The 72,089-nt window shown below is 35.8% G+C and overlaps 3 protein-coding genes and 1 long non-coding RNA gene across 4 annotated transcripts; 3 read left to right on the top strand and 1 right to left on the bottom strand.

Moving 5' to 3' along the window:
* The first annotated feature begins 1,268 nt into the window (after positions 1 to 1,268).
* LOC111517766 (uncharacterized) lies at positions 1,269 to 12,691 on the top strand. The gene is made up of 3 exons (XM_074186582.1): positions 1,269 to 2,562; positions 9,207 to 9,362; positions 12,430 to 12,691. The coding sequence occupies exons 1-3, from the start codon at positions 1,276 to 1,278 to the stop codon at positions 12,490 to 12,492; spliced, it is 1,506 nt and encodes a 501-aa protein (XP_074042683.1). The 5' UTR covers positions 1,269 to 1,275; the 3' UTR covers positions 12,493 to 12,691.
* Positions 12,692 to 19,894: 7,203 nt separating this feature from the next.
* LOC111517768 (galactokinase) lies at positions 19,895 to 27,371 on the top strand. The gene is made up of 2 exons (XM_023174030.2): positions 19,895 to 20,645; positions 26,845 to 27,371. The coding sequence occupies exons 1-2, from the start codon at positions 19,958 to 19,960 to the stop codon at positions 27,336 to 27,338; spliced, it is 1,182 nt and encodes a 393-aa protein (XP_023029798.1). The 5' UTR covers positions 19,895 to 19,957; the 3' UTR covers positions 27,339 to 27,371.
* A 1,300-nt stretch (positions 27,372 to 28,671) lies between these two features.
* On the bottom strand, positions 28,672 to 37,261 carry LOC111517767 (uncharacterized). The gene is made up of 4 exons (XM_074186567.1): positions 37,113 to 37,261; positions 36,998 to 37,056; positions 29,844 to 30,361; positions 28,672 to 29,462 (listed from the first exon to the last, which is right to left on the bottom strand). Exons 1-4 carry the CDS (start codon positions 37,131 to 37,133, stop codon positions 28,672 to 28,674), a joined length of 1,389 nt encoding a protein of 462 aa, XP_074042668.1. The 5' UTR covers positions 37,134 to 37,261.
* Positions 37,262 to 53,709: 16,448 nt separating this feature from the next.
* On the top strand, positions 53,710 to 54,788 carry LOC141485545 (uncharacterized). The gene is made up of 2 exons (XR_012467276.1): positions 53,710 to 54,462; positions 54,561 to 54,788. It is a non-coding gene; the product is annotated as an uncharacterized lncRNA (long non-coding RNA).
* The last annotated feature ends 17,301 nt before the right edge of the window (positions 54,789 to 72,089 follow it).

Genomic DNA, 72,089 nt, shown 5'->3' with positions numbered 1-72,089 from the left:
AGCGGAAACTCATGATAACCCATTAGTTAGGGAAACTCTAGGTTATAGACAACCCCTCTCGATACAGAAGGCCCCGTCGCTCGGTTGAGTGAAGGCCCTACGACGTCTGTTGAAATGAACAGTTTGTTCATCAAATACCCCAGTCAGGAAGGGGTACACAAGGCCAGAACGGCATAGAGGTCATTGATTTTTATGTCGTCACCAAAAAACACCTTCAGTTATGAACCACTCGTCCTCCTGACGAAAGACAGTTGAAAGGGTAAGGGAGAAAATTTCCAACCTGAAAAAATTAAGATGACATATGCATATACATATGCAAGAGAGCATCGCTAGAAGAAGTGTGTTTTCTTTTGTACCTTGGGAGCTGTCTGACTTGTCCATTTAGTCCGAGTCTCCAGAAAACACTGCAGCCTCTTGAACTTATTGCGTTTATTCTCCCATCTTCTCATGACACCCATTCCATCAGTCTCGTTCCCTATACTAGTTTGAACAGGTTACATGCTGGATGTTCCTCATATTCTTCTGGCGTAATTTTGTTTGTCCATTTATTGCCTGCCTCCTGTGATTCAGTGCCTCACATTCGCATAAGATGTGTAGAGCTGTTTCTGCCCCTTCGTTGCATAATCTGCAGCTGCGGTCTCCGTTGTACAGCCCCATTTCATTCAGGTGTCCTCTAAGCGGACAATGACCGGTTAGTAACCCTGTAATTATTCTGAGCCGATCCCTACTATATTGAAGTAGTTCTTCGGTTTTTTTCTCGGACGGTTTTCTAATGAAGGTTCTACTCTGTTTGTTGCCAGGTAATTTTGTCCAGTACTCTGTGTGCTTCTTACTGGTCCATATCCGAATCTGGTTTCGTACCAATGATTTTGATACCCCCAGAGCTGGTTCAGGACCTATATATGAAGTTGATGATCTGCGTCTAGCGCATTCATCAGCTTTATCATAACCTGTGATTCCTGAATGCCCTGGCACCCACTACAAAGTTAATTTGTTCCTGTTTGCAAGTTCATTCAGTTCTTCATGGCATTCCCAGGCCAGTTTTGATGTCACCTTCGGGTTAGTCATTGATGTGTAGATTTAAGAGAAGGTTATGTTGAAAAATATAGAAAATCTTTGTTTTGTTACACAAAAATAATGAATGCAAACAAGGACAGTTCAAAGTAGTAGAACCAAGCACTACAGCCTTCAAATTCCACTTAATCTACTTCAGTGATTCTTGGCGGGATCAAAATCCCCTATCTTCAACCAAACCATTTTCAAATAAGACTGGGTATGAGGAATTCCTCTATGGAATCAATAAAAAAACTCAGTAGCAATAAACACATTTTTTTGTCAATTCGTAAAGAAATTCAACACACTCACCTTCAGCAGTTTTTCATTCGAACAATTATATTTATGAACCTGATTTTCAAATTTCAGATTACCAGTACAGTTACGAGATGTCCGGTAGACTTTCAGTGCAGGAATAAAAAATTGAAAAACTTGTCGAAAATGTCTGTTCGAGAAATCAAAGTGGCTCCATTTCCAGCCAGAAATGCATCAACTGACAACATATGTTTCTGTAGAACACTTCTACCAGTTTTGTCTATGGCCAGATTGATTGGTCTCTTTCCGATAATTGTCAAACATCAAGGAGGCCAATGTGTGTTCCAGAAATCCCTTTATTGGTCGATTTACACTTTTGGAATCAGCTGCCTTTTTAGCTACGATGTCGTTTTCAACATAGATTACAGAGAAATAATAAAACCCAGATCGCTGCTGCTGATCTTAGAAGACGTCACTAACGCCACCTATGCGCTCTACATAGTGATTGCAACTATTCTCATTCTGATGAAAGCATCGAAAGTGGTCGAAACGTTGAACAAGTTTTCGAAAGTATTCAAATATGGAGTATATTGCTCGTCAGCCAAAAAAATTGCCCTTGCCACGCAGTATGGCATAGTTACCGTGTTTCTACTGACGGTTTCGATACAAGCAGGGGCCTACACCTGGCTCCATCTGAAGAGGTGGGAATTGACACACTTCACAATGAAACACTATTTTCTGAGGTTATCGCAAAGTATGACCTTCGGAATCTATGCGCAGTTTTGCACTTTTATCTCCATGTTGATAGGAGCCCTTGCTTGTTTCGAAAAACTCACCATGAGCGCATTGAGATATATTCCTGTCCATCCCATGCAAGGCATAGATGAGACTAGCAACAGGAGAGATTTCCTGGGTTTGTTCCACTTCGAGCTCTGCAAGAAGGATCACCTACGACCTGTCAAATGGGCATCTCTACGTGATGAAGAAATTGTTGAAAATCTTAGGATCGCCCACGAGGAAATATGTTTATGTATTTACGATTACAACGACTGCGTCAATCCGCTTTTTCTTGTTCATACTGTGGTAGAACTGACGCTGCTCATCGTCCATTGGTATGCTGTAGTGGCATACGTCGTGTACACCTTTGAGCATCCAGCAGCAAGCACCATACATATCATCAACTGCATTTTCGTGGTCCTTCACACTTGGGGGATCTACATTTTTTTGAAAAACGCCCAGAATATGAAAAATAATGTAAGTATATAGGGGGTTACTCCTATTTCTTATTACAGCATACTGCACCTCCTCTGAAACAAACCTTAGTTAAGTCACATCCATGAATCTTCAATATATTCCACATTTGCCGAGTGATTCTCTAAGGTGGCTCACCCCTATAACTTTTTTATTATTAGAGATAAAAAAACGAAATTTGGGGGTTGTGCATTATAGTCCAATTTACATTTTTTGACATATTCACTGGCTTTGGCGTACTTCCGGTTTGACCAGAAATGACCCCAACTTTTGTTTTTTAAATGTGACATCCTATATATTTTTACTTATTTCCATGGAGAATAGCATTTTTAATCCAACAATATTACATTTGTCGATATTTGATAAATGAAGTCATTTTTATTCCAATATTTATTTTTTGATCTAGAATGCCATGGATCGTGTAAAACGCTCCATTCTTGATGAAGTAACATGGGAAAACTGCGACTTTGAGGCTTATGACTTCACAGACGTTTCAAGAATTATTTCACAGTTGTAAATATGATTTTTTGTGAAAGATCATTTTCTTACGAATAATTTTGTATCTTCATTAGATAAGTGGACTGTAGTATAACATAGGATTGTATGATTTGAGGAAGTTCTCAATAGAATTTTGTTCAGGACACAAAAAAAAAGCGAGAGAGATTACGTGGCTGTGGTTCTCACCTGAGTATCTGTCGGCTGTAGTAGCGGCTTGTAGAGAGGCTTCTGGTTCCAGGGAGATGATCGTAAGAACCCTTCGGATCACACAACACTAGATGGCCAGCAACTTTCTTAATTAATTGAGTAGGTTGTCGAATCACCTGAGATGCTTTCTGTAGCGAGTCTATATATCGAATCCCTGTTCTGCTACTGTTTCAGCGACCGACCAAATATATTGATACGACGAGCGCTCCATATACAGTGTGTAACAACGAAAACTTAACAGAGCCGTTTTTGAATATAGAAAGTGACTTTTTTAAAAAAAGCTCGGACACGTCAGACTATTCAGATTTTTTGTAGCACGCACCCCCTCGGAGGGGTGCTTCCGACGACCCTTATTTAGATAGGGAAAGTAGGTCGAGTGGCACCTTGTTTTAAAGATCTTTCGAATACCTTTACAACTCTGTTAAAAAAAAATTTGTAACGATTAGTTTTCGAGATAATTTGAAGTTAAAATTGCCATGTTAATAATACATTAGACAGACCACTCGGTAACTTGTATGCCTAAATGAAAAAATGTTCAAGCAGTTCTTCTTATCAGATTTTTGTTGAATAAAATCCCTTTTTTTAAAATCAATACCCACTCCTCTTCTTCCAGTTTTCATCAGTACATCGTTCGATTGTTTCGTTTAAACAGGTCGTGTATTGTTATTCGTTTAAAAATGCCCCACACTAATGCTGAAAGGGTTTCAGTTATTGCTTTATTTTTTGGCAACGACGAAAATGGTAAACACCTAAGCAGAAATCACGTTCTGGATTTGATCACAAAATTCAAGGAGACACGTTCGGTTTTGAATAAGAAAAGAAATGTTCAGAGATGGGTAGTGAATGACGATAATGCGATTGAAGTGATTGGTCAAGTCATCGTCAATCCCAGGTTAAGTACCAGAGGTTTATCAGCAATGGCCGGAATAAGCCATATGAGCGCATGTTCATGAACTCAATGAGGATGATTCTGACCGAAGACAGGAGATTTGTAAGGACATGGGTGAGAGATTAATGCAAAATACCGAACTGCTTTATAACATCTGTTATATATTTGAATGGTTGCGTGAACCGTCACAATTGCCGTTATCGGTCGGATGAAAACCCAAGACAATACGCAGAAATACATACCCAGCATCCCCAAAAGTTGGATATCTGGGCCGGAATATTAGGCAATCATTGGTCCATTTTTCATTGATGGAAATTCAACCGGTGATTCTTATTTACAACTTCTTGAAGAGGCAATACAACCTCGTATAGTTGAAATAATTGAACAGGATCCAAGATATCAAGATGAATTTATCCATTTTCAACAAGACGGTGCACCACCACATTATGCTTAGCAGGTTCGAAATTTTTTGAGTAATCATTTTGAAGGAGGATGGATTGACAGAAGAGATTCAATTGAATGGCCAGCACGATCACCAGATTTAACACAACTGGACTCCTTTTTGGGGTGATATTTAAAGTCTAAAGTTTATGCTACATAGCCAGCCAATTTGGATGAATTACGTCGTAGAATTATTGATGAATGCCGAACTATAACTCCTGAGATGTTGAATAATGTGAGAACAAAATTCGAACAAAATCTTTATTGTTGCATGGAGCAAAATGGCGCACTTTTTGAACATTCACTCTAAATTTCCTATGTGTTTAGTATATTTAGTTTAGTTTTTTATCTTTTTTATCTTTTTTATCAGAAGCATGAAATATCCACGTCAAAAGGAAACCTCCATATGGAGGTGCCACACAATTTACTCAAAATGTAAGGGTGGTAACCAACCCCATACCCCGAAAAAATCTCGTAATAAACAAATAATTTATTATTTTTATGAAAGTTCTGAACGTAAATTGTACCTTAAAAACAATTTGATTTATTTTAAAAAGAGTTGAACTCAATGAAAATATCTTTAAATCTTCAAATTATCTCGAAAACTAATCGTTACAAAAATGCTCTCTTAACAGAGATGTAAAGATATTCAAAAAACCTTTAAAACAAGGTACACTCGACCTACTTTCCCCATCTGAATAATTCAAAAACGGCTCTGTTAAGTTTTCGTTGTTACAAACTGTATTCAATCAGAATAGGAAACACAGCCGAATTTCGATCAACAAAAATTTTGAAAATTGAGTGAAAATCATCAGTAGACAAATACACAAAGAGAAAAAATAAAATAAAAAAAAAGAAAACTGGCGAAGACGGAACAAATTTGGTGCCACACACTTTCACTTCATTTTCTCTATTTTTCTGAATATTTGCAAGAAAGTTGCAAATCAGTCTATTAAGATTATAAATGTTCAAAATGGCCTCCTCCTTGATCACGGCAAAGTTCAACTTTTTCAATTGTTGCGCGCATCACATTGATCAGCTGTTCCTCAGTGATGTTCTGAAATGCCACCCACACTGAATGCTCCAGTTCTTCACGAGTGGCTGATGTTGTATTGTAAACATGATTTTCAATTGTTCCCCAGAGTAACAAATCTAGCGGAATGAGTTCCGGTGATCTGGAATATGAAAAAGGAATAATATATTTATGTTAAAATATGACAACTCAAGCTGAATAGGTCTATAAGTGCCAATCCACTTTTCTGGGAGGGTGTCATTCAGATATTCTCTCACAACTTGAGAATTGTGAGGTGGCGCTCCATCTTGTTGAAAATAAATATCAACTTGTTTAGTCAGTGGCAAATCTTCAATGAAATCATTAATTTGATTTCTAAGGAACTGCAGATATCTTTCCGCAGTCAGTTGTTCGTCGAAAATTATCAGCCCCAAAAGATTTCCTCCAATAATACCCATTCAGCAATCGAAACCAAATCGCTCTTGAAAATTTCTTTCTTGCATCAGATATAAATTTGTTTGAGATCAGTACCTTTTATTATTCCTATTGAACATACCCAAGTTGGTGAATCGGGTTTATCTGAATAAACAATTTTAAATGGAAAACGTACATCTTCTCTGTAGATAATCTTCGGTTGTGATCGTTATCGTGAAGATGTTGGTGTAGTTGGTACTTGAATGATCGATAATTATATTTGTGAATAATTCTCCAAACGGACGAATAACTTATATCACAATCAGAAACAATTTGGCGAATTGACGCCGGACAATTCACTTCAACATAGACCAACACGTCTACTTCTTTTTAACTGACGATGAAGTTGTTAGCATTTTTTTCTGGTTCATTTCGCATTTTTCTTTCCAGTTTTGGAAAATAATGCCGAGTGGGATGGCGACGATAAGGGAACCTCTGAGCATAAATTCGAGCTGCATCTGTTGCATTCTTTTTTATTTCTCTGTAAATTAGCAACATGTCTATTTTCTCCTTTCTACTATAATTGGCCATGTCTAATTATAAACTACACAACAAATAAATTTTCAAAAGTGATAGCATATTCATTAACCTATTTGTTTAGTTAGTCCGGGCAACAGCTTCAATTTTTTGTCATGAATAATTAGAATAACAGGACTTAGTGCATGAGTATACCGAATACGTATTATTTGTTATTAGGTATGATCGTTTTTCTCAATTCTTGAGGAAAACAGAGGAAATAAAGTGAAAGTGTGTGTCATCAAATTATTCGTAAGAAAATGATCTTTCACAAAAAGCCGACGAGCCACCCCCTTTCCATTTGAAAAAATCAAGTTAACTGGAAAAATTCATCTTTGCGACTGTGAAATAATTCTTGAAACGACTGTGAAGTCATAAGCCTCAAAGTCGTAGTTTTCCCATGTTATTTTATCAAGAATGAAGCGATTTACACGATCCATGGCATTCCAGATCAAAAAATAAAAAATTGAAATAAAAATGATTTCGTTTATCAAATATCAACAAATGTAGTATTGTTGGATTAAAAATGTTATTCTCGATGGAAATGAGTAAAAATATATAGGATGTCCCATTTAAAAATCGAAAGTTGGGATCATTTACGGTCAAACCGGAAGTAGAGCAAAGCAAGTATCTATGTCAAAAAAAGTGAATTGAACAGAACCTCCAAATTCCGTTTTTTTATCTCCACTGATAAAAACGTTATAGTGGTGAGCCACCGTAGAGAAGCACCCGGTATATCACTTTATAAATGCCTGTTAACGTATTTGTACCTGAAAGTATCCAAAATATATACAAAATCATTCAGAAAACTTGCGACTCAGCAGAATACAGATGTTCATTCATATGATCAGCTAATTACATTAATGAAACCAGAACAGACACACTTTTATAATTTTTCAATGGGACTTCTTCCTACAATCTCCTGTACTATTTGATCGGGTTTCCTTCAAATATTTGAGTTGTCTATTAATTTCCCATCTTACGGTCCGTTGCCTCACATTGTCAGCTGAATACCTCCTTTACGCAGCGTTTTTTCATCAGATTGTCTTCTAAATATTTATCGTAATTTCCGGAGGGATTATTTTTGGACCAGTTTCTCTTGACCTCGTTAATCCTTAGCTCGCACAAGTTTCGACTTCTGAGAGTTGTCGTTCGTAGGGGTTCGACAGCTGGTTAACAGAAAAACATTCTTTTGCTGAATGACTTTCGTCTGCTATTTGTGTTTTTTTTACTCTTTCCATTCCACAGTCTTTTTTGTGGCCCATGGTCATGTTCTTTTTTTTCAGCAGTAATCTTAGATAATACAGCTATGCTTTCGACTACCACAGAGAAATAGTTTTCTGAGAATCAGCATACTTGCTCTCAGAATCCTCTTCTCCATTTTCATTTTTCTCCTAACGCACCCAATTTTCATTTGCTTTGTTTGGGTTTTGCCATTCATCTATTCTTCCTTCAGTATGGGTTACTCAATGCCTTAGGTTAGTCTGAAAACCATAAGCCGATTTCACAGCTTGGCTTTTCAACAGCGATCCCTGCATCTTGAATAGGAAACTTTGTGTTTTCTGTCCATGCAGTCAACAATCAATCATCTTCATTGTACAAAAAACTTCACAGTTCCATAACAACATGGATTCACCTAATTGATTGGGTTTTCTGAAAACCACACTTCCTAAGAGAAAATTATCCTATTTCTTCTGCTTCTCAGAAGCTGTCTGACACGTTTATTTTTTTCAAATATCCTGGATGCACTGTAAAATTATGGATTCGTTCCATCTTTACATGATCTCTATTCCTATAATCCTGTTCCTTCGTCACTTCGTCACTTCGTTCCTGTGGGTCACTCTCCTGCAGCTGAGGTCTCCGTTGAACAGCCCTATTTTGTTCAGAGGTTCTCTTATATGCAGCCCTATAATCATTCCCTGCTGATTGAAAACGGTGAATTGATTTTTACAGGAAGTTCCTTCATCAAGATTTTTCTATTTCGGGATTAACATATGGAACTGATTGTCATTGTCTTCAATTCCTGAAAATTCAGGCACAGTGTTTTCCGATCCGATTCAATGTGTTTTTCTGCTAACCAGCTGACCAAGACCAATCTCTTTGTCACTCTTGGGATCATAGAAATAGAGTCCTCTTTGAACATCCTAGATGGAAGCCCCTCTGAAGAAGCTTACCACGTGTACAACCGTGGTTGTACCTATTTGCTACCTCGAATGACTTCTTCAAAAGATTTAATACTTTTTTGTTCTTTTCTGTTCAAAAACAATATCTAGTCTATCCAAGAAGTATTGTTGGGCTAAGGTTAAGTCTGCATCATTCACATTCTAGTCTTATAGATGAAGAAGAGTTTTGGACTCAGGATAAAACTCTGTTGTCAATAGAAGTATTCTCAATTTTATTGAACCCGAATAATATTGAGGCAGGTAGATCAATACACCTGATTCGTTGCAACCAACCTCAGTCATTTTTACACTGTTGCTACTTTTGGTTTTTGCCCTCCATTCACTGTAAAACGATTCACAGTTACACCTCCTAGTCATTCATTTTCAATTAATAAATTTATTTCACAAGCAAAAATGGAAATCACAAACCGCCTCTTCAATTTCGCAGATTCAAGGCCTGAATAATTTTCTCCTGGAATATTCTACAAGAATATCACGCCCGGAAGATCATCAGCAAGTTCGCTTCTTCATAGAAAAACTCAAACAACACCGCCCCTTCACTGCCAGTGGCGTATTCACCTTGGATCTTGGAATTGCAGGACCGGTAACTACAACACTTCTATAATCAATCAATCAATTCAGATACACGAAGGTCACCTTTTGAATTCTCACAAGTAAAAAAAGTTGGAATTAGAATGGAACTTTTTATAGTATCTCAAAAGATACTACTTCAGAGTCGACACACTGTTGCATGCGTTCAAGTAGATTCTCAATTTAGTTTTTCCACTCTGTAGTTGAAATCGCAGTTAATGAGTTACCAATACCTGTGCATGCTGAAAGAACAATAGTTTGAAAGTTCCGTATTGTTTAGTTCAATAATGGCTGGAAAAGCAATATTATCTTCACAAACGAATCAATCATCAGAACAAATCATTCATGGTGCTTTCTTCGTTCATAGTTAGATCCAAACCCATTGGTTTCAACAATCAAGAAGTCTCCGAAATATAGTAGACGTTTGCAAAAAGACAAAAAAATGAGCTGGTTGAGAGGTTACTTGAAAATGTAGTTTCATTATACAAATTGGAAGTTGATTGTTGATATTTTGATGAGTTTGTTCACAAAAAACTGGAAGGAAAACATGGCTGATGCTACCGCACGATCACTGAAAAAATTTGTGATGAAAAGGCTCATTTGATCTCTCAATCAATTATTATTTCGAAATGAAACTTGCATTGCCATGGTGCAAAATGATAGGATATGTTGTTTTTCCTAATTTTGACGAAGATCTTTGGCAAACAAATTGTAATTTTTATTCACCGTTAACTGTTCTTTGATGCTCTGAAGGAAATGCAGAAACAGAAATACCCACATAGTAGATAATGGTTTAGTTTTTGATTCATACGACAGATGACGAAATGTATCGTCATCTGTCACAATATGTACACAAATTTTGCATTACTTCAGTTAAATATTTCAAACATATCCACGAACTTCTTTAGATATCTTCCACAGAACAGATCTGATCACAAAAGAAGAAGAATAAGATCATATTAGTGAAGTGAAGAAAATCAAAATTGCTTTCCATCACTCAACTTTCAAGTTTTGAGCCGATTATCAATGTTTCAAGAAAATGTCTGATGATATCACTTCTATTAGATTCGAAGTTAAATTTAAGTTTATCCTGACTGGAGAAAATGAATTTAAGTGTGAAATTTCTCAAACGTACATTGTAATATCAAATGAGGTTTAATCAAACTGCAGTGAACCTTCCATAATTTCAGAAGAATTGAAATCTCTACGTCAATCTTGAAATTTCACGATTGATCAGGAAGTGAATGGAATAGAAGGAACTTTTGTTCTGCCATCTTTTCGAAACATCCCATAAAGGGTTGAATACCTTGTTTGATAATGAATTTTAAATTTTGGATATCCTACTGACGTTAATTCTACCTGAATTTTATTTTTTTTAGTGCAACCTAAACTAATAGTAGGTAATAATAAATATTTTGAAAGTTTTCAAATTTTCAAACGTGGTGAAAACCAACAACAAATCAGACGATTGGAAAAAATATAATGAAACTGAACAATACTTGTAAATTGTAAATGTAAATTCATTATAACGTATTCGAAAAACATGGTTTGATGTTAGTTTTCCAGCTGTTATACGAGCTTCTCTATACAATAGCATCTTTGTAATAGGGGAGCTCGGGCCAGGATTTCGGGATGTACCCGGTTAAGTACCTTCACCAAAAATGAGCCCCATATATGAGGCCGCCTGTGAGGGATAAAGGATCAGATTAGTAGAAAAAAATTGAGCGCGTCAGATTAAGGTAGAGTGAGTTAATTACCTGCTAAAAAGTGTATATTTCAATAATCTGACAATTTGAGAGTGACGTAAAGAAAGAGGAGGGCAGCAAAGTTGTGAAAAAATAACATCATTTCGACATTCTCGAGCATAGCATTTTTTTTTTCATTTTGAAGAAAATAATTCATCTGACGATTTCCTCGAGCCGAAATAACAAAAATTCATCAATAAAGTTCAATGCGTGCAGCTCTGTGATACCTATATTTCCCTCTCCGAGTTTCTATTCCTCTATTCTCTATTCACTTTTTCTCTATCTATTACTCTCTCGCTCCGACCCCACTCTGAATTCTGTTACCATGACGCCATCACAGTTGATCACAGAGACTCGTTCGTGATGAAGATGATGATTAATTTATCAATTAATTGATGAATGTAGCCGTTACTACGTGGTAGGAAATCATAATGAAGAAAAGAGAAATTAAACTCTCTATGTTTCTTACCACTTTTATTTGTAACTAACGCAACGTTAAAAAACATAGAAAGTTTCATTTCTCTTTTCTTCATTAATTAATGAATATATTAATTATTTTCTTATGAATACAAGTACTCTACTTAAAAAACATACATTCATTTATTTGCATGCTTTTTCCTGAGCTTTTCAATTATTTAAGTTCAATAAATTGAAAAAAAAAATTAAAAAATATTGTTTCTAGATAATCGTCAGATTATGAGACAGACAGCACGTCTAAAACATAAAGATGAACCATATATATCTTAATCTGACGCGCTTGAGCATTTCAAAATGACGAATTTTTTTTGCACATTATAATAATGGCCACGAGTTTGCGTCAGATCGAAATCGTCAGATTATTGAATAAGACCTTTTTTTGTTGCACTAAATACCCCCTTAGAAAATCTGACGCGCTCGATTAAATTTATTTTCTTTTCACTTTTAACCCTTACGTACAACCACCCACATCATGCAAACGATCATATTAACATACGAATATTATTAAAAATACGTAGGACATTGATGCTATCAATATCTGACGCGCTCGAGTCAGATACATACATATTTAAAAATCTGTAGCCGCTTCCCCCACCGATGAAAAGGTATATATTATATAACATTTTTTTTTCTTATCATCTAAGCTTTGCAACCTAATATGTCTCAATGACGCTCTAGTAAATCCTCATTTTGCATCGTGGGCTCCCCTGCTATTGGGCGTTACAATTTCGTGTGTTTATATGAATGAGATTATCTAATTTTCCATTCAAGTACCAAAGCACACTTATTTGTGTCCTATGAGTTCATAGTGAATGATTTTTGATTTCAAGTAGAATTTCAAGAACAATTTTGTTTCAGATTTCCGCCAGTATATTGACCTACGTGCTGGTCGCTTTGCAGTTTGATCTACCAGAAGAGTGATGTGTTGACTACACATTCAGGATTTCTGGCAATAAACAGTTTGTTTTTCTCATCAGCCCCACTCATTTCCTATCGTGATGGATCAAGAAAGTATAGAGGCGTAGTCTGTCAAGTTGATTCATTCCAGTATCTTTGTATTTTTTCAAATGTAATACTAGTAATGAAGGTGAAATATATATTTGAGTTCACTCACAGTCCTGTTCAAAGCACACAAGTCAATAAAAATATTCTCCAACAGTCAAGCGGCGTTGGAAGCTCTTGGCTCCCACCAAGCAACGTCTAAATTGGTAGCAAATTGCCAAACACAGCTCTCCTTGATAGGAAGACTCAACACAGATTTGCAGCTGCCTACCATTCAGCAGTCCATTCAGTCAAGGAATCGACAAGTTTTTGATTGCGAAGGAACTCACGATAATCCATTAGTTAGGGAAGCTATAGACTATTGGTGTAGACGACCCCTCCCGATATAGAAGGCCCTGACACTATCGAATGAGGCCCTCATCTCACCCCAGCCAGGTAGGGTTACACCAATCTCTGATCTGGATTCCTGGCCATAATGGCCTGGAACGCAATGAGGCTGCTGAATACCTTGCAAAGGAGTGTGCTGCAAGCAACTTCATAGGACCAGAACCTCTCATTGGCATCGCTTCAAGCTTTACCAAAGATTGAACACCCGGATGCCAAGAATATTTATGGACTTCTGACAGAATTTTCCAGGATTGGCTCACTCCAAGGCGTTTATTCACCCTTCGAAACTTGATACCAAAAAGTTGTTGGACTCCAGTGGGAATCAATAACGATGTCTAACAGGCCATCTTACAGGTCACTGTCGGAAGACAGTGTGTATCGCCTCATCTGTTTGGAAAATGATGAAACAGCAGAGCACATACTTCGTGCCTGCCCCGCTGGGGACCGAATCAGGCTTTTAGAGTTCGACAGAGCCTTACTTTCACCATTTGACCTGAAAGACCACTCACCATACAAACTAATCGGCTTCTTTGAGAAACTGGGTTTATTTGGTTGAGTGTAAATAGGTGTGAGCCACAATAAACCCTTGCGGGTTGCGGCGCAGGATCGAAAAGACCCACTCACTTTGGATCTAACCTAACCTAACCTGTTCAAATCATGCTATGAAAAGTAACAGGTCAAAAGTTCACAGTATTATGAGTGAAAGGTAATGTTGGAGTGATAATATGTGATAATATGTATAAGTTAGCTGTGAAAAAAATAGATGAGAGTTTGACAAACAAAAAATTGGATTTTAATTTGGTTCTTCGAGACTGGATATTTCCAATAATACCTAATTTACAGGTAAAGTCAGAACATATGGTTCTTCGAGACTAGTTCCAATAATACCTAATTCACAGGTAAACTCAGAACATATGGTCCTTCGTTGCCTATATAGAACAGCAATTTGGTAATACAAAGCAAGTAATATGTCTGAATTGAGAACAAGTAAACGACTCGCCGAAAACAGAATCCAAAATAACGCAGAAAATAACGCTGAAGCCGATGAGAAGATAAACAGACCAGAAAAAATTTGCACAGGTAAGAATTGAAATGTGGTATAACTCTAACTTCTCAAGCACACTAGATATCATTTTGGATACCAATGCAATCGTGTCTATCTGAATCAAATGTATATTTTCTAAATGTTGAAATCATTATCAAAATTCCACAAAAAAAATAATATTCAACATCTGCGTCAGCCCTTGAAATTGTGTTCTGCGACATATAGAAAATTATTCAAATGATATTTTTGGAAATACTATAGAGCGCAGAGTTAGTCTCTTTCGAATATTTTGTTCGACGGCATGTTGCAAATGTATTTTGTACTTGATTCATCGATTTCAATTCAATTCAATAGTTGTATTGTAGCATGTACATTTTCGCTACTTTATTTTGTAAATAAATAAAAAAGTTTTAGAGCAACATAGATTTCACTCCGTGGTGACCTACCCTCAGCGAACGTAAAAACAACAAACATAGATATGTAAAGTTGGTTGTCTAACCTCATCCATAGAAACCGTATAAAAGTTCCATTGCTAATCTCGAATGTTTTGGTTATGGATAAGTTTCACAAGGAGTGTATTCGAGTTGAAATTTTCTGTTGATATTTTCTGTTTAATTTTAATTTTCTTGTTTATATTTCGACTGTCAACTGTTTCACTTTTCGTCAGTGTAGCCAATTTTGCTTTAGGGGGTGTCTGACCAAATACAACCAAACATACCATTACTTTATTACGTTCAGATTGGTCTTTTATGCATGGAACATACGCATATTGATAGGTCAAAACGCTAATACACTATCTTCCGAAAAGAAGAAGAGGAAGAAAAGGAATTCTTTTCTGATCAGTTGGGATGGTAGATTTCGCGAAAATGACAGGTGTCTGCCCTACAGGTGTTTCTGGTTTTGTTCGGCTGACGAATCCTGAATTTGTTAAATGATATTTCGGTCTACCCATCTTATTATCAACCACTACGTCCTGGCTTTTGATAGAGGCCTATATTGAACATTTACGACAATTTGGTGTTTGAATACTTTGTAACACGCCAACGCCTTTTTGCTACAAGATAAAACCTTTCACGGAAGGTGAGTTTTCCTACTTTTCTTTTCATTGTTCTCTTGATAGCGACAATATAGGATAGTTTCTAAAAAAAAAAACATTTATAGAGTTGTTGTACATGGAGGATTTTCACGGTTTCTGTTCTGGTTGGTTATCTCCCAAGCTTTGGTTTAACCCCTCGTCTACATTTCAAGGATACTTTTGGTATTATGGTTCCAAATTGAGGAGTGTTGTTCTACAAATGGCCCGCTGCTAAATTCTGACAAATCTCAAATGCTCAACTTTGTTACTAAAAATATAACTATTGATGAAAGCTATTTGGTAAGATTAAATAATGAAACTTTACATCAAGTTAATTGTACTAAATTCTTGGGTGTTGATATTGATAATAAACTTACCTGGAGGTTCCAGGTTGATAGTGTCAAACTGAAGCTCAGTAAACATATATATTTACTTCGTAGGTTGAAACAAAAAGTCTCTTTTGATATTCTCATGCTTTTATACCACAGTTTAATGCAGTCAGTGATTTCCTATGGTCTTGAATAGTGGGGCTTATCAGCTAAAGCTGATGAAGTGTTTATTATTCAGAAAAAGGTAATCAGATTTCTGGCTGGGGCATCTTCAAGTGCAAACTGCAGACCATTATTCATTTGTTATAGTGTATTAACAATGCCTAGTTTGTATATATATATATATATATATATATATATATATATATATATATATATATATATATATATATATATATATATATATATATATATATATATATATATATTTGATTGAAGCTTAGTAATTTTATTTTTATTTAAGTTATGCTTTGTTGGCCTGGGATTCCGTAATCAGTTTTCAAAGTGCTGTCGCCAGAGGGACAGGTTTCACTTATAAATATTTTTATACAGGATAAAGTCCTACCATTTAAATTTTTAATTGTTAATGTACATTCAATCTAGATACACTCAGGTTAAAGTATATGTTTTTCAACGAATATATGTAAACCACCACATAGTACTATGCGCTGGGAAATTGATTTCCTAAAACATCTTCTACCTAATAAATTAACCTCTCGAAGTATCTAATTTCGAATATTATTATTAGAATTACAAGTCTTATTTCTGGGAACTTTTGCTCTGAACCATTGAAGAGTTATTAATATTAAATGTTTGTATGTTTCACTATGTTTTATTTATTTATTGATTAACACTCATCAATTTGATAACATCATATGGTAAAGTCTCTTATAGTTTTGGGTATAACAACTATTTAGTCATTACTCGGTTGCTCAACTTTCCAAGTAAGTACTCTTTGAAATAGACATTTTAGAAGTTGCAGTTACTGGTTACTTTCTCCCCAATTCGAAATCACGTTTAGATCCTTAATGAGATATACAACCTCCTGCTGCCGGTGAATATATGCTTCCGTAGCCAATGTCTTGGAATCCAAATGGAATGACGAGACAAGTATGCTGTCGTCAGCTAAACAAAATATTGGATTCCAGGTTTTTTCCTATACGTCGTTGATATACGATGAAAAGAGGGTTGGAAACAAAATGGATCCCTGGGGAATACCAGCGTCGATGATGAAAGTATTCGAGAGATATCCATCGACTGCCACTGGCACCCATAAACAGAAATGATGGGACATATGAAAAACCCAACAAGTTCATTTATAGTGAGCAATTCATCAGCTATTTTGCTGACTCGGAGATTCTGATAGGTTCCTTGAAACATATCCCACAGAAATATCATTGTCACCCAGATATGCAAAAATATCATCTGAAATTGGTAACGTACAATGATACAAGTCTTGTACTGTGATGATATAATATAATAGTATCTTTCTGGAACCAATGAAAATTCTCAGCTACTTTGAATTCATTTCAGGAGGCACATCTATATGACTTGCCTAAAGTGAAACCTTATTTTACCATATTAATGAATTCTGCTTCTACCTGTTCACTCAAAGTAAATGTCATGCTGTAGGTATGCTGTTGGCTGGCTTATCTCGTTTTGTCACCCTATTGGAATTGCCGTCTATTTGATCAAGAGCTGACTGATCAAACTCAAACGGGTTTGACTCACAATTCTAGCCTAGATCATAATAATAACAATGTCTATTTCGATTTGATCCATACGGGTTTCAAAATTGTCAGTACAGCTACACTAAAGTTCAAAAAATGAAATGAAATACAGATACGCACATCAAGTTACCAAACACAAATCAGATTAAAATTTGTTTTGGATTTGGGAGTTCTACTTAATTGCCATAAATTCCACAAGTGCATAAAAAGCATGGCCTTTCAGATAGTCCTAAGGATTTAGCCAAAGCCTCAGTAGATACTAACATTATCCTGAGGTGGGTTGAAGGGCACAACAGGAGTAATAGTAATTGCATTGCCGATTCTTTAGCCAAGGAAGCGGCTGGACTAAGAATTTTAGGACACAGTGATACACCCATGCTGAATCCCTGAAGAGATGGAATGGAATCAAAAGATGCAGTCTTGCCAGGATCACCCTGGACGATCCTGGAAAGCTGGTACTGAAGAACTATCTGGCGATGGCCAGAAAAAACCTACGCTCGACAGAAGGATTTCTGACTGGCCACTGTAAACTAAGGAAACACCTCCATGGGGCTAGTGGACACACCTCCATGGGGCTAGTAGACACACCTCTATGCAGGATGTGTGGTCAGGAAGATGAAACTCCCAGGTATGTCTTATCGCCAATAAAAAAGTGTTTTTGGCCAGCACCTGCCGATATAAAGGACATGTCTCCTAGTGGCCTGTCCACCTTCCTGGAAAGGGCATGATGAAAGATAACCTAGGAAGACAACCCGTCGGGAAGATGTACAATAGGTCACATGTGTCCTAAGTACTGTGGGCCTACACTCCGCCTTCTTATTTACACATACAGAAGTTTACGTCCCAGGAAAAATCAACCTGATCTACAACGGAAGATTCTTAATGCCAACGGTCTTGCCTCTCAGCACCATATTCATTGGCAAGATAAATAAAATCAGCAAATCATACATGTAACTTCTGCTACGACGAAGGATGCTTTACGTTAGGCACGTCATCGACAACTATATTGAAAGTGCTCCAGCTTTCAGGACCGTTATCAACAACACTGTCATCACTGAAGTTGGTTTGGCCAGCAGCGATAATCTAACGTTGCCATTCACTGATAAACCTAGTCCGGTCGGGGTGAGTGGCGGGGGATCACTGTCTCTCTCTTACGGGTGTTTGACAGTCCCCCGGTGCAGATCACACGGCACTCACCCAGTAAAGTTATCGGTCAACCACCCTATCCCGCATCTGCGGGCAACAGGCGTTGGCCGATTTCAAGCTAGATGTGTGGGAGAGGTGTCTCGCAAGAGCCCTCGGCGGTTACTCATCCAACGCTGGAAAGGTAGCTTTCCTAACATGAGTGCCCCTTGGGGTAACGTAAGGGTATGCGGTGCAGACCACACGGCGTACACCCAAAAGTTGTTGATGAACCGCCCTATCCCGCACCTATACGGGTAATGGGCGCGACATCTTCGACATATGATGTGTGGTAGAGGATGCTCGTGAGAGTCCTCGACGGTTACTCATCAAACGTTGGAAAGGGAACTTTCCTAACATGAGTTCTAGGGGGGAGGTGAGTGCCCGCTCGCGGCTGGAGGCTAGTGAGCCTCATCTCCAACTGGCGTTGGCCTCTTAGGGGCAGCGGCTCCGCTAGCGGGTAAAGGGATACAGGGCTGCGGTAATCCATTCATGGGTGCATTGCAGCCCCATTATGAGGCACTGGACGGCTTATGCTGTTCCGTGATCCTCGCCTGCTTCTGTACGGATCCAAGCGTTCCTGGTGTCGGGGCTTGCGGTCCTTCCGGGCTCTAGTATCCGAGTCTAGCCTTGGAGGGCACCAAGGCAGACGCTTGAGGTGTCGGAACCCGGTTGGACGGAGCTACTAGTATCCGAGCTTAGGACCCCGGCCGGCCACTTCCGGGACCATATTCCCAATTGATTTGGCATGGCTGGCGGGGGCAGGTGTGCGACGCGAGCACTCTCTGGCGAAAGAAGAGCTTAGTTAACTTGTACGAACGTTCGGTCGAACGCTGCCGATGGTCCTGTCTCTTGGTTAGCCACACTAAGTAGATGTAAGGAAGCAATTCCGGGTTCGGTGAGCGGGAGGAAGCCCTGCGCAATCCTGTTGGTGTGGGGTGAGGGGCGGTACCCGCAAGGATTTCCCGAAAATCCACCCCTCCACGCTCGATCGCATCCAACGCCAGGGTACGGCTGGGGGGCCTAACCGGCCCCCCAGGCCCCCCGGTGCGGTCGTAACTATGACTCTCTTAACGTTTTTTAAGCGGTGTATGAAATAGGGACGCAGATTCACCACTGAGATTTGTTTTGATCTCAAACTTTACGTAAAAGTACGAATAAAAAAATCAATTGCAAAATGAATAAGTTGACTCACCTTGTTTGATGTAGTATGGCAGAAGGATGTATGGTAGGAGTGGAAGTTCCTTATTAGACAAGGAAAAATCGCACATGTAACTTTGTGGGTTCGCACGACGACGTAATTGTATTGCAGTTTTTACACCCAATCACGACGACGAAGGTTTTTCGTCTCTCTGCTCCTCTCCTTGAAATACCTAGTCCGGTATTTGTTGTCAACAAATTTTTGGTGTGCCGCAAAATATACATATACTGGGGTACCCTGCGGAAGAACATATGAACATTACTCGGAAATAACTTTTTTCTGTTGCTTCTGTTTGTACTCAAAAGAATACTGGAATTGAAACATATATCATCCATAAAAAAGCTATTTGTTGATCAGGACATTTTTCACATAACCTCTCAAACACATGCATCTGTCACTCGATACTGTCACAAAATTCAAAATGTGAACGTGACAATGTCTGAAAAAATCCCAAACGTTGCAGCCCTCCTCGAGGAAACCAAGACCATATTCAGAAACCACTTCAACGAGGAACCCTTGCAATTCGTTTATGCCCCTGGAAGGGTCAACCTAATTGGTGAACATACTGACTACAATGGAGGATTCGTAATGCCAATGGCCTTGCCCCTGATCACCATAATCGTCGGCAAGAAGAACAATGGCAGCAAGTCTTACGTGTACACTTCCGCTAGTACGGTGGATACATCTCAGGAGGCGATCCTGGATATGGAACACATCACCGACAAGAGTACAGGCCCCAAATGGTCGCTTTACGTCAGAGGCGTCATCGCCAACTATATCGGAACTGCTCCGGCATTCAAGGCTGTTATCCACAGCACTGTCCCAATTGGAGGCGGACTGGCCAGCAGTGCTGCTCTAGAAGTTGCCGTTTACTACTTCCTGGATGAAATCGGTGAACCCAGCAAGGCAACTGTCGTGAACAGAGCTTTGGCGTGCCAACAGGCAGAACATGAATATGCTGGCGTGCCCTGTGGTATAATGGATCAATTCGTTTCTTTCATGGGGAAGACAAGGCAAGCTCTGTTGATTGACTGTCAGAAAATGACGGTGGATTATATTCCGCTGACGGATCCGAGGATTGTGGTTCTCATCACTAATTCTAATGTTAAACACGAATTAACGGGTAAGTTCTCAATATAACATTTTATCCTCTTTTGTTAGGAGACTTCTCAAAGCCAGAAAGCACATATTCACCGACAGCAGGTTGCATATCACAAAAGTGATTCCAAATTGGGATGAAAGTAACCGGGTTCAATTCAATGCCACAAAAACTCAGGTATCGGTTTTCTCCAAGATCTGAACCGGATATGATAATGTCAGAACAGACAATTCCGGTTTTTGCTTCGATAAGTATGTTGGGGTTAAAATGGACTGTTTGAAGGTGGTTGACAATGTTTCCTGGTGTATTTCATCAGTTCGGACTTCCATTGTCTGATATAATATAAATTGATTCGAAAACCCTGAAAAAAACAATTAAAAAATTAATAACATTAACCGAAAATAACAATTTCATTAAACAAAAAACTGAAATTACAAAGAAATAACATACAAGCAACAACCAAACAAATAAAAATTGAAATAATAATTAGAGCTGAAAAATAAACATTGAAAATTATTATTAACAAAAAATTAAACATAAAAAAAGATTTCAAACCAAGTTATGTCACGACGTTTCGATTCTTAGTATCCACAATCGTCTTCGGGTGATAACTGGACTTATTCCTCCGAGATCTGACTATTTATAGGTCGCTCGAGTGCTTTCACCTATGCCTTCTTCACTTTTTCCGCTTCATTGGTTTTTTTCCGGAGATAACCGTTTGGCGGGAATTGGTCTTTTTTCCCTTGATTAGAGGTTTCCATAAGTTACGTATCTCTACGCTAGCTTGACTAAATGCGTTGTTGGACAAAATATACGCGGCTTCTTTGAATTTTCTCCTAAACCAGTGTTTCTCTTTGTGGATGATTTAAGCTTGAGCCCACTTCATGTTACGTTGATGAGTCCAAACATGCTCTGCTATTCCGGATTTGCTAGTTTATCCACGCTGTGTGCGTTTCTTGTGCTCAGCAATGCGAACTTTCAATGGCCTCTTAGTTTCACCGATGTATGATTCTCCGCACTAGCAGGGTACCCCGTAAATGCAATTCTTGGAATCGCAGTCCGCGTTTGGTGGCCTGGTTTTTGTAAGGCTGCTACGGATAGTGTTTCCAGATCTGAAGCAGGTCCTGATGTTGTACTTGGACCCAATCCTTCTCATCCCCTTCCGAAAATCCTCTGATGTAGGGAAGTACAAGTACTGGTTGTGGCGGCTTGTCTTCCTTGTGGAGTTCTTGCTGTCTTCTAGCTAGGGCCTGTTCTACAATCACTCCGGAGTAACCATTCCATTGTAGGTCATTTTTGATGATTCCTGGTTCCTTTTCGAGACCTTCCTTTGTATTACAGAGCCCAAAAGCACGGTCTAGAAGAGTCTTGATAATTCCTCTCTTAGTCGATTGATGGTGGTTGGATTTCTGGTTCATGTACTGTCCTGTGTGAGTGGGTTTTCGATATACAGATGTTTCTCATTTAGTGTCGGTCCTCTTTACCAATACGTCTAAGAAAGGCAATTCGTTGTGGACTTCCTTCTCCATTGTGAAAGTGATGGAAGGACTTGAGTTGTTGATGTGCTTCAGGAAAGTATCTAGTTCTGCATTCCCATGGTTCCATATTATGAAGGTGTCGTCTACGTATCTCAACCAGACTCGTGGCTTCTTGTGGGCTTCTTCAATGACCACTCCATACCACTCCATATATATATATATATATATATATATATATATATATATATATATATATATATATATATATATATTGGCTATAACAGATGAAAGTGGCGAACCCATTGGTAGTCCCTCATCTTGCGTAAAGAATTCGTCCTTCAGTTGAAAGTAGCAGTTTCATACACAGTATCTTAGTAGGTAATTCCATGATTACTTGTATCGGTAAGTTTGTTCTATCTTTCAGGTCGCCAGCTTTAGATAGCTTCTCCTATATGATTTGAAGTTCTTCTTCGACAGGATCGTTAGTGAAGAGGCTTTCCACGTCGAAACTGATCAGTTGATCCTGCTCTTTGACTTTCCCTAGTAGTTCAACGAAATGCCTTGAAACTACTAGGGGAACCTCTGAAGCTCTGCCCCGAAACATGCCCTGAAGTTGCTGGATTCCATCCACAAAAAAGTCATCCGCCTGATTGTAGACACGAACATCACTTGCTCCTTGATAGTCTGGAACGACGGACTGTCTGCTCATCGTTTTGAGGTTCAACTCAGTATACATCGAACTTTAGTTTTCAAGAACTCTTTCATCTGAAGAACTGCGTTTATGTGAAATAAACTTCCTGAGAATGCTTTTTCCAGTGTTTTGTCTTCTAGTGTTTTGTCCTTAAAAAAACTCAAAAGGATTTGTGAGCCCCTTAACTCCAAATCCGCAGGACTATGAATATGCATTATCGTGTTGCAAAAGGCATGAATTGTTGCTCCCGTACCGGACGTTTTTTTTTTCGTATTGCATCTCTCGACCAATATACATGTGGCCAAAACTGATGATGCACTAGGTCAAAGTGATCGAACAAATAGTAAGCAAAATTTAGAAATTTGATCGAACTTAGCGTGCTTTTTTTGATCGATCTTGCTCTCCTGTGCTTTTCCATTGGTACGATTAGACTTTGGTTATGTTATATGTTCAAAATATGTTTTCACCGATAACCAGTTATCGCACCTCTACGATAAACAACCCTCAGAAGTCGAAACTTATACGAACTAAGGATTAACGAGGTCTTACTTTGTAACGTGTGATTTCTAACACGAAAACTTTTTTTATTAGCGTCATGAAACAAAAATTTGTGGAGCGAAAAGAAGGGCTGACATAAGCGCGCCACGTGACTGGGTGGTCTTTCTTGTTGAGGGATACGCCTGGTCGTCTGTCTGAAATGTTATGTTCTGTAATGGATATGATAAACTCAAAACACAAAATACAATAAATAATAACTCAGTGATGGTTAAATAAACCCAGGATTGAGACTTACCCCTTTCTCGTGTTCTGCTGTTGGATCCAAACTGCTTCAGGGAAACTATTATGGCAAAGTAGAGAGGGATCAAGGAGTTTTAGGAGAAGCAGTGTTGAAGAAAACTCATTTGAACGAAGAACAATCCACACATTAATCTATACAGTAAAATCAACCGCGCGTAACTTATTAACAGCCGTTCTGAATATTTCTAATTTCAAAACTGAAACTACTCAACTAAGTAGATTTATTCTATCAAACCGAGAGCCCTAACTATATATTTCTTTTGTGTATTATACCGTGAAACAACTGTAAAAATTGTACTTCCCTTAACTTTCTGAGTAGAACCTCCGAAACCGTAAACCGAAGAATGATTCTTTGAAATCTTCAAGCCCAACCTTTTACAACATCCGATTGTCAGTGAATTGGCTTCACTACCCGAATCTAAAATAAATCTAGCTGTAGCACCTGCAATTAAACTTGTTTCCACGAAAACAACCATGAACGCAAACAAAGTTTTATAGTTGGAATCATCCTTTAAATAAATCGCATTAGGTTTTGAACATAAATGCACATCAACCGTTGATGTATCATTACTAACCGTTTCCCTCCTCTCAATGTTTGATCCTGAGGCCGCATCCCCATTCGATCCACTAACTGAATTTGGTTTTCCCAAATGAAGCAAAATGTGATGTTTTTCGGAACACTCCACACACAACCGCTCGTTAGGACAATTTTTTAACGTGTGCTTGTTTGACAAACAATTGTAGCACCAGCCATTGTCCCTAACCGCTTCATATCTTTGTCCCGGTGACAAAAAATTTAATTCATTACATCTACCCAAGTTTTCTAACAGAAAACGCATGTCATTACTTCTTTTTTCCGTTGATTTACCACAAAAGATTTGATTGTCTTTATCGATTTATTATTATTATTTGACACCGATGTTGTTTTATCCCGACGTAATATTTTTGCCTGATTTTGTATGAATTTTATTAAATCTTCTTAAGTTGGAATTTTGGAACTATCTTGTTTCATTTCAAAAACCCTTACAGATTTATGATCTAACTTAGCTAAAGCCTGATACAACAACATGAAGTCTGCCAAATCTGGTAAATTCAATTTTTTCAATGCTGAGACCGCTACGTCAAATCTTTCTAGAAATACATCCAAATTTCTTGCCGATTCATTTTGCAACGGCTTGAAATCAAAAATTTATTGTAAATAACTGTCTGCTAACATCCGTTTATTTTCATACTTTTCGGTCAGAGCCTTGTACAAAATATTATAATTATCGCCGGTGATAGAAAATCCCGCACAAATTCCCGAGGCCGGTCCTCGTAAACTTCCCACTCAATAATGAATTTTGTCTAAATCTGTCATTATCGTGAATCATACTCTTGAAGAGCGAATGAAATGTTTTCCACTGAGGTATTTCTCCCGAAAATTCAGGTAATTCAATTTTCGGCAACGGAGGTAATCTATTATCTACTATAATATTGCTACTATTACTATTAGATTGCCTAGATTGATCAGGAGGTCTTTGAATTCCTTTTGCAGCCATATGAATGTGACAATACAATTGATTAATAGTTGAAAGAAGCTTATAATCTGGTACAAATTCATCGTCTTTTTCAAACTGCACTTCATCGATCTGATCTAATACTAAATTCAAAGTTTCTCTAGTAGTATCTAGACTCAAATATGATATTTTAAAAGCTTCAACTTCTCGGGCCGTTCCCAATGATTTTGATAGATCGTACAGTTTCTGCAAAATAGGGAAGAGAGACTCTTTTTTCGCTGTTAACATTTTAAATTTCCTATCTACTACTGTACTCATTTTGACTTCAATAATTCCCAATGGAAACTTGATGTCCGATTGCAAATTTCACCTTCCGAAATTCAGACCATACCAAACCCGTTCAATATTTTTCTGTATTTATGTGACCGTAATTCAAATATATCCGATATACTGAACAATCTGACAACACCGCTAAAGGCCTGACTACTTCCGTTTGTTATACTGCTAACCGATTCGAGAAAAGAAAAACAATCCAAGTTTTTATAACCACCAATCCGACTCGAATAGGACCATATGTCCACATGTTCACAGAAAATTCAAATCTCCCGCAACGATGTTCTGAAATGCAGAAGCCTGCGCTCTGATTCGCTGGCGAGCTACATGACAGTTTGAGGACATTACATGACAATTTTTGGTATACTCTGATTGGCTCACCGCCTAGCTAGTTGGGTGACAGGACACCACGTGACGATTTGGTGCACTCTGGTTGATTGAGTGGTCTTTCTGCCTTGTATGGCGAGCTGAGAGGCAACCTGGCTGGTGTGATGACGTCACTGTCTGCCTGAAGTAGGGTAATTCCTACTGTCATGATCATATGCTGGGGCGTCCAGGGCTAGCAACATCATTCACATCTTCTCGACCTTCCATGAAAAGCTTGTACCACTTATTAACATTTTTTCGACTCAGACTACAATCGCAGTATGCCACTGTCAACATTTCAAGTGTTTTGAACACTTACTTTAATTTTTTGCATAATATTTAATGCCAATTCTTGGATCCCTTTCTTCGATATTGCAAAAGAATCTGACATTTGATGGCGTCACAAATGCAAACATCAATAACTCCGCAATCGGTTATCAAAAGTCAAAGAAGTGAAAGCCATTGTATAGATATTGGGAATGCAGTCCATACCGAATATTACATGACCCCCTTTTCATTTGAAAAAATGAGGTGATATCGCTTTCTTGATCGCGTTTTTTAACAAAAAATACTGAAAATGAGTCCTTTTCACAACAATTTTGACCGACTCTGATATCTCACTCTGTTCAAGAAAAAGTAGGAAGTACTATCCATTTCCATATATTTACAGGGTGTTTCGTAACTACGGTACGAAATTTCAAAAGGTGATTCGTTAGGTCGTTAGACTATTTTTGTCTACGCCCACGGTCTAGTGGGCGTTGGTTCATATACATTGTATAAAAGAATATTTTTTAGCATGTGCCGGTACGTTAACTGTCATGGTTTGGTACGGTATAGTGAGCAGAGATCTTTAGGTCTCTGATAGCGTACACTCAACAGGACACCCAGTTTTTAAAGGACTGAAACATATACAATTCCTGAAAGAATGAAAGGGACGTATTTGTATATTCAGAATGAACAAATGAAAATTCTGAACTTTTCCATACATCTGCAGCTGTATCGTTGCAGAAAAATTGTTTTTGTCTAATTCCAAAATAATCCCCATTTTTATTTTTATGGAGGTGGCGAATACTCTACACGAAGGAAACAATGCGAAGAAGCAGCGCAGCTTCTGAAGAGAGTCAGCCTCAGGGAAGCCACCACACATGATCTAGACTACCTCAAGTCGATCAATGCAAACGAGGAGGTCATCAAAAGAGCGAAACACGTCATCTCAGAAAACCGAAGAACGAAAGAAGGTGCTGAAATGCTGAAACAAGGCAATTACATGGGATTCGGAAGGCTGATGGCCGAGAGTCACAATTCTCTAAGAGACGACTACAACGTGTCCTGTTCGGAATTGGACGATCTAGTGGAGTTAGCCATGGAAGTTGAGGGGGTGCTAGGAAGTCGGATGACGGGGGCTGGTTTTGGGGGTTGTACGGTTACCTTGCTCTTTTCGAATGCGGTAGAGAAAGTGATGGATAACATCAGAAGGAAGTACAAAGGGGTGCCAACGTTTTATATTTGCGAACCTAGTGAAGGAGCCGCTAAACTTTGTGACTGTCGAATTTGACATACATAATATACATACATAATAACAATTTCATTTTTGGTCGACTTTCTTTTGTCAATAAAACGAACCAGGGTGTTACGTAATTGTTATGTAATAAGTGTTCTATATTCTACAGGACGATTTCTCAGTTATTCATAAGGTAAAAGTGTATTTAAGCATGAGTCCCGAAAACATTCATTTTTGAGACACCAACCGGCTACCATCTTTACAAGCACTTCGAAAACTTTCTCATTGGTAGATACTTCGCCGATCAGGACCAGGCAAAATCTTCGATTTCATCAAATCGACTTCTAATTGGTTGGTGAACTGATTCAAATGACACGTATTTTCAATAAATATAATAGATATTCACTGATATATTTAGTTTGAATTAGACTCATGGAAACAGACAAAACTTTTGAAATAACCAATATATATATATTCACTATTACTGGATGAGATTTCTGTGAAAATATATTCATTACTTTTCGTACTTCACTCATTTATTCATTAAAGAATTGAAGAAAAGCAATATCAGAAGCTCAATCAGGAGCTCCATCAATAGACTCACCATCTCTATCACTCCAGTACTCAGACACTTCGACAACTGAAACATATTCATAAGTTAGATGAGGGCCTAATTCTACCCCTATTTTTGATCACTTTGTCTCGACATTGTTACTCTTTAAAATTCAAAAACAGCGATCTAGGTATATATTCAAGGGAAATATTTCCATAAGCGACGATAATATTATCATAAAAGTTATCATAAAAGATATTATTGGTTATACTATCTTGATGAAAAATTAATATGCATAAATGAAATGTTGCAATTACACACAGAGACCTTTTAATATTATATTCAGTCGGTTCAACCCAAGATATTTTGAAATCTCATAATCAATCTTCGAACAGACTTGTGATATTTTGGGTTCCAAACAAGAACCAAATTCACACAAGTCTCATATTCATCGTCCATTTCACAACTTTGGACTTGGATGTCTCGAAACTTGATTATTTTCGGATTTTTGGATTTTTGAAGAATTATTTACAATATATTTGAATCATGAAAACATTTTCATCAGCCAATTTGGTCGAGTTTTTTTCCAGCATCGTTCTTCTCATCATCAATTTCACATATTCTACTCATGTTCCAAAATAGATGAAACAAAGCAATCATGTCAACAATAAAATACATGAATAATATAAAAAATATCTTTATTAACATTTATCAACAATATTTACAACGCATGCATACTGGATCACTCAAACACAGTTCATGATAAATTACAGGGATTAACATCTAATGGCGCAAACAGACTTTCGGTGAGAGGTATTCTGGTGAAAATTTTTCCTAAGGGTATCCAGGATGTCCTCCATGACTGTCTCCGTGGCCACCACTTCCATGGCCACCTCCTCCATGGCCTCCTCCTCCATGACCACCTCCATAACCACCTCCAAAGCCTCCACCACCTCCATCAAGGTGATCGTGTATCACTCCAACAAATCCTACTCCACCTCCGCCTCCACCGTGGTGACCACCTCCTCCATAACCGCCTCCATTACCTCCATGGTGATCATCATGTCCACCTCCGCTTCCGCCAAATCCGCCTCCAATGCCATAACCTCCTCCACCTCCTCCGTGGTGATCATCATATCCACCACCGAATCCTCCGCCACCTCCAAATCCGCCTCCTCCGCCATAACCTCCTCCACCTCCTCCGTGGTGATCATCATGTCCTCCTCCACTTCCGCCAAATCCGCCTCCTATTCCATAACCTCCTCCACCTCCTCCGTGGTGATCATCATATCCACCACCGAATCCTCCGCCGCCTCCAAATCCGCCGCCTCCGCCATAACCTCCTCCGCCTCCTCCGTGGTGGTCATCATGTCCTCCACCAAATCCTCCTCCAAATCCACCTCCTCCGCCATAGCCTCCATTGTCGCCTCCATGGTGGTCATGATGGCCACCACCTCCGAAGCCTGATCCACCTCCGAATCCACCTCCTCCTCCATATCCGCCGCCTCCGTGATGATCATCATGACCTGCTCCAAAACCTCCTCCAAATCCACCTCCTAAACCTCCTCCGCCCCCATGGTGATCATCGTGGCCTCCACCAAATCCTCCACCGCCTCCAAAGCCACCTGAAATGTGTTCATGTTTATATTCACAACACTTGCTGTATTTCGATAAAAAAAGGGGGTCGAAATGTTTTTACATTTGTTTATAACATTATTTCAACTAGTCGAAATACCCATAATTTTTTTCAAATAACTGTGACATTACCAATAGTTTCTGTAGTTATATTGAAATCAAACTGAAGTATGTAGTGTACAAAATTGCTGTCAATATTTCATTTCCTATTCTACTCAAAAATTTCTCGTATTATTTCCGAATCATCTGCAATATATTTCAAATGTATTTGTTTTTTTTTTTCATATCAATCCGTAATTGTGAAATATTTCACAATTATATATCTGATTATTCATTCTCAATATGCATTCCATGCTTTTTCTATCACTCACCTCCATAACCTCCTCCGCCACCACTAGGCAATGGATCACCTCCATGTAATTGTATAACTTCAACTCCATGACCGCCTCCGTGACCACCGCCTCCACCGCCTCCATATCCACCACCGCCTCCATATCCACCTCCACCTCCGTGATGATGATCATGTCCACCTCCACCACCACCTCCGTGATGATGATCATGTCCTCCTCCGCCTCCTCCTCCACCACCTCCGCCATTTATAACTATCGTGTGTGATACTCCTCCTCCATGGCCACCACCTCCACCATATCCACCTCCTCCTCCAAAGCCACCACCTCCACCGTGGTGGTGGTCGTCGTGTCCTCCTCCGAAACCGCCTCCAAAACCGCCTCCTCCTCCGTAACCCCCTCCACCACCGTGATGATCATGTCCTCCTCCACCTCCGTAGCCTCCGCCACCTCCATGGCCACCACCAACGTGATGGATTTCTTTCACTATTTCTTTGTGATGATGAGTTTCTTCGGCGGGAAGATGAACTCTGATGTGGACACTGAAATAGTAAAACATGTTGAACATGATACCAATTTGTAAATGAAATTGAAGTTATGAGAATAATGTGGCTTGGCAGAAGAGATGGCGCAGTGTGTATTATTTCGAATCATGAACCTAAAAGTTACATACAGAACTTTCACTGAAAATAATTTCGTCATCATTCATTTTCTTCACGATAGAGTTGAGAAGAATTTATTTCAGGGCCAATAATCCACCACCTTAGTAATCAAACTGCGCCTGTACAACAGCAACTGAGGAACTCTTATTCCCTGGTGCTTGAACTATAATTCCCTGGGGCCTCAGCACGTAATCTTCTTGCTCGGTTTTGACCGAACAATCGTCGTAACACAGCCAGCAGTTGTCGCCTACGTGGAGGCATTGGCACGTAGTGTCGTTGTTATATTTGCCTCGTTATACCTGACAGCAAATAGCCTGTACTTCTTCTATTCTGGAGACATTATTTTTGACGATACAAGAATAAATTTTCGGGTCGAATCTGAACTCCAAGGCCTTGATGATCTTCGTGCAACCATTGCAATATGAGGATGACGGGAAGTTCGCAGAGCATTTTTCGCTCCTACACGACGATTTGCTCGTTAGTTTTCGACGAAGTCAGCGTGAGGAGAGTCTGGATATACTCGAAATATATATCCAAGAAACGCATTTTGAAGAAAACAAAACCCGTTGATGATTTTCCATGCACATATCTTGAAAAAAAATTATGAATAATGAAGAGAATCTCATATTTTGAAAGGAACACATTTTTCGAAGCTTGAAACCAAACAGTTTCAGTAGGGATAAACTACAATGTTTAACAGGCCTGAACTACAATGTCTAACAGGTCTGAATCATTATATGCAGATACTCGGACTGTCGGAAGACAGTGTGTGTCGCCTCTGTTTGAAAAATGATGAAACAGCAGGGCACAAACTTTGTGCCTGCCCCGCTGCGGACCAAATCAGGTTTTAAGAGTTTGGCAGAGCCGCTCTCTTACCATCTGACCTGAAAGATCGCCCACCGTATAAACTAATCGGCTTCGTTAAGAAGCTGGATTCATTCGGTCGAGTGTGAATAGATGTGAGCCATAATAAACCCTTGCGGGTTGCGGTGGAGGGTCCAATGAATCCACTCACTTCTAATCAAATCTAACCTATAGGAGGGAACTGCAGTAACGTTAGTTACAAATAGAAGTGGTATAAAACATAGGAAATTCTATTTCTCATTTTTCACTTATACTGCTTTAAAGGCCACTGATATTGAAGAAAAGTGTATGCAAAGTAAAACAAACTGATTTCTGTTGAGCTAGTCATAATTTTACCACATGTTTCCCACATCGAAATCAAATAACATCTATCAAGAACAAATTGAAGTAGCAACTATAATTTTCCCAAGAACACACACGTGAAGATTTGTCTACCTTTATAAATGTAGCTTGTTAGTTGGTGAAAGGTTGTAGAAATGAGAAAGCTGCCTAGCCTTATGATGGCGAAATTATGTATTTTAATAGTTTAGTTTCCTTTTCGATGGTGTCGTTCAAAAATTTGGTTGCATAATTCATAATCAATCCTTTATCAGAGAAAGGTAAGTATTGTATTCATGAGCGGTGTGGAAATTGAAATGTCATTTACTTTCCAGGATTGATTTATGAATGTGATCAAGATCGGGTAATCTCAGTAGGTAAGTTGTTACTTTCATAAAAAATAACTTCAAATACTAATATGCTAATATTATGAATATGCAATGGAGGAAGTATGTAATTTGAGAATTCACTCTTCAGAAATAATTCTAAGAATTCATCTCATGTTGTTTGGTTTGCGGTAATTTTTTTTTACTAAGTAATAGTAACTTCTACTCTACTGAATTCATAGATATAAAATTTTTTATGAGAGTATCATACTCTCAAGATTTTTTATCTCTCCAACGGATAATTAATAGTTGATAGTAATCACATGTATTTTCAATTATTTGAGTTGTTTTGGATTTGAGTTGTTACGCAACTTTGTTCACTTTCTTCCTTATCTCGAAATATATAACTTCGCATGAAAACTTAAATGGTCATACTTCCATCATTGGAAAATCAACAAAAATTAGCAAAAATATAAAAAAAATATCTTCAAGTAGGCACACTTAATTCCAGTGTTTGGCAGCAGTATTTGTATTATTTTTCGTAGGTAGAACTTAAATTAATAATGTTCTAGGTTATAGTGTTCGCACATTGAGGTGGCACAGCAATAATATAACCTAATTATTCTATCTGCTAAAAAGATGCAAATAACTTATCATTTCATTAGACTTAGAAGGCATGTGATGTCTTAAAGATTACAGGACAAATTATGACGTTTTGAAGTGAAATTTAAAACAAAATTCGAAATACGTAGTTTCCAAAGTATTAGTTGTATACAAAAATGTAAATATTTTGGGTCTCAGTAGATATTGCCTCAGTATCCCTCATTTGAATAATGAATAGATTTCAATCGTTATTTCAAGTGACAACAGTGTTTTAGGAATTACATTTGTCATTCCATTCCATATATATATATATATATATATATATATATATATATATATATATAGGAATAAATTTCAGCGACTGTGAGTAGTTATATTTTTTTTTTGGTATTCATAGTATTGGACTCTTTCATAATTATAATAATTACGAAAGAACCCAATACTATGAACAAACGAATAGATATCAATCATCTTAGTACAATATATACTTATTTATCACATTTAGACATAAATAAAAGTAAGTGACATCATTGGGATTTTTCCATCATGTATTTCTTTTTCAATTTGTTAAGTCAAACACGAATTTTCTCTGACATTTCGTAATAAATCAAACATAACTATATATTTCCATGAACATCAAGTATTTGTTTTTCAAAATTGTTAAAACAAAGTTAGGTTTATCAATTTTGACAACTATTAAGTCAATTTGAATTCAATCTTTTGACAAAATTTTTTTTACAAACTTTCTACAATTATTTTATACAGTGTTCTTATATATTTCTTTCTTATATTTACTGTAAGTATCAATATTAAGTTTTTTCTGTTAAAATTAAACCAAATTGTATTTTAGATAGCCCTGAAGAAGCTTTGAAATAAAGCGAAAGCTTGGCAAATATTGTAAATAAAAACCGTTTTTTGAAAATTTTTTCCCATTATTTGACTGCTGAACCCACGAAACCAAATATATTATTTCTGCTATTCAAGCTTTCGGAAAATTATTTTCCCTTTATCACGAATATCTACAAAAAAATGTGATACAAACATTATATAGTAATCAAAATGTTGGAAAAGACTCGCCAAAGTTAGTTTACAATAAATAGAGAGCATATGAATCCAAACATAAAAAACCGAAAAGTCAAATGCGAATGTGACGTTTAAAATTTTGTTTCAGCACCAGATAAAATGTGATTATAATGATATTTGCATATACAGGGAGATTTAAATGTGAGATTTAAAAAATTATCAGTAATCAATAATTGAAATTATTTGTTCAATTTTGTTGATCAAAGGTTAAAATATAATTGTAAATTTGACTTAAATTTCGTACTATCATGACTCTTTCTCATACGACTCTATGTTGTGATTTGATTTATGATTTTATTTCTGATTTTTTGTTCAAGTTCACATAAGTGAAAATAATAATAACTCAAACAAAAAATCAGAGATACAAAATTTAAGTCAAATTCACAATTATATTTTAACTTTTGATCAACAAAATTGAACAAATAACTTCAATATAAGAAAAATTATAGATCATTATTAATTGTTCACTTACATTTAAATCTCACATTGACATTTTTGATTTATATGCCTTTTTTATTTTTTTAACCTACTTTGGTGAATCTTTTGTAACATTTTTATTGCTATAAAATTTTTGCATCACTTTTTTTGTAGATATTCTTGATAAAGGAAAAAATAAATTTCCGAAATAAACCTCGGTTTTAACATTTTCGAAGCAACACAATATTTTCCACAATTTCTTACAAATATGTCGTTGAAAAAATTGCCGGATGCGCCAAAGCCAATACATCTGAGAACAATAATTATCATAGAAAAAAATTATTCGATATACAGAACCGCTGTTCTCATCATTTGAAGTGAATATTTATAAAAAACAGAATTTGTTCAGTTCTATCGTAAGGAAAAGCCGATTTAAAACAATTTTTTCCCTGAAGATTATCTATATTCTCAATTTATACACCAAATATAAAATGCTACCCAAAAGTTGAAAGAATATAGACACGCCTAAAGAAGTTAATGTATAGAGAAACAAGTGTTGGGGACATTTCATAACATAAAATGTTCAATTCAACCTGTTGATATGAATACTTCTAGTAAAATTCCAAACGATATTGCAAAATATTTGACTCTTGATAATTCAATAAAATACACAGAACCCTGTTTTCGCAGATGTTTTGCAAAAATTTTTTGTAGAATCGGGGGGAAATATAGTAACATCAAAACGATGGAGAATGTAAATCATCAACTGCGGCGGAAGAGAACATTGAAGAATCAATTGAAAAAACTGAAATAGCGAGTCAAATTATGGAAAATAAACCAAGTACCAGTACTGTAAATTTGGCCACAATTCAAAAAAGAGTTATGAGTGAAAAACACACAAGCAGAAATGAAAACCAAATTCAAGAAGTCACCGGAAATGAAGTTTGTCCATCAATCAGTATAGCAAATTTCTTCAATTGCGATATTGATACTTATTTATTTTGTGGAAATTCATCTTCAATTAGATATAGGAATAAAATATTTTGTCAAATTTCCACTTACTCAATGTATTAATAGCAATTATTAATATTAATTGTTTATAGGCAACCAATCAGGTTTAAGAGCTAGACACTCATGTTAAACGTCTCTACAATTTTTAAAAACTGAATGGAAAAATACAATTGATAGAAATCAGTACATTGTTGCGACATTTCTCGACCTGATATCAGGGATTGTTTTCGATTGGATTCAAAGTTACTTATTCAACAGAAGACAAAAAACTAAATTTGGAAAAGAATTGTCAGATGAACTTATAATTGAGAGTGGCATACCCCAGGGTAGTGTGTTGGGTCCATTGCTTTTTATTATTTACCTAAATGATATTAATCACATATCTGGATCACACTGTATAAATCTTTTTGCAGATGATACATTGGTTTATTGTATACATGAAAATTTGGATCAGGCAATTGTTGAAATGAATAGGTCTTTAAATAGCATTGAAACATATTTATTTATTAATAAACTGAAACTAAATGTCAGTAAAACAAAAAGTATGATTTTGACATCATCTTATAAGTATGATCAAATTGTTTAGGCAAATGCTGTTATAGAAATTAATAATGTTAGCATTGAAATTGTGACTGAAATAAAATATTTGGGTTTCATAATTGATAAAAATTTAAAACTAAATAGTCATGCTGATTTTATTTGTGAAAAATATCTAAAAAACATTTTTTTCTCTCTTGTATATGTAAAAAAGTGTCTATGTATGCTATGTTGACTCTTTTTAAAAGCCTAATACAACCTAATTTTGATTATTGTACAACATTACTTTTTCTACTTGGTAAAAATAAAATAGTGCAATTGCAAAAGCTTCGAAATCGGGGCATGCGATTAATATTGAGATGTAGCCGTTACTCAGCAATTAAATCGATATTACAGTGTCTAAACTGGTTTTCAGTTGAAGAACGTATATTATATATGACTATGATCTTTATATTTAAGCTACATAAAGGATTGCTACCCAATTACTTCCAAAAATTCTTATTGAGAAATAATTAAGTTCATGATTACGATACGAAAAGAAATAACAATTTTTACATTAATAAAACTAACACTAAATTTGGAATGAATAGTATATTTCATAAAGGCTTGAAAGAATTTAATAAACTACCACAATTTGTAAAAGAATCTAATTCAATAAACCATTTTAAGTCATCATTAAAGAAGTATATTAGTGACAGCTCATTATAATATTTGTAATTTTTCATTTTTTAATGTGAACTAACCTAACAATCTATAGATATATATGTATATTTGGTTTTCCTTGAAAGGTACTTTAAAATGTTATTATATTCACATAGTTGATGTGAGATATTTAAGAATTTGTAATTTTTCTTTTTTTTGTATAGTAGGCTTGCCTACTTAATAAATAAATAATAATAATAATAATAATACGACCAAGGTTTCGGTTTTCACACCATTCTCAAGTGTTCTAACACTACTCACATACTAGTGTTAGAACACTAGAGAATTGTGTAAAAATCGAAACCTTGGTCATATTAATATCAATACATCAGGTAAGTGGAAATTAGAGAAAGTATTTTATTCCTATATCTAATATTCTCCAATTGCTATATTAAAATTGAAAATGGCACGTTTAAGTTTTCCGTGTTATCGTCTCTAATCAAATAATTTGTTTCCATTGTGAAATAATCCACCAAATAATCTTCAATAAAATTTGAGATGGAAAAAATCAACACGATAGCAGAAAATGGTGTGAGACTCCGTCTCAAGCTGCAAACTTAAAGTATCCTGCAGCGAAGCAGCATTTTTTGCACTGGTTACACAAATTAATATTTTTCCAATAGAAAACTCTATGAAACTATTTGGTAACACTTACTGTTCTTTTCCAAAGGTAGCTGTACTGTAGACAACCAGCGACGCCAACGTCAGCAGCACCTGTAACAGAAACAACTGTAGCTTCAAGCGCAATTCAAAAACCCACAAAAACTCACTAAAGATTTGGAAGTCATCATGCTCCGACTTCCAATGCACAATAAAAAGTCTTCAGTGGACCTCCAAGTTGTGAACAGTCCACCCCAAATCTATGGTTTTATAGTGAGGATCTCTCTCGGGCTATCAACAATTGATCAAAGAGGAATTCTCATGCAGTGGGGAACGTGTGGGGATGGAATATTGTACGATTTCCTTCTGATAATGGCCGTGACCTACAGCAAAGGTTGCCAGCGAGAGTGAAAGATGTTTTAGCCCGAATGAATTCGGTATTCTGTCGAAAGTTTTTACGGTTTCGTAGATGGTTTCCTATTATTTTCTTATATCTTGAATGAACAGACATCCCAACATGAAATCTGTATCTATTGCTCAATACTTGGGAAACATGAATAGGTATCTGAAAAATATATAATGCGGACGTGAATAGTCTACCTCACTTTTGAATTTGACAGGGGTAAGATGTCGGAGTCGGCCGAATTTTTCATGAAAATAAATCAATTTCAGTGATTTTCAAAAAAGGGTGACATAGGCGCCTTAGAGAGGAAGCTATCAATATGTGTTTGCCCTTAGAAAGGGATTCTTTCGACCTTTGAATTCTCTTTACAACGGCTATTATAGTTTTCCATCAATTACTACATCAAATTGCTTCAGTTGCGATATTAAAATTGAAATTGCCTTAAAAAAATGATTAACTAATTTTGTGAGAAACGCTACTTTGAGTTTTCCATGTTATCGTCCTCAATCGAATGTTTGTTTTTATAGTGAAATAGTCTCCAGAATAAAATATAAAAGTGGAGTCTATTGTGAAGTTATTGTTTGAATCGAAGAGTGGGAAAAGTGATAACTCATACTCGCTACATACACTGGCTTTCTTCGAAAACTTCTAATAATTCATCGTACATATTCTCTATTTCACTATCACTGTCGTCATTTGAATCAATAATGAATTTATTTCCACCAATAATATGGAAATGTCCAATCTCCATATAGTCTTTCAACTAAAATTACTTTTTCAATCCTTTTCTGCCAGTCTTCTTCGATAATATTAGATACTTCTTCTTTAATTAGCTCCAATACCTTCTTATTAAATTTTGGAAAATTTATTTGCGCCTGATGCTTTATTTTAATGTTTCCCAAATAAACTCGATGAAATTGAAAACACAAAAATAGAGGAAAAGTCTCAGTATGGTGTGGCCACACTTTTCAGCAATACTATCAAGAGCATACACTTTTATAAATGTTTTCTTCTGTAAAACTTCAAGTAGTTGGTTTTTGGTATAGTAATCTTCAAAATACAAATTTTTATCCAATGAAAAACTTTGTATTTCATCTTTTCTCGAATTTGTATTCGGACTTTGATGAGATGTCGAGAACTATCACACTATTCGCATCCAAATTTGGAATCAATATGTTTTCAAACCATTCCTCGAAAATAATAGCTTTCATTTTATTATGATGGTCAACATTGCAGTCCTAAAGTTTTTTCCACTTTATTTCAAAGAATTCGGAACCCATTCTTTACTTACTCCGCAATGCACAATGATTAGTCGCGATCCTTTGTTTGCAGGCATGTTAGGCGTACATTCTCGAACCATCAGTCCAACCTTTCGTAACTATGTTTGTGAGTGTCATACCAAGTGTCGTCCAAATAGAAAGTTTGCCGTTGTTCTTGTCTATATTTAGTTATTTGTTCTAAGTATTTGTTACGCAATTCCACTATTTTTCTGCTATCCATGATTGATTGACATCTATTCATTATTTCAAATCTAAATCCTAGTTTCTTTATCCAATTATGAAGATTTTTGTCACAACAGCTCAGGTTATGACCAGAAGTATTCAATATGTCTTCATCATGATTTCAGTTGTAGGAATCTCATTGCTTTGTGACAGTCGTATATTATTTTTTTCAATGATTTTATTGGATGATCATCTGAAGGTTTTGGTAATCTTGTATCACATCGCGTCTTTCGTTCATAAGGTTTGTTTTTGACTATTTTACGTACAGTTGAGAAAGGAATTTCGGTCAAATCTGATGTTTATTGTAATAGTTTGTTTTCCTCGAAATCAAACTTGAGATGTTTAAAGAAAATCTCTTTTTAAAATCTGTTTTTTTTTCTGTTAATCAGCTGTCGCCCCCATACGAACGACAACTCTCGGAAGTTGAGAAACTTGTGTGAGCTAAGGACTAACGAGGTCTTACCTTTTCACGTGTGATTCCTAACACGGATTCTCATATACAACGAAACATACTCTCTTTGTCTCAATATTCAGATGCATCCGTATCTTATTCACTTATTCTTATTCGCATTGTTCACCATCGCTATTGGAGTCACTATACTGGAAAAAGTCTGCGTTGTTATTACACTCGTTATTATTATTAGTACTGGTCCAAAGACGCCACATTTTTAACAGACAAAAAAATTTTAAGTAATAATAAGCGCACCAATATCGAATTTCAACACTCAAATCGAAATCAGTTCCTGAACTGAACACGACGGCGATAACCTTCCCCGATTTCTATTCGTCACCGTAACATGACTTCAAATTTAATTTTATGACTCTTCAGTCAATCATAAAACTCGGTTAGTTAAAATTATCCAATACAAACCCCAATTATACAGTACAGTGGACTGTTTCGTAGCCGGTTCATTTCTATGTATTAGTTTTTTTGGCCTTTGTGAGTGTCGACAACTTTAAGAGTGCACCGTTTACTGCGACTATACAGGATGGGCAAAACTTATTTGAAGAAAACAACACAAATGCACGAAATCATCAACATGAGCCAGCCGCACTTTTTGGTTTCTGACTGGTTGTCTCGGCTTAGAGCCTTTATTAAAGTCCCCATGGAGGCAACTTTAGCAAACCTTTTTCCAGTTTTGAAAACTGTTGCTACGTTATCATTCAATGAATATGTGCTTTTTCACAACAATGTCTAATCCCATCGCACTATCTTGAGGGAAGAGGTCGTTGAACACACTTTTGCACTTGAATTCACTTTCTTCGCTGGACAATTTCACACGTGCTTTAGTTTTGTTGGATATTGTCGGATTGCGTAACGCTATGATTCTACATTTTTCAGATAATTCATTAAGCAACCGATACCTCAATTACACGAGGTATAATCAGAGTGGCTGATATGTATATTCATTCATCCATTCATTTGTGGGTTATTCAACAAGGAATTTAATTCTATTTGACCATAGGAACTCATTGTCATATGTAATTTCATTGACCGATATTTGATGAAAATCCATAACGTATTCACTGAATAGTTTACAAAACGGAAACACGTGTTTTGCTGCACAATAGCCTCCTCAGACAAATTCATAATCACTTAATTCTACTTAATTAGTGCTTTAATATAACAATTTCAATTATCTGAGCTTCTACCGGTTAATGATTGATAATTTTATCTGTAAATGAATATTACTGAAGTTTTTTCCCAACACCAAATCGTTATTTTAACACCTCGACACGTGTTTCGATCACCAAGTGATTATCTTCAAGAGGAAGATTAAACTAATCATACTTACCAAGCTATCCTCATTTATACCATACAGGTATACAGATATAATATACATAGATACAGGTACCTACCTGTTCTAGATACCTGCGTCTTGAGTGTCTTAAATTGATTTCACAATGTGTCCTTATGTAATAGTTAGGTGAATCTAGTGATTGAAATAGTACAAGCTATATAAAATTAATTTCACAATATTGCTCCATCTAGGGCAATATCTAGGGCCCTAGTCGTTGATATATGATAAAAAGAGGATTGGAGACAATATGGATCCCTGAGGAACACCAGCGTTGATGGCCACTTGCAGAAAAAGTTCTCTCCGGAAGCTAGAGAGCCATGCACAAAAATGGTACGACAAGCCAAAGCATCGTTGTTTGGTCAGCAAACCCTCGTACCGCACACGATCAAGGGCCTTAGAAATATCAAGCGCAACAATAAAAAACCATTCGATTCTTTCATTAGAATTTTTTATGGCTCATGTGCTTCACCTCATGTAGGAATTCATTGAGAAAGTTCAAAACAAGAGAATTACCAATTGATAAAGATAGCCTTAACCTGATCAATATTGGATGATTATCATTTCTTGTGTTGTAGTCATGTAACTCAGAATGATATTGAAAGTTTGCAATATTTACATGAATTTGTAAAAGAGACCTCGTAGATATATACAGAAACTATTGTCATGACTTTCTATTCGCCGAGAAAACTTCTACAGGAATCCCTATACTGGCCAATTATAGCTTTTTTTGACACTTGAAGTTTTTAAAAGCTAGGCCCAAAGCCTCATACCATAACAGATATGAAAATGGAATGAAGAACAATTAGCTGTTCTCAAGGAAGCACAGCTTATCACTTGTCCTGACTGGTTATGAAGCTCAGAAGTCAGTGTGTCGATGTGGCAATGCCGTTTCAGAGACTGATCTAATGTGAGCCCTAGAAGTTTGGCTTTTGCACCAATTTATTCAGAGGATCACACAAAAAACTTAGGCTTTGTATTTCACCAGCATTCTGCTTGAAATCATTTGCTACAAACCAATCATCTGCTTTCTGATCAACTGATATAATAGAACACTCTAAGAGATCTTCATCATTACTTGAATAATATAGTGTTATATTGTCAGCAAACATGAAACACGAGGAAGGCTGTAAATGATACATCGTATCATTTACAGCCGTACATATATCATCAATAAAGTAGGTCCCAAGACCGACCCCTGAGACACTCCGTATTTGACCATTTGAAAACCAGATTGATTTTCATCACAGTAAACCGCTTGTTATCTCAGTATCACTATTTTTCGGGTTCGAAGGCCGTGAATTTTTGGAATTTCTTCCCGACGTTGAAGCGTTACTGCTGAATCTCTCTACCGTGTCAACATCAAGATGCCATCCTTGATATCTGCACACGACATGCATGAAAAGTAATAAATATTTTAGACAATGGTACACCGGCGTAATCAAATTGTTTCATGACATTAAGGTTACTGAATTCCATGCGTGAATGTGTGTCATAGAATTGTATGTTCTATGACATAATACTTACGCTGTCTGTCAGGAAGATATTTCGTTTCACTTGACATACCTTGCTTTCATTAATTAGTTATTATGAAAAACCATCGAATGAGTTAATTTGATATGATCGCTTCACATCATTTTTTGTGGTTTCAGCAATACCGTAATATTACTAAAGGAAATGACAGTTTTCGGGGAAAATTTTACTTAATGGGATACTCACGGATTTTCGCGATTTTTTCTGTGATGATACTACGTGATGGTAGGAACCCAGAAGACTTTTTATTTTTTATCGGGCTCAATTCGTTTTCGAGATACAGCCTGTCAAAGTGTGTATGATGTCATAAGGTTCGTTCCAACCTTGAGTCACAAACAAATTTCTAACTGTTTGTAAATCGTTGTCAACGCGCATGTCTGGTAAATATTGGTTTCTGATTAATTTGAAATTTCTGATTGGAACAGCTGATAGTTCAACTGAAATTCGGCATGGAATTTCAACATAACCTTTAAAAATAATTTGGGAAAGAAAGTTTTTGGCTTTCTACTACTCCATCTTAATACAAAAAAAGGGGATGAGGGAATCTCCCAAAGAAAGGAAGGAAGTAATCAATTTGAAAATAAGTAACTCTATACATGGATGTGTAGATCATGCAAAGAAGTAACTTTCAGACACAACCTGAAAGAATGTCCTCCTGAAACAGCTACTTTCATATAAACATTGAATTACACGAAAGAAAAAAAAATTCTTTCGAAACAAATACTTCTATATGAACATTGAATTATACAGAAGATACTTTTCTCTACTCAGTTTGTATTTCAAACATTCCACAACGAATGTCACTCCTAAAAATATAACCCCTTCAATTCTTTAAAAATAAATCTAATCAAGTGTAATTCTGGAGAGTGAAAGAAGGTTGCAGTATTTTATATCTCTATTCTATTTACTTATCAACATGGAACTGGGAGGTCACCGCAATAATTAATTTGTGTAATTAAATATGTTCATATTATAGGTTCACTTAAAGAATTCCCAATTTTTCCTGCGCCAGCAAATACATAATTTATTTTATAACAATTTTTGCAGGTTATGTTGTTTGTTGTTTGTAAGTTGCATGAACATAAAACAGAAACAGTAATAAGGAATACGCATGCGTCAGATTGATGGTTAGAAGATAATCCTCAAACCATTCTGATAGATTTCGAACAGGTTTGAATCTTGGATGGAACAGAAAACTGATAGTTTACTAATGGTTGGAAACTCACGTTGGAACGCAATCACATTACTGCGCAGAATCCTGACTGTCAGAAACTGTTTCTGACGCTGGTTGGAACGAACCTATATTTTACTTTTTTTTATTAAGCAATTAACGATTGCAATTCACATATTTTTTATTCAACATATCTTTTTCCATATCATCGCACTTTTTTCTATTCCTTTTCATTCACTTATAGCCAAGTTTCTTGAAATTAGATTGAAATTCCATAATTTGTCACATGCTAACTCAACCTAACCTAACCCAGTCTAACCTTACTTTAGAATTTTAAAAAACTATGTATCCTCAACATCTAAACTGACCTCCAAATTCTAAAAGGAACGTATTTTCGAATAGTGAAACTTAATGCAATTTATAAAAAGTGATTTGTGTGCACCCACCGACATAACCTATAAGGTTATGTCGATGTGTGCACCTGACAAATTATGGAATTTTATCCTAATCTCAGAAAACCCGACAATAAGTGATTGAAAAGGGAAAGAAAAAGGTGCGATGATATGGAAAAAGTTGTGTTAAATAAAAAAATATGTGAATTGCAATCGTTTATTGCTAAAAAAAAAGGTAAAATATGACGTCATACAAATTTTGACAGGCTATATCTCGAAAACTATTTGAGTCCGACAAAAAATAAGAAGTGTTCTGAATTCCTACCATCATGTAGTCTCATCCAAGAAAAAATCGCGAAAATCGGTGAGTATCCCATAAAGTATAATTTAGCCCAGTTTTCCTCACAGTGACGTCATCGATGGGATCGAGAGAAGCCTCCATTATCGAATATAAAAAAATCATGATGCGAGAAGTATTGGGGAGCATTAGACAAATTAACTTAGACTGGACCTCTGAGTACAGTTGAGTCCAGCAGAGTATTCGTTGTTGAGCCTTGTACCATTACTTATACTTTTACGGGTCGAAACAGCGTTGTCCGTTGTTGAATCACAAATGCTTTGTCTTTGGACTCCAGTTATCTCCAATTCCTCAACCATGAAAGCTGCTGTGTCAAGCAAAGAGCGAATTTTGTTCGGTGCTTGAAGTTTGTTGGCATTGCAAAGGACCGTCTTTGGAGGCCTCGTTCATCATTGATATCAAATATTTAAATCTTCTGCGTGTCCCTCAGAGGGTGTCTTCGTAAAATAATATTATTTTTATTATTATTACATATAAATAAAGGCTGAGGACAAAGTCCTATGTAAGCCTAAAAACGAAGGATATCAACAAGTCAATACAATGCATGCAAAAAGAAAAGAAAAATAATTAATAGATGCATGGAGCCGATTAAGCAAATAAGCAAATGTCTATTTTGTTTTTGAAACTGTTCACTGAGTCGGAATTCATAACATCGTTGGTTAAGTTATTCCATGTTTCGAAAATACGATTCACCAAAAAATATTGTCCCTGCCTCGTTGCGAATTTTTCCTTTTTTAATTTGAGTGTGTGACCACGTAACCGCGAATCATTGTTGAAAACAAAAAGTTCTTTCTGATTAGGATAGTTATACTCAGCTATACGTAAAGATAAGATGAGGTCCCCACGGGGTCAACATTGGTCAAAAGCTAGCAGTTGTGCCATCCTCAGTCTTTCGGGATAGGTTGGACGCACTTCACCAAAAGTCATACATGTGGCTCGACGCTGTACATTTTCCAACAAGTCCCTATCGCGCACCAGAACAGGACACCACACTGGACATGCATACTCCATGATTGGACGAACGTATGTTTTTTAGAGTTTTATGGAACTTGAATATGATAGATGGAGGAATGTTCTACGGATGAGGTAAATCAGTGTGTTTGCGCGTTTGCATGTGGATATTATATGTTCGGACCAAGTTAAGATACTATCTGAGTGCATTGCTGAGTGCAACTATCGTTCTTCAACGATAGTTGCACTCAGCAATGTATTCCTGAATCTATTGAAAACACTTTTTCAACACCAGAACAAAAATTACGGTCTCTCGATGCGTGTTTCGCTAACCAAGTTAGCGTACTCTGACGTTAAGTCTGCAGAGGAGATGGATGTCGAGCTTACGACTCCAACTGACCTCCCTGTAAATTTAGATCAGGAGCAAGAGCTTCTCAACTCTCCAACTCCTGATCCAATAACTCAACCTAAAAAAAAAGTTTGGTGGTGCAGCCAGAAAACGACTGAGTCGTCTTCTCAAGAGCAGGGTCCCTTATGAAACCGCCTTGCACCAAATTCTTGAGCGGCGTACGCACAATCTGTCTCAAGTGGAGGAACAAACTCCTCATGAGCAGGTTAGCAAACGTTTGCGCTCAAGTAATGATTCACCGAAACCAGAGACAAAAAAGCCCTGCACGAGTGAATCTAAGGCATCATCAGGTATAGCTGACGTGTAAAAACTCTCATATGAGAAAGTTGTCGCGGGTATCAAGGTGAAAATCTTGTGTCTGTCCCGCTGGGGACCGAATCAGGTTTTTAGAGTTCGGCAGAGCCGTTCTCTCACCATCGGACCTGAAAGACCACTCACCATACAAACTAATTGGCTTCGTTAAGAAGCTGGGTTTATTTGGTCGAGTGTTAATAGGTGTGAACCACAATAAACCCTTGTGGATTGCGATGGAAAGTAGAAAAGACCCACCCACTTCGAACTTAACCTAACCTAGCGTCTTCAGAAGATCATTGTGCTTATAATCATTATGATCACAATGATTGTGATCATAATGATCTTCTGGTTAGTGAAACACGCGTCGAGAGACCGTAATTTTTGTTCTGGTGTTGAAAAAGTGTTTTCAGTAGATTCATTTTACGCCAGAGGTTAAGCCTCACGTGTCCTAAGAGTGCTGTCTGGTATTTATATCATGAATGCTTGGGCTTTAGGCACTTGTTTCATCAATTTACATGAGACGGAGTACCTCAAGAATCGGTACTTGACCCTTTTCTCTTTCTGATTCATTAAAACAATCTGTTCTATATTACAGAATCGATTAATGTATTCACAAACAGGAAAATTTTTATTATTAATTATTCTGAAAGAAGTTTTAGTATCATCAAACTCACTCAGAATGAAAATTAAATCAATCGCAAGAGTTTCGAGAAGTTCACAAAAAATGCATTTCATGAAAAAATGTCTGATCATTAGTTTCTTTTGGATTTTCATTTATTCAATCATGTTCAATTTTCATTTATTTTATAATGCAAGCTCTTATAATACACCGTAACAATGACAACACTCGGTACTCTATATTATGCATTGGAATCATGAAACACTAGAATCTGTTTCTTTTAAAAATATGTTTTTCCGTTAACCAGCTGTCGCACCCTACGAACGACAACCCTCAGAAGCCGAAACTTGTGCGAGATAAGGATTAACGAGGTCCTACTTTTTAACGTGTGATTCCTAACACCTAACACCAGAAAAGACCTCAATTAGTCAGTGGTGCGAGGATTGGCTTCTACCTCTTAACGTCGACAAATGCGTCGTACTTCATCAAGGAAAGAACAATCCACTCCATACGTACACAATAAGCGGTCAATCGTAACATACAGTGTCCTCACATATAGACTTGGGAGTGACTATTGATACCGACTTTATTTGGTCCGAACATATAATATCCACATGCAAACTCGCAAACACACTGATTTACCTCATCCATATATCATATTCAACTTCCATAAAACTCTACAAAACCTATGTTCGTCCAATCATGGAGTATGCAGGTCCAGTGTGGTGTCCTGTTCTGGTGCGCGATAGGGACTTTTTGGAAAATGTACAGCGTCGAGCCACACGTATGACTTTTGGTGAAGTGCGTCCAACCTATCCCGAAAGACTGAGGATGGCACAACTGCTAGCTTTTGACCAACGTCGACTCCATGGGAACCTCATCATATCTTTCCGTATAGCTAAGTATAACTATGCTCATCAGAAAGAACTTTTTGTTTTCAACAATGATTCGCGGTTACGTGGTCACACACTCAAATTAAAAAAGGAAAAATTCGCAACGGGGCAGAGACAATATTTTTTGGTGAATCGTATTTTCGAAACATGGAATAACTTACCCGACGATGTTATGAATTCCGATTCAGTGAACAGTTTCAAAAACAAAATAGACATTTGCTTAATCGGCTCTATGCATATTTCAATTATTTTTCTTTTTTTTTGCATGCCTTGTATTGACTTGTTGGTATACTTCGTTTATAGGCCTACATAGGAATTTGTCCTCAGCCTTTATCTATATGTAATAATAATAATTGAGTTTTTTCGCCTGGAACTTGTGCAATTGGAAAAGTACTTTTTGTATGAGAAACAAATTGCATAAAATAGTAATATATCGAACGAGTCCGGAAAATACTGTTTTGTTTTCGAACGAGGAAGTCTGCGAGTCCAAAAAAACCTACACATTCCTTCATTACATTTCATTGTAGAACACAATTTTAAACATTTTGATTCTTATTTGCATCAAATATTTAAATTCCAACAGAAAATATTAAGAAGGTAAAGTGCCCGTTTCATAATGATTGTTCTCATCTGATAATTTTTGAATGGTCTTGGGAATTTTGATTTTATCCGTGAGTAGATTGCCAATATATCTTTCAGCGACATTTTCATGTTTGATTAATTATTTGCTTACCTGAATGAATTTCTTGATCTGCTCGCTGCTGAAGACTTTCAATTTCTTTACTCTATAATCAACATTCTTCCATTTAAGAAATACTATCAGCTTTGGAAAAGTGGCTGTGCTTACATTTTTCTTTACTAAAATGGTAATTTCCAACACAAGATGGGGGATTTAACAGTTTCAGATTTTTGCGCCAAATAAGCCAAAATGATATCTTCTGTAACAGTTTTGCATTTCTTCATATTCAACCCACTATCGATGTTGCTTTCCATAGTTTCTCACGATAATTGCGAACAAACATGCAAAAATCATCAAGTTCCCGGCCAAAGTAAAAAAATGCTATTTTCTCGAAGAAAGCGGGTTCTTCCCGGACGGTTGCCAAAAAATAAAATTTGACTCAATTCTTCTACTCTACCCATGCGTAGTATAAGGAATTGAAAAATTACGAATAATAGAATTCGAAGGAACAATGACTGAAAGTTTGCGAAGGAAAATTGAAGGAAAACAAAGAAAACGTCGAAGTGACATTTTGTACTGCTTATTTGTAGGACATTTAAATTATTTAAAAAAAACATCTCCCAAAATATTCTTTGTGAAAACCAGAGTTCTAAGAACAGCATAAATAGTAGGGAAATGAAGGTTTCGGATTTCTACTTTTCCATCTCTATCATCTCTATCCAAAAAAAATTGAAAATGTAGAAGGTCAACAACCTTTCTTTTACAAAATATGATCTCGCAACAAAATATACACCTTTCAATGCTTCATGAATAGTGTTGAATATACTGCGACTGTGTATTTTTAATTTTATTTCTGTTAGTTTTGGCAATTTGGTGTTTGAAAGTGAAGTATTTAGATTTATCATATAATTTTGGAATCATACAAAAACTGTGATATTGTTTCCAATTCATCCAGACATCTATAGATGAATGAATATACTGAATATAACAATATACAAATGGCATGAACGAAACTTCTTTCATCATATGAGGAACAAGGAATTATCGTTTTGGTTCAGAGGTAATGTGAATATATTAATTTATTCCTATCATCAGCCATGGTTTGATTCATTAAGCAGATCGGCGGTTTTATCTCATACTACTTGATAAAATTGTATGAAATGAAAGTATCCATCGGACTGTATCTTGAAGCTGAGATTTTCCTCATTCAAATGTATTATTTATGTTGATAAATGACGGATAAGTTTGTTCTGTTGAGGAAGTGAATAATATCCCTTTGACTTGAAGTGACTGGTGAATCCCATGTAACTCGATCCAAAGTAGTTACTTCGGGTGGATTTTTTTCTTCTAGTCCGTAACAGTGTAAAGTTTTTTTTCACAAACACTAATGAATCTTCGAACAGTAGGTTCTCCGTTTTCAATAAAAGAAATTCTATGATTGATTTTCATGAACTGCCGTAATAATTTTGCAGCAAGATCATCGGAAATCGTTGGTGCGATCAATTGGATTTCTTTCCTATGTAAAATAGTTTCAGAAGCACAAACCACGCACATTGACAATGTAAAGTTGACATTTTAATGTTTGCTTTCGGAAAGTAACCAGATTCAATTCAATGCCCTTAAAACTCAGGCATCGGTTCCTTTCAAAAACAGACAATGTCACTTTCTGCTTCTATTAGTTTGTTGGGGGTTGAAATGGACACCAGTATGTCTTGATACCATCATGTCGCTGGAATTGCAAAGGAGCTTCTCAAAAACTTGGAGCACTCTTTCGAACCAGAAAATTGGTCACACCCCGTCAACTTTTGATGCTTTATAAAGCGCAGATCAAACCTTCTTGAAACACTGTTCCGAACCAGAAAACTGTACATACCTCAGCAACTTTTAATGCTTAATGAAGCACATATCAGACTTCCTTTGGAGTATTGTTTTCATGTATAGAGCCTCGCCCCTAAGCATACCCTGAAGCTGCGGGATTCCATCCAGAAAAGAGTCATCCGCTTGATTGGAGGCGCGAACATCACTTGTAACTTCGATAGTCTGGAACATCGAAGAAACGTTGGAGATTTATCTCCAAGTGACTTGGCACACTTGATTCTACCACGAGAGGGTATATATTAGAAGTACTTGACCCTGAAGCTACTGGATTCCACCTAGAACAGAGCAGTCTGCTTGACTGGAGACACTAACATCACTTGCAACCTTGATAGTCTGGAACATCGAAGGAAGATTGGAGATTTTTCTCTCTTTTATAGATACTTCTTCTGTAGCGAATGAATTCTATAACTGGTGTACTTACAATGGTCTAGTGGTGAATTTGGAAAAAACATGCTTCATGCAGTTTCTAACGGAATTCAAGTTTATTAATAAGAGTAAATCATAGTAGCATTGAGCAGATTGATGTTGCTCGCTTTCTGGGAGTTATATTGGATAATAGAATGACATGGAAAAATCATATGAAATAAACAACCACCAAGCTGAGTTGAATCTGTTTTGTAACATTATTTGTTGGTTCCAATTATATATATATATATATATATATATATATATATATATATATATATATATATATATATATATATATATATATATATATATATATATTGTATATCAAAACACAAGATAATTCCATTCTTAAAAATAGCAGTTTATAGTAGGGGAGCCCACGATGTCAAATGGGGATTTACTCGAGCGTCATAGAGACATATTAGGTTGCAAAGCTTAGATGATAAGAAGAAAAAAATGTTATATAATATATACCTATTCATTGGTGGGGTAATCGGCTATAGATTTTTGAATATGTAAAAAATTACTGTTGCATAGACATACTAGAGCGCGTCAGATATTGATAGCATCAATGTCCGACGTATTTTTAATAATGTTCGTATGTTAATCTGATCGTTTGCATAATGCGGGTGGTTGTACGTAAGGGTTAAAAGTGAAAAGAAAAAAAAATTAAACGAGCGCGTCGGATTTTCTAAGGGGGTGTTAAGTGCAACAAAAAAAAACTCTCATTCAATAATCTAACGATTTGGATCTGACGCAAACTCCAGTCATTATTATAATATGCAAAAAAATCGCCATTTTGAAATACTCAAGCGCGTCAGATTGAGATATATATGGTTCATCTTTATGTTCTAAACGTGCTGTTTCATAATCTGACGATTATCTAGAGGGATTCGCCTAATCTGACAAAAAAATATATATTTTTTTATTTTTTTTCAATCATTGAACTGAATCATTTGATGACCTCAGGAAGCAGCATGCAAATAAATAAGTGTATGTATTTTTAAGTAGAATACTTGTATTTATAAGAAAATAATTGAAAAAAAGCTGAAAAAAACTTAATTTTACATAATCGATTGATTCATTAATCATCAACTTCATCACAAACGAGTCTCTGTGATCAGCTATGATGGCGTCATGTCAACAGAGTGGGGACGAAGTGAGAGAGTAATAGATAGAGAAAAAGTGAAAGAGAAATAGAAACTCGAGAGGAAATATAGGTATCACACAGCTGCACGCATTAAACTTCATCGACGAATTTTTGTTATTTCGTTATAAAAAAATTCTACGCTCGAGAATGTCGAAATGACGTTATTTTTTACAACTTTGCTGCCCTTCCATTACTATACATCACTCTCAAATTGTCAGATTACTGGAATATATACTTTTTAGCATGTAATTAAGTCACCCTACCTTAATCTGACGCGCTCGAGAATTTCTTTTTTTTTTTAATCTGATCCTTTATCCTTCACGGGCGGCCGTATATATGGGGCTCATATTTGGTGGAGATACTTAACTTGGTACAGGGTACCCCCCTGTTTATTAATCTGCCGCGCTTTAGTAAATCCCAAAATCCCCGCTTGGGCTCCCCTATTATTACACAAGTACGATACAAGAAAATATAGTAACCTACATCAACCATACTCAAGATTAACCATTGAGCAAAACTCGCACATCGTATATATGGCGAGGCATGTGGTGAATGTCGCGCCATATATACAGGCCAAACTGGGAGACATTTTGATACAAGGTACCACGAACATGTCATTTCGGATAAAAAATCAATAATGTACGAACATCTTCAAAATTCGAAACATGAAATAGATAAAGATAATCTAAAGATCCTACACACATGCGAAAAAGGGAAAATGATGAATCTGTTGGAATTTATGGAAATAAACAGGTCAAAGAAAAATCCCAATTCCATTGTCCTCAACGAACAACTTGATTTAAATAATAGTCCTCTCCTGAATCTATAATCCAGATCCCAAAACCTACATTATATTAAAAGCTTTGTTATGTTCATGGATTTTACAGGTATATGAAACGCAGGTACCGGGTATCAGGTATATCAGGTATATCAAATCATTTATGATAGAATAAGCAACATAGGTATAAATTACTCAGATTTAAATGTAATCAGTTAGTTTTGAAAATGGTGTAATAGCCGAAACCGGTCAACAATAAAGAAATATAGTGGAAAATAGACAAAAGTGTGTTTTTGTAGTGTATCCTCAGTAACTTATTTCCATATTAGCATTGTTTACCTTTTGCATGCCGGGCGCTTGTTTCAGGGTTTTTGTGATTTTCTGGCTTCAGAGAAATTGTTGAAAATAGTATTTTTTTCTTGTGCGTGCAATGACTTCGGAACTGGTAAGTACCTTTTTAGTATTTCATTGCTTATTTTGGTAAATAAGTACAATTATAAAAGATGTCTCACAAGTAAGGTTATAAGAAATCGAACTTCGATTGCGTGGTTGCCAAACTGCATGTGTTTTTTAGTGGGTCGTTAACGACCCCTTGGACCTCAGAAGTTCTTGAATATTTTTATTGGTTATTTTTTTAGGAAGCGCCCACTCACAGCTGCTGAGCTTTTAGAGCAGATAGAGAATTCAGAGGCAGATGATGTGATTCCAGACGGAATTGTGATATTGTCGCAACTCAGTTCTCGCTTGGCTATTAACGAGAGGATTTATTTTGCTGTTTCACCCGCTCATTTATTCATCCCAAATAATGAAAGAACTCATTTAAAACTTAATAAAATATTTATTGTGAAAGAAACGGAAAAATACTTTAAATAAACTCACACTCAATGTTAATAAAAAAAATACATTAAAATAATAAAAAAACTTACATTATACTGCCACCCAGCAGGATTGAAGAAAAGGAGATGTGCTGCATTTCTGAAGACCCAATCGATACGTAAATGAATACTGTCTGTTGACTGTTAACTGTTAACTCTTATGATCTTGACCTCCCTCAATATTTATAAAGAATTATACGCTGACATTGCGACTTTGATCCGGTCACTGTACTGAGGTAAAATGCACAGCATGCAATCTGTGCCAAGTTTGCATATTTGGAGATTGTTTTATATTCCATATCCTGTGATCGGATCAATTTCGATGTCTATGAACTTGAAATATCAAAAGATGGAATTCTGAATACTGAGTGTTTTTGTGTTAAAATATTGAAGTGAGGTTGGAACATCTTTCAATTCATGTATTTACTTAAATGAATCTGAATAATTTCATGATTATCTTCTATATTTGACACATCTCCCCTCCACGTTAAAGCTGGCCCCCAGCTTTCTGGGTGGTAATGAAAAACAAAAAAAAAATGAAAACTCACAACTCAATAAAAATATTTTGAATAATAAAAAAACAATGGGTTTAAAATATGATTATAAACATCAATTACAAACTACATGTCCTATAAATGTTAGAAAAAACCATATTGTTCAATTGATTCTGCAACTATGAGTTCCCACACTTATATTGTCATAGTCCGGCACTGAACTTTATCTGTCTTTGTGTCACTCCACCAATCTGTCCGCACATTGTTCCGTGTCTTGGTTCTGATACTGTTTTGGTTGACGGCTGCTCGGCTACCACAACTCAACTGGATGGAAACATTGGCAACGTAGTAGTTGGTTGAATTGGACTGGACTATAATTACGTATTACGTTGTGCTTTGCGTTTTCTCGTATTACCAGAGCATGTTTTTATGGTTTCTGTGAAATGTATCTGTCATTTTGTTCCATGCCTATTCTCTCAATTGTGTATAGAGAAGAAGATTTACGACTTGACATGACATATGACATACATATAATTTGATGAATATGTGAATATTTATGTGTGAAGTGATTTTGATTTTACACTTCGAAATATATTTATATCTGTGTGTTCATCGTGTGATAGTGTGATCGAGTTATTAGCTGCCCAGGAATATAGAAATTACCCCTTCGAGAACTTTTGGGAAACTTCAAACATAATCGTTTGTGGTTCTGTTGTGTCAGCATTTATGAAACTAGCGTCGTTCTCATAAATTATTAGTGAAATATTTTCTGTAGGCTGCTTGGGATTTGGATTATCTTAGTACTCAACGGTATGACGGTGATTCTGGATTGTTTTGAGTATTACAATTCTTTTCACATATTATGTCTGTGGATGATGTCTGGCCACACAGGAACTGTTTATCAGCTACTCAGAACAACTGGTAACGCAACAACGTAAGTATTTGTTTCTGGTTGAATATGGCACTAGTGACTGCGATATTCCTATAGTCCATTCATTTGAGCCATGATGATTCAACTTCATGTTTCCCTAGGTCATCCATCGTGCTGTCTGTGGTACGATCTGCTGAATGTCCTGAAGTGGAAAACCGTAACAGGGGTGATGGAGTAGTGGAGTAGTGACTGCCTCGAAGTGCCTTGGGGTGTGGTGTTGCCTCGATTGCATGAAACAAGAGAGAAATTCGGCAGTAAGTTCTTTCATGATATATTTTTATTCTTATAGCTAGGTTATGTTACTATTAAATTCGATAATAAAAAAAAAATCAACAGAAATCACTGCATTATATAGTTAACAATCATTTGACAATTTAATCTAATTGGTTAGAGTACATATAATATACATTAAAGTTAATTTGACGATAAATAGCAAATAGCCTACAAACTTTCTTTTTCAACTTTGAAGCATACTTTTTGATTTATGCTTGAGCATACTTTCACACCCATTTCAACATTAATTTCTTTTTGTACAATTTTTTACTGATTCCTTACAGTCTTTGTCACCTGCCTATTCAATTGTCACCTCATGTGATATACATTTCACTGAATAATAGGAAATTGAAAATAGCAATAGCAATTTATTTTCTTTTCAATGAAAATAAACAGCTATTGGAAATATTTATCGAAAACAACTACTTTCCTGGCTAGTACCAACGACGAATATTGAATTATATCTGATAAATATATATTAGAAACCACATGTAAATTGCATCTCTCAGATTTTGCATATATTATTATTCTCTTTATACTCTTTCACCTTTTTTCATAATTATCATGACGTAGTAACTTTCTACATCTTGAAACATCATATTTGTCTTTTCTTAAGACAACTTTCTGTGTCGTACTTTCTACAACATCGTACCTATTGTCTTTCCTCTGAAGACCTCATGTATGCGCATTTCATTTCATGCCTCATACAAAATTCATATTATTATCATCATCATTTCTCCTGAACACCTATCATATTTTACACACCATCAAAAATGAAAAATTTCATGCAGTTTTGGGAGCGTCCTCCACAGTCTGCTTTTTCATCTTGTGTGTATAGTCTACCTATATAAATGATTCTTCTTCAATACATAATCATCAATTCTAACCTTTTCAATATATCTATACGCTTCTTTTATTTCTCATAATATTACAAACTTCACTGTTTGTAGATCATCAGTCTGAGATGCTATTTCCTATTACTTTCCATACAAAATAAAAAAATTAAACTATGTGGTGACATTGAATTGTTTGTACTACTTCTGGCAAGGGGTGTGTCAATAATGCATTCATTATTATTATGTTTCATTTCTTATGTAATTACTGCTTATTTTTCCTTAGTTAATTGTATGTGAATTTTATTTGAAAAATGCAACTGAAAAAATATTTTGTATCTGCATTTCATTCAATTACTAATCTCTAATGTTTATATCCTAACTTTTCTGGATTCTTATATGTTTAAAATTGAATATTTTAATTTGAGTCAGAATACTCATTCATGAAACAATTCAGTTCTGGAATTTTTCCGTATACCTAACTAGATAAATTAATTTTTGTTTAATATTATATGTACTCTGGACATTTCTAACTACAAATTTCAGTTAACAGTTAACAGTCAACAGACAGTATTCATTTACGTATCGATTGGGTCATCAGAAATGCAGCACATCTCCTTCTCTTCAATCCTGCTGGGTGGCAGTATAATGTAAGTTTTTAATTATTTTAATGTATTTTTTTTATTAACTTTGAGTGTGAGTTTATTTAAAGTATTTTTTCCGTTTCTTTTACAATAAATATTTTATTAAGTTTTAAATGAGTTCTTTCATTTTTGGGATGAATAAATGAGCGGGATGAAAACAGCAATAAAATCCTCTCGTTAATAGCCAAGCGAGAACTGAGTTGCGACAATATTACCACCTAATGATGGTGATGAGAGTGCCGAAGATTCAGGAGACGAAGACTGTAGGGATCCGGACCGTATTTGTGCAGCACAACTAAATGATGAAGCAGAGTTCTTTTATAACAATTCCGACCCCCAGAAGGAAGCAAAGAAGCCGCAGAAGTAATTCAGGGGACACTTCAACACTCTACTTCTAAAAACTTACCTGTGAATCATAATATTGGAAACTTAATTTTTTCACAAACATTGCCAAAAATTGCAGATTTCAAATGGCAAGCACCAGGTGATTTCCAGAAAAATAAAACCAATACTGATTTTAAATTTTGTCAGCCCCTAACTGTTTCCAGGAAGAGTGATCCTTTAGATTTTTTTGAACTATTTTGACCCCAGAAATTATTGAAAATTTAGTAAGATTCTCATGCTTGTATGCTGCGAAAAGAAATGAAGCAGTATTTCAGTTGGATGTTGGCGATATGTACACCTACATAGGAATTCTCCTTTCGAATGGATATGCTTCATTACCACGAAGAACAATGTATTGGGAAACAAACGAAGATGTTCATAATCCTCTGGTTGCCAAGTCTATGCGCAGAAATCGTTTTCTTTTTTTAAATATCTTCTAATTTGCATGCAGCAGATAACGATAACTTGCCTCAAAACGATAAGTTTGCCAAAGTAAGGTATCTTATTGATGCACTAAATAATAACTTTTTGCGATATGCACCTGTTGAAAGCAACATATCCATTGATGAATCCATGATTCCTTACTATGGAAGGCATGGATGTAAACAATACATAAGAGGTAAACCTATCCGTTTTGGACATAAGGCATGGGTTGCAGCACTAAAGTACGGATACTGTGTACAGTTTCAAGTGTATCAAAGCAAAAATAGGAACATGGATATCGACAAAGGTATGGGAGTGGGAGAATCAGTAGTATTTCATTTTGCAGAAATACTGAAAAAACATTACGATAATCAAAAATTCTCCCTTTATTTTGACAATTTTTTCACTTCTGCAAAACTAATCATATTGTTGGGTTAAAAAGGTATAGGAGCAACAGGTACCACTAGAGAAAACAGAACTGGCAAATGCAAACTGATAGAAACTGCCACAATGAACAAGCTTGATAGAGGCTCCATGTGTTCTGCACTTGATAACCATAATAATGTGGTTGGTGTTCGCTGGAAGGATAACAATATTGTCACACTTATGTCTAATGAGTATGGTTAGAACCAGTGGCCAAATGTAAAAGATATTCGGCAAAAGAAAGATCCAAAGTCAACATATCACAGCCTTACGTTGTAAATATGTATAATACTTTCATGGGGGGAGTGGATCAGCTGGATAATGTCTCAAATTACCAAGTTGCATTTAGAGGCAAAAAGTGGTACATTTCGCTAATTTTTGGGATGTTCGATGTATGTGTCACAAATGCATGGCTTTTAGCGCGTGAGTATGGATACAGTGAAGACACTCTTACTTTCCATCGTACAGTTACACAAGCACTCTTACTGAAATACGGAAAACGAAGCACAAGTCCAGGACCGAAGAGGGCAAGCATTCAGTACCCAAAAATTGCAAGCGGACTACACATAATCTTAACTGGACAAAGAAGACTCCGATGTGTGGTATGCAAAAATAAGACCAACAAGTCTTGTGATGCTTGTGAAGTTCCGCTACATGATAAATGCTTTCAAACGTATCATAGTTAATTTCGAATAATATAAAGTTGATAAACCACCTTATATCTCAAGTGTAGATTTATTGCACTCCTAAGTCCCAAGGGGTCATTAACGACCCACCTCAAAACTCAAAAACCAAAAGATAGCATTTTTTAAAGTATTTTTCTGAGTCATTTCTGATGTGCCTTGAACTGAAAAAGTTATCAGCTATAAATCCCAAGGACATTGATAACTAACGAAATAATTTTATCACAGTTTTCGAAAGCACGTTATTTGGTAACATCCCGACGCCGAAGGCGGAGGGATGTTACCTAAAATAACGTGCTTGAGGAAGTTGTGATAAAATTATGAGTTATTTATCAATGTTCGAGGGATATTCGGTGAGAAAATTTTTTGCAATTCGAACAAAATTATTTATTGAACACACAGTTATTAAAAGAACAATTCGTATAATGATATTCCGTTGATCTTGCTGTATTTGCCTCGGTTACTGCAAAGGTGTTTCCACGCATACTATTGATTATTTGGTTATGATGTTCCTGATCAATATTCAAATATGAACACCAAAGCGAGGAAGTGACATTTTCGAAATAAATCGAATTACTGAAATGTCAAACAACTTTATTGTGTTGGTTGCTTAGCAATGTCATGACATAAGTGATAACTACCCGTGAAAACTATCCATGGGTAGTTATCAGTGTAATGATGGTTTCATTGGTTATTTCGACACACATGACTAGAAATAGACAAATTTGATAGGATAATTTTTTTGGCAAAAATTTTCAGAATAACCAATTTAGGAAAAAAATAGTTCTGGGCCTTAATGCGTTAAAGTGTGGGAATAACATTCATGTGATCAAATTTGCAATGGAGAAGTGCTTTTCCAAGATTTTCCATAAATAATACAGTGAAGAAGAGTGATTACCATAGTCATCGGATCGTTTTGAGACAAATTTCAAGAAATAACTTCTATATATCAATCCCAAAAGGAGGCTCTCTAAAAATATTTTTGTGAAGCAGTAGCGTAGCGAAGATATGAAAATTCATACTTTAGGAAATGGATATTGTTGAAATTTTGATATATTTCACAGCTGCTTTCAGTTTTTGACTGTAACCTAGTTCATCCACCTTTGTTTGAAATATCGACAGAATTCCGAACATATTTAATAGGTTCATGTGCCATATCAGCTTAAATTTAGTTTCCTCCAGTGACGTCATAAATATAGCACTCCAAGTTTTGGAAATTTGGTAACCCCTGCAACGAACTAACCTCGATCTTTGGGCAATCAAAACCTACAGTCCGCCCCTCACTACAAGTTGTAACGACAGCAATAATTGTACCTCTTTTTGCGGACTTACCGCCTTGTTAATGAAAATTGAACTTGTTTAATGAAAGCAAGTGCACTCAATCTACCTCTGGCGACATTACCAAATCCGTAGATGGCAATTTCGCAAGAGACAATTTGTAGCGCTACAACCCATTACAAGTGGAAGATTACCTGCCGTTTTACGTAACGGCGATCATTTTCCCAGCAGATACGCAATTAATCAATGAATCAAGTATTGCGCGAGCGAAGAAAGTTGCCGTCTACCTTTCACTTAATTCCAAACATGCACCCTTTTGACACTGAGATCTTCTTACACTTTCTCGTCTGTAATGTAGCATTAGGTATACACGACGAAGAACAGGCAATATTAGCTGTTTTACGAGGTTTATTGTGTTATGCTAATGAGGTGAGAATAGAAGAACCGCCTGATTTCCAGGCCCGCGGTTTGAATGCATAATCGTTGTTTTCTTACACTTGAAAACAATGACGATAGTTTTGTGTGACGTGATGAGATAGGTGGAGATTACTTCCTCAAGTACACCTTTCTAATAACGATCGCCAGCGAAATCAAAACTTTCATTTGGAAGATTCAAACCTGAAAAAAATCAAAGAGGAGATTTGTAAATTCATAAATAAGAAATGCTGGAGTGAATGAAATCTCCCGGAATATTCCAACCAATGCATGGAAACGATGAACAAGTTGAAGACTAAACTATATCCATCCAACAAACAAAGCAACCCAAACAACGATAAATGCATGATCAGAGCATGATTACCACGCACATTCATTTATTTATTCAGAAAATACATCCAACAGGTCATGAGACCCAATTACAGGAGTACATAATACAAAATGAAAAGCTTATATTAGTCCTGAAAAACAAAAATTAAACATAAAACATAATCTATATTAGCATTACATACCATGTAACATATCAGTTCTGTAGTGCATTATATATTGCTTTCCTAAACTGAGATAATGGTAAGAAGAATATATCTATATTTTGTAGATTATTGTAGCTTCTACACATAGATGTCAAAGAACAGTGAAAGTGGTGTTGTGAGTTAGGTACGTCGATGTAAAAAGTTATATGTGACCTGGACGTTATACAAGGAACGTTAAAATTCAATGATGAAAGTAAAGTTGAAGAGTCGATTTGATTATGTATGATTTTGAATATAGAAATCAAGTCGTTAATTTGGCGGCATTTTTTAAGTGATGTATAGTTGAACTCTTCCAAGAGTAAATCATAGCTATACTCTCTTATGAGGTAAGAACTATGTTTTTTTAAATAAAGGAATTTCAGAAACTTTTTCTGTACAGCTTCAATACAATATATATATTTTCCCTGACAAGGATTCCATATGGAACTACAATATTCCAGTTTGCTTCTGACCAATGAATAATATATAGAGCTAATTTCCTCTAATGATGAGAATTCTTTGCTATTACACATAACGAATCCTAACATTTTCATTGCTCGGGATGTTATTTCTTCGATATGTGACGAGAACGTTAGTTTTTCATCAAAGATAATACCCAGATCTCTCGATTCGGTAATTCTTGCCAATGTTATATTATTCAATTTGTATTTATATATTTGTACTGATGCTTTTCTTGCAAAAGTCATAATTTCACATTTGCCTATGTTTATTGATGGTTCATTTTTCTGACACCAATCATGAAACTCAGAAAATTTTCATGTCATCAGCAAAAAGTAGTTTAACGTATTCCAAAAACACTTTATTGTGTGATTTTCACTAGATAGTTTTGCAAAAACGTAAAACTATCTAGTTTTACAAAAACGTAAAACTATCTAGTGAGAATCACACAATAAAGTGTTTTTAGAATACGTTAGTTATGGATTTTCATCAAGTATCGGCCATCATCATCAAGTATCAGAAATGTCATTAACAAAGAGAAGAAATAATAGTGGACCCAAGTTTGAATCTTGAGGAACCCCGGAAGTTGCATTAAATATAAGCGATTCAATTCCTTTGTATTCCACTAAGATATGATTTCAGCAGATACTGAAGGCTCCTCGAAATGCCAAAGCTTGATAATTTCATATGCAACTGATGATGTGAAACCCGATCAAATGCTTTGCTGAAGTCCGTATACACCACATCAACTTGTTTACATTGGTCCAGTTTGTCAGGAACATATTGTGTAAAAATACAAAGATGTGATGCAGTGCCACGACACTTCACAACCATGTTGAAATTTGGAAATTGTGTTTTTTACGTGCTTATAAATGAGGTCCGATAAAATTATTTCAACTAATTTCGAGTACACTGATATTATAGTAATCGGTCTATAATTTACTATTTCCGAATTCTTGCCGGTTTTAAAGATAGGGCATACCCTCGACAGCTTCCATATATTCGGAAAGTAACAATTTTTCAGCATGAGGTTGTAAATGATGCAAAGAGGCTTCGCAAAAAGAGCAATATGATTCTTAACAAGTTTGACTGAAATGCCATCTGGTCCAACTGTCAGTTTATTTTTCAACTTATTGGAAGCCGAGATGATGTCATTTTTCGAGATTTCACTAAGATGTGAGTAATCACTGGTGTTGAGACATTCTCCATTACTCCAGTTTAAATTTTTTAGATTATTATTAGAAATTTACATGCTTTGAAAGTTCGTTGCAAATGCATTAACTATAGCGTAAGGTGATGATAATATTTAATCATTAAAATACATATGTCCTGGAATTCGAGATTTATCATTCTTTGAGTTCACATAGCTCCAAAAACTGGAGGGATTTTTTTTCAGGTTTTGTTCGGAGTTCGCAATGAAACGTTTATATGAAATATCTATATCGCGTTTAACTGAATGCCTCATCTCTCTGAACTTTTCACGATAAAAAAGTAGTTTATGATGCCTATATATATATATTATATATATATATATATATATATATATATATATATATATATAGAAAGAGAAGTTAATATCGGACATAGCACTCATGAAAGTGGCAAACCATAGACACGTGTTTCGGGCTTTTGGCCCATCATCAGTATGGTGCAGCCAAGTGTGAGGATGGGCAACACTTGGTTACCAAAAGATAGAAATACAAATGCACGGAGCCACCAACAGGAACCAACCGCACATTTGTGGTTTCAGATGATAGATCTTGTGTTTACAAGAAAACTATCAAAATCACCACGGAGGCAGTTACAGCTACCTGCGTGACATCCGGGTCCAGGAAATTATACAAATAGGAAAGTTATTGAGTGTCTTGATATAGAAAGAGAAGTTAATATCGGACATAGCACTCATGAAAGTGGCAAACCATAGACACGTGTTTCGGGCTTTTGGCCCATCATCAGTATGGTGCCGGATGTCACGCAGGTAGCTGTAACTGCCTCCGTGGTGATTTTGATAGTTTTCTTGTAAACACAAGATCTATCATCTGAAACCACAAATGTGCGGTTGGCTCCTGTTGGTGGCTCCGTGCATTTGTATTTCTATCTTTTGGTAACCAAGTGTTGCCCATCCTCACACTTGGCTGCATCATACTGATGATGGGCCAAAAGCCCATATATATATATATATATATATATATATATATATATATATATATATATATATATATATATATATATATATTTCTGATTTGTGTCCCTACACTGCACTTTAGAAAATACAAAAAATCTGCACCTTAATATCAATGAAAAAAATATAATCATGAACGTTTACGAAAATCAAATTGAAGCCAATCCTTTATTGTACGTTGATGAAGTCGTGAGAATAGTGGAAAACATTGCTGGAGTGTCTTCTTTCAATATATATGGAGTTATGAGAGAATATAAACAAATACAATGTTCGGCTCTAAAACCATATCACTCACGAAAGAAAATTATTGATGAAGTAGACGATTTTGATTTAAACGCTGTTAGAAAGAAAGTATATCTTTTGTTTTTCGAAACGAAGTGCCAAAAATAAAAAAAGTTCCAAGAGTTATTAACAATGATTCTGATCTGCCACATTTGAAAAGTTAGATATTCCACAAATTGAGTTTTAAATTTGAAAAAGAAGGAGAAATAGTTTGTTGCTCGAGAATTCAGAAAAAATATTGTGGAGACGACAATATTTAGTGAAAATGAAAACCAACAGAAGACACAACAGAAAAATATTTTACCTGAAAGAATCGTGAGTAAACGCAGACCATAGAGTCCAAAATTTTGTTGATGACTCATATTCTTCTTCAAGACAATTCTTTTCGAATGGCGTCTCAACTGCCTTGAAGAACTCTACAGATAGGTTAGGTTAGGTTAAGTCCAAAGTGAGTGGGTCTATTCGACCCTCCACCGCAACCCGCAAGGGTTTATTGTGGCTCACACCTATTCACACTAGACCGAATAAACCCAGCTTCTCAACGAAGCCGATTAGTTTGTATGGTGAGTGGTCTTTCAGGTTAGATGGTAAGAGTACGGATATGCTGAACTCAAAGAACATGATTCGGTCCCCAGCGGGGCAGGCACAAAGTATATGCTCTGCTGTTTCATCGTTAATGAGATAGATAGTCGGATAATCAAGGTGCAAGATTCCCACCTTAATACCCGCGACAACTTTCCATATGAGGGTTTTCGCACGTCAGCAACACCTGACGATGCCTTCGATTCGCCCGTTTTCGCCTCTGGTTTTGGTGAATCATCACTTGAGCGCAAACGTTTGCTAACCTGCTTATGGTGGGTTTGTTCTTCCACCTGAGACAGATTCTGCATACGCCGCTCAAGAATTTAGTGTAAGGCGGTTTCACTAGATACCCCGCTCTTGAGGGGACGTTTTCTGGCTGCACCACCACTTTTTTCAGGTTCAGTTATTGGATCAGGAGTTGGAGAGTTGAGAAGCTCTCGCTCCTGATCTAAATTTACAGGGAGGTCAGTTGGAGTCGTAAGCTCGACATACAACTCCTCTGTAGACTCAGCGCCAGAAAAAATCTGTCTCTAGAAGTCCCACGGGTAGCTAAGGAAAGAAGGTCAATCACGGCAGAGCCCCGCATTACCGTGACAAGGCGATGCTACGACGAGAGGGCGCCCGGTATTTCAAAGGTTCCGTAGAGAGAGCTGATAGGCTCAGTGTCATTCATCCTCTCGGCACGAATACACACACCTTAGGATTAAGCCATCGTTGGGTTGCCATTCTGTTGGGGAATAACAGAACCACAAGTGATTCTGTCATTCCCGTATCCAGCGGGGCTACATGGAAGCAGGCATCCGATGGCCGGTTTGCTCAACTCTATAGATAAGAATCACCTTAATTTACTCTAAAGAAACCGCGTATGTTTGTGAACTAGATAACTTCTCAATGTTATGTAACAGCAACGAAGGCTTTGGCACTTGCATCACCAAACACATGGAACTGAATATTCATGGGGAATCGTCTGACTCCATACTTGCTGGTGACAGTTCATTCATCTGATTCAGCCATCCCATTCATTTATCATTTGTTTAATCATCTAATTTATCATCAATAACAACATTCTGTTTGATGTCGACGAAATCATGTTGTCTCCAATATTGGGTGATCCGAAATGTATACAGAACATTAGGCTGAAATAACTTCCCAACACCATTTGATTGACGCTTTGAAAAGGCCATAAAGTCGAAGATCCCAATTCCTTGGCTAACTCTGCAAAGTATGCCAATAAAACGTTTTTTAATAATGATCCGATCTTATTGTTATTGTCTATAATATATTTCATCATAATTACATACGATTGGAATAAATATTGATATTGAATATCAAAAATAATTAATTATACCTGTAATATTGAAAAATTTCATTTCATTTCAATTTGATGGACACACTGTAGGAACAATCGGAGAAAAATTATATGTTTCATGCGGTATGAGAACAGATTAACTGTTTTGGCCAGTCGCGGCACTAACCTATTACTTCCCTGCCCAGTTGGATGAAAAACTAATATTGACCCCCAAATAGGACACCTATCAATGAGAGTTGAATGTAACAAATTCATCAATGCTAGATTGAAGTGTCCATCTATTTTGAACCTTCGTAAGAGTTTGGTGCTTCCGTCAGAGGTTGACTCATGTTTGAAGATCATCATTGTTATTATTAGATTGACTGGTGCCTCAGCTATACGTGTTTTCTTATAACAGTCAGTTAGTTTGGCGCATATTTGGCAATACAATCGATCATCACCTGTTAAAAGTTTCATTTTCAGATGATTTAATAAACTTTGCACGAACTGGTTATTAGTCATATTAGGAAACGCTAGTTGAAGTTCCAGAAATTCACATACGTTCTTGCTACCTGCTCAACTACCACTATATTCCATTTGATTTTCAGATATAAATCATCTAGACCTCCAACAAGAAATTGCCTCAGAAGTTACTTTCCACCCCGAGGAAGATAATCCTGATAAGGAAAGCCACCTAATCAGACAGTCCACACAAACACCAACTTTATTCAGATTTTCCAATGATGAATTTCTAATGAACAAAAAATCTGTTCTTTATTATACAGGTCTCTCTTGAGGGATATTCTCGAAATTAAAATGTCTATCATAAGCCTCTAATCTGAAAACAAAATTGAACCTTAAAACTTGCATGTTTTTGAGGTTAGAATAATGTGCATTGATTATTAGTGAAAATAATACAAAATATGTGGTTTTTTTTCATTAATATATTTTTCGGGAGCAAATTGGATGAAAAAAACTGTCTTTATAATGAGAGAGTAGTTCAAATATGCAAAATTATGAACCTTTCCACTAGATCAGCTTTCTTCCCTCCTAGGGTTGCACCTCTCCTCTGCAACTCCTCCTTCAACTGAGCGATACGCCATGTAGAATACATCTTGAATTGCAAGCAATTTAAATAAGAAACTTTCAAATAAATCAATAAATAACGGTGGAAACTTTGACATCTAATGAACAATGTGACAAACACTCAGCGCACTCTGCCGGATGAGTTTCCCGTAATCATCCTCTCTGGTACCATTATTAGTTTCGCTGATGATACAGCCGTACTATATCGCACTGATACTTGGAAAGAATTAAAGGACAAGGTTGAAGAAGATTTCATGAAAATTGTCAGTTGGTTTTAGAGCAGGTTGTTGACAATCAATACAAAAAAAAACTCACTTACCTTTCACTTATTTCAGCAATAACTTGCCAAATTATACTTCGTTGGAAATCCATATTGACATTGACACAATGACTATAAATATGAAAGAACATATAAAATATCTTGGCATAATGATAGATAGAAATGTAAGATGGAATAAGCAAGCATAATATGTTGCGAATAAAATGATGTTTCTACTGAACAAATTTAAGTTTTCCAAAAAGATTTTTGACATAGCACAGCTACGAACATTGTATTTCAGTCTAGTACAGTCCCATATCAACTATGGAATAATTGTGTGGGGAGGTATTACTGATAATCATCTCTGAGTTATCACTCAAAGATTTCTCGATAAAATTATTTTCAATAGAGATTATACATATCCGTCTGAAACACTTTTCACAAAATCTACATTTTTTACGTGTAGACATCTATACTTTTTAAGTCTTGCAATGTATCATAGAAGATTTGAAACAAAATTATTGTCTGTGTATCATTTGCACAATACCAGATATGAGCAAAAAACATCAAGGATTCCTAAAGTAAGCACATCACGAAGTCAAAGATTTTTCACATGCTTGTGCCTTATTGTCTATGCAGAAGTTTCATTTGAAATGAAGTCTATCACAAGTGATAACAGATTCAAAAAAGAACTGAAATTATGGCTAACTAATATGAAAATAGGTAAGATACCTGAAATATTGGAACGAAAAAAAATGAAGTAACTAAGGCACATGTTCTCACAAGTAAGAATATAAATATTTACGAGTATAAATGAAAATAATTACACAATTCATGATCTACACCAGCTTTATAAGTATATTTCAACTTTTAATCATATGTTTTAATTCACATCTGTCATTATTGTTCATCATATTCTGTACTATTGCAATCTTTCTGAACAAGAATTTACCTTATAGAATAGACAGCAACTCTACAAAAGTGCAGTCATCAAGGACTATATTGAGAACAGAACATTGAATGAAATATAAAAATTTTTACTTCCAATTACTCTACGTGTGGTGTATGAATAATTAACTGCTATGACTGATATTTTAGTTTGTATTGTTGTTTGTTCACTGATTCATTTTCATGATAGTTTCATTTATTTTTTCATTTCAACTGAAACTTAGTTTATTGTTTCAGTTTTTTTGTCACACAAGCTCTATGATCTTCAGTGGCTTGTCATGTTTATTTCTGCATTTCTTCTTGTTTATATGTATTCAATCTTATGAAATGAACATTATTATTATAACTAGTTTCTCACTTTACAAAATCAACTGAGTATTGTTCTTCTATTAAAATTCCGTAGAACAATCCCATTAGATTTCCTTACAGATAAAATCATAATATTTGTTAATAACAGCACATGTAGGTCAATATGCACCAAGCCAAACCGCCTGAAGAATTGCTCGAAAAAAAAATTACAATTTCACGTGCTCACTCCGGAACTAGACGGACGTTTATCGGTATCAGCTGTGGATGAAAACATTCCTTCAAGGAAAGTAAATGTTTTATGTCAGATCGTGAGAAATACGACCGTATAGATATACTCGTATTTTCTAATCGAATGTTAGAAGTTGAGAGGTATCGTAAAAGGTTATTAACTTTACCTAAACGTGAAATTATATAAACTCTTGCTTTCGATTTCGAATGAGTAAACGAATGAGTTTCTATCGTTATTGTCAATTCAAGAATAAAAATCTACCTGTTTCAGGTTTTTTTTTACATACTTTTTTTACATACTTTTTTACATAATATCGCTAAAAATTAATTTATTCCATACATATGGACCGCACTGTAGTTTGAAAAAACTAAAAAAACACGCTTTTAAAGAACATCGAACTGATAAGTTAAAAATAATTTTATTCAAATAAATTTAAAACGATAACGAACGAGAAATACTAGTAATATTTTGTGAAAAAAGCGTGGGCGCTTTGTGCTATATTTTTGTATATCAAGCGCCCGTCGCTAGAATTTTTCCTTCTTTATTGTTTGGAGCTTATTTGAAAAAAAATATTTTCAACTTCTCAGGTCGACGTTCTTTAAAAGCGTGTTCTTTATTTTTATTAAACTATATTTGTTTTTTTGTTTTGATATGTATGTCAAGCACCTTAATTGTACTTTGTCGATTTTTTGAAATATTTAAGCAACTGAATTTTTAAGGTGTACAATTTACGATAAAGTTTTCATTGTTGAATTCCGTATTCTGGTTTGCTTTCAAATAATCGAATTAAATTTTAAAATGTATCTTCCGTTTCGTTTAAAACTTTTTTCTGTACTGAATCACGGGTAATTGAAAATATTTAAATATTTCATATGTAGTACAAAACTTCAAAATTTTCAAAATCCTTTTTTCATTTTCTTTTGAACAACCCATCAAGGAGGATACGTATAGCGCCATCTGCCCACGAATAGATCAAGAAATATCAATGAGGTTACGTGCAGCGTCATCTGCCCGCGAATAGATCAAGCAATAATGCCGATAAATCTGTCAATACAGATCCCGAGCTTGAGAGTCACAAACAAACATACATACATACATACAGGTAAAGCTAATATAAAGCGTGTAAAAACAAGAGAGTGTAACAAATTGGTATTTCTGAGGAAAGCTAATAGGTTATTGATATTACAGTCATCTCCTAATATGCCCTTTATTGATGGTGAGAAGCCAAAGACGAAACGGACCAGCTGAAATTTCACGATAGTCGTGTCATTAAGTGTTCTGGCGATGTATTGAATTTACTGGAGCCTCTGGAGACACCCTACATTTTGTTTTATGAGAGAGAGGACATTGGCAGATCAAGATCTTCAGATGATTTGGTGCTGTTTGGTGATGTTTGTTGTTGTTTTATAATTTCATGACATGTATTTTGGAATATTTTGTCTTCTGTTGTGATGTAGCACGCACTCGGTGAATGTCGTGATTTCGAGTTTAAGGTATCATAGCTCGCTTGGTTGTAGTAAGAATTTGTTCCTTATGTTTTCGATGAATTTCAACTGATTTTTACTCAAATTTTGGACATGCTGGTTTCCAATATTCAGGAAGTCCAAACTAAGGAGGACACAACCTTTCCAGCTGATTGTTCTGCTTTCGAGTGCTCTGGATGAGGTTCACCAGTTGCTCTCCACTCAGATGACGAACGTTTTGATTCCGGGATAAACTGATGGATGCATGTTCCATCCATTGTTATATATCGACGCGAAAATTCCGGTTTGTTGTGTTCAAATATGGCCAAACACTGCTCAGAATCATCAAGACGTTCTTGTTTTTGGTCAACAGTGAGCTCGCGCGGCAGCCATTTTGAACACAGCTTTCTCATAGTCAAATACTCATGTAATATGAATCCAACACGCTCTTTTGATATCTTTACGAAGTTAGCTAACTCACGCAACTTCACTTTTCGATCATTCAAAACGATTTTGTGGATTTTTTTCAGGTTTTCTGGTGTTACTGTCTCATTTCGACGTCCACTGCATTCTGCATCATCGGTGTCTCTATGATCACTTTCAAAGTCAGCAAACCAACGTTCAATTATTGTTACTGATGGAGCTGAGTGAGTCCTTGTAACACTTTTCAAGCCATTGCTGCGCTCAAACGGTATTTTCCCATCAAGAAGTAGTGTAAAATTAAAACACGAATCATTTTGGATCCCTAGTTTTGAGAATAACAAAAGGGTACAATAATCCACAAACTTATGAGTAGAATATCATGAAATCTCAACAGCTTTTATTTGAATGTGTTAGGCCCGAGACCTGTCAACCTGTCAGTTGTATTCATTTTTATACATCTTTGCCCTGTACGAATTGAATTTCGAGTACATTCTTCCTTCATCTAGTGAGTACCCAATCCAGAAACCCTCCAGGAAGAAGTACTATAATATTATTTTTCGTGTGTGAGTGCTCGTAAAGATATTTCAATTTTTTAGAGTTCTACCACCAGATTTAGGCTTCAACCTAAATTGGGTCTGTGAACCTATCAGATAAGTTTTGTGTCGTATGTCTTGGTCAACCGTTCCCTTGAAATGCTTCGTTGCATACGAGAAAAAAATTCCACTGTTTATGGTTAAACTTTCGATTTTTTTGTAGTGACATAAAAGTGTTTCTGAAAATAAATTTTGTTATAAACATTTTTTTTCAATACTTTGTTCTACAATAAAAGTAACTGTGTTTTTTTTAATTTATTCAATTTTTTATAAACTCCATATGATTTATTGTTACATGACACGTAGTTAATGTTGGAAAGACTTGAAAATTTTTCTTTTTTCAATAAATAACGATCAATAATTAAATAAATAATAGGACTACAACTTTAATAAAAGCCTTGAATTGTTAATAAATTCATAATGAACAAAAACGACTTGGAGTCGAGTTATTATAAATATAAAAGCGAAGGAGCGAATGAGAAAGTATCAAGGTATCGCAATATTAAAAGTTTTATAAAAAATAGAATAAATAAAAAAAAAACACATAGTTACTTTCATCATAGAACAAAGTATTGAAAAAAAAATGAAAAAAAATTATTTGTTTATAAAAATTTTTTCAAATAAACAATTGAAAAAAGAATAGAAAAAAAGTTTTTTCAAACCTCAAGGAACAATATAATTTATGATTTGGAAAAAAAAAGTTCCTCAATTTTAATATTCAGTTGCAAAAAACGATTGTTGATTAACAAACGCATTTTTTAGCAACAAAGACATTTTTTCAAGAAACCATTTTTTTTCTAAAAATCATGATATTTTTCAAATAATATAATGCAAAAAAATTCGAATTGTTTATAAACAATGTATTTGTTTATAATAAATTTCTTAACAATAGCAAAAATCAAAAAAAATTATTAATTGGTTTTTAGCCATGAGACATTGAAACAATAAAAAATTATAAAAAAAATTGTAATGTATTTTTTATAAAATTATAATTTCCAACTGTCAATAAAAAATAGAAAATAATAAATTTTTTTATTTTGGCACCGGTAATCTATTTTTTTGCCTATCAAGGATAACTTCACCAAAGGAAAAAAATGCCAGGGTTTCAGTTAAATAATTATAGGGATTTTTATATTAACTTTCAATTCAGAAAAAGTTATTAATTAACAAGTTTATAATTAACGTTAAAATTGGGATAAAAATTTTTTGACGGCGGATTATTGTTTATTGATGTATCCCAACATTATATGAATTTTTTCATTCCTTAATATATACATTTAACATGTTTAAATAATTTTTTTTGTTTTTATGTCAGTGACGAAAGGCGCGCGGAAGCCAGACTACCCGCTTTTGGTTCTATTTTCCGGGCTCTGTAAAAATTATAAATTATCGAGATACAATTTCGGGAGTCCTTTACGCAAATTCATTGATCTTTTCAAATCTTTTTTGAAATTTCCAAAATTTTGTAAATTTTCCGAGATATTAAGAAAAAACTAAAGCCTAATTTTTTTTTCACTTAATTGTTTATAACTTTTGTAATTTTTATCGGCGCGTTTTCGGACTTCTCCTTTAAGGTTCTAGGCGACAATACGGATCAAATGACCCCTTGGTCGTAATTTTTGGACACGGCTGAAAAATG

This window comes from Leptinotarsa decemlineata, unplaced genomic scaffold, assembly GCF_025532065.1.
Source record: "Leptinotarsa decemlineata unplaced genomic scaffold, Ldec_3_MD MMD2_P_RNA_scaffold_2, whole genome shotgun sequence".
Taxonomy (NCBI): Eukaryota; Metazoa; Arthropoda; class Insecta; order Coleoptera; family Chrysomelidae; genus Leptinotarsa; species Leptinotarsa decemlineata.
This window is presented reverse-complemented; position numbering and strand designations above follow the sequence as displayed.

Bases quoted from the DNA above. Each gene is read 5' to 3' on its own strand.
- LOC111517768 (XM_023174030.2), top strand. From the start codon at position 19,958: ATGTCTGAAAAAATCCCAAACGTTGCAGCCCTCCTCGAGGAAACCAAG. The intron at 20,646-26,844 runs GTAAGTTCTCAA...ATTTTTATGGAG, and splicing joins TGTTAAACACGAATTAACGG to GTGGCGAATACTCTACACGA.
- LOC111517766 (XM_074186582.1), top strand. From the start codon at position 1,276: ATGAGGAATTCCTCTATGGAATCAATAAAAAAACTCAGTAGCAATAAA. The intron at 2,563-9,206 runs GTAAGTATATAG...TCAATTTCGCAG, and splicing joins CCCAGAATATGAAAAATAAT to ATTCAAGGCCTGAATAATTT. The intron at 9,363-12,429 runs GTAACTACAACA...ATTTTGTTTCAG, and splicing joins ATCTTGGAATTGCAGGACCG to ATTTCCGCCAGTATATTGAC.
- LOC111517767 (XM_074186567.1), bottom strand. From the start codon at position 37,133: ATGATGACTTCCAAATCTTTA. The intron at 37,057-37,112 runs GTGAGTTTTTGT...TTTCTGTTACAG, and splicing joins TGATGACTTCCAAATCTTTA to GTGCTGCTGACGTTGGCGTC. The intron at 29,463-29,843 runs GTGAGTGATAGA...AACACATTTCAG, and splicing joins TGGCGGAGGAGGTTATGGAG to GTGGCTTTGGAGGCGGTGGA.